Source organism: Hylobates moloch, unplaced genomic scaffold (genome assembly GCF_009828535.3).
Source record: "Hylobates moloch isolate HMO894 unplaced genomic scaffold, HMol_V3 SCAFFOLD_6, whole genome shotgun sequence".
In the NCBI taxonomy this organism is placed as follows: Eukaryota; Metazoa; Chordata; class Mammalia; order Primates; family Hylobatidae; genus Hylobates; species Hylobates moloch.
The window spans coordinates 23,317,988-23,390,076 of record NW_026652281.1 but is presented as its reverse complement, the minus strand read 5'-3'; the positions used below and the strand labels follow the sequence as shown (position 1 = coordinate 23,390,076).

Here is a 72,089-nt window from a genome sequence, read left to right as displayed (position 1 = left end):
TTCATGATTTGTCTCTAATTCAAAGAGCCTGTTTATATATTCTATCATCGTCTCTTCAATTACAAGAAAAACTTAATTTTAAAATTGTCTCCCTCATTAATAATTGATTCATCCAACGCTTCATATGAAAAGAGTGTACTCTTCTGTCAAATGTGACAATGGTTAATTTCAATCTCTATTTCTAATTCTATGGGTGTTTGCTCTTTAATGTTGCAACAGTTTTTGAAACCGGAGATTCTAGCTCTTTGAAGAATTCTAATAACTCCCTGATATGCTTTATTGCCATGTCCATGAGTACACTTTTATTTTGTAAGAATTTACTGACAAGGTTTTCTGTCTGAGCACCACACTTCCTGTCCCAGTTTTCAGACCATCGATTTAATATTCATGCAGATGCTATAGAGATGGGCTCTGGGAATTGACAGACACCCCAGGTCCCCTCACTGGCACAGGCAGAGCCCCTCCTCTCTCATAGGTCAGTGGATGCTGCCACCATTCTTGCAGCTTCTGCCATTGCTGCCACTACTGTCACCAGCAATCTGGGCCCAGGACCTGGCTCTGGCCATCCACTTGGGGCTCATGCTGCCTGTTGCACCTGCAGGCCTGGGCACCAGCATGGGCACCAAGAGTGTTTCCCCCTGCTCACCTGGGGCTCCATTGTCTAGTCAGACTTACTCACAAAACACAACTTCACAGGCACAATAAAACATTTCAAGAGGGTGATACCAGAGCATTAAACCAAGTGTAGCTGAGAAGGGCCCTGTGTGACCTTATAGTCTGTAGGCCTATGAAGCCATCGAAGGATTCTCAGCTAGTCTGGAAGGGCTGCCTGCACAGGGGTGGATGTGCAACTGCAGTCTTGGTGTTCAGTAATGTCATATTTCCTTATTGACTTTAAACCAACCCACATTCAGTCAGGGTCCCTTTAAACCTAACATCAAAAATTACCCTTGCCCTTTTGGAGGCCTCCTCCCGTGAATAATGGTCCCGTGGATGTTACACAGAACAAACATCAAGGGGGGCTGCTGTGTTTCAGTTCACCATCTTGGGGGTGGATACTCTGCAGCTTCCCCTAGAGGGTCTTTGGCTGCGTAAGGATCAGTCGTCTTCCGAGATGCCCCCATGGCCAATGCACTGTGAGGTTCTGCTTCTCTGCCGGTGACTGCTGGGACTGTGGGTCCTGAGTCTGAAGATCTGGAAATCCACAGAACAGTCTCCTTTCCCAGCTATAGGAGTGTAGACTCTTCTCTCTCCTTCACCTAAAGTCCTCAAGAAGCTCAGGCTTCCAGAAAGCAAAATCCAGAAAGTGGGGTGCTTCTGTTTTCTACCTGCTAACACAGTTGTCTCCCAGGCAAGGGATCTTCTGGGCTGTCGTTTTGGAATGTATGGGTGTGTGTTTGTGTGTCTGTCTGTGTGTGTGTGTGTGTGTGTGTATGTGAGTGATGAGAGAGAGGAAGAAGGGGGAAATAGAGTAACAAGGGGAAAATGCAGAGAGATAACACATGTTGAGACTCATTCTCTTAGCTGAATGAGTGTCACTGAGCACCCAGTCTGTGTCAGGTACTTTCAAGTTTCTAGGAATAAAGCAGTCAACAAAACAAACTCCCCATCCTCATGCAGTTGACATTTTTATTAGAAGAGATAAGAATGGGCAAATAAGTACATAAAATATGCTGTGCATTCAGGGGGAATGTGATTTAGAAAAACAAAGCAGTACAGGGGATAGGCTATGTCTAGTGGGGGTTGTTATCTGCTAGAGGGAGTTCCCTAATGTCAGTGATGATGTGTGAGCTGAGACCTGAAGGGGTTTCGGGAAGAAGCCGTGTGGGTGAACATTTGAGGGCAGTGCATTGCAAGTAGAGGCTGTGGACTGGAGCAAGTTCAACACATGTGAGGGAGGGCGAGGGGCCAGTGGGATTGTGTGGAGGTGAGAGCAGAGGTTGAACAGTTGGGAGGAGCAGAGCTGTTCACCTGTAGGTCACTCTAGAACCTTGCTTTTCTCTGAAAGAGTTGAGAAGGTGGGTTTGAGAAGAGGAGGGGCATGGCAAGAGTTCTGTGTTAAACACAAGGATCTCTCTGGCTGTTATATCAATGAAGTATCCTGCCATGGAAGGCCCTTAAATGCCATTAAACTCCACTGTGCTAGCACAAGTTGCCCTTTGGAAGCTTCTCTGGGTTTATTTTTGGGGCACAGAGGGATAATGGGAATGAGGTCCATCTGCTGCAATGTGATGGTTACTCCTTGGGGGAGATATTTGTGCTCTTGAGGGATCTTCCTAGATGCCTCAGGTTTCTCAGGGGTAGCAAAATGTGGCTGCTTGAAGCCGTCCCCGAATTATTCCAACGCCTTCAAAAATCAAGTTGTTGAAAGTGTGAACAGCAATTCCAGAGCACTCTCTTTCCATTTCTGGCCACAAGGGGCCTCCTTTCGAAGTGGTCTGGCTGTCAAGGCAGCTCCTCTGCCTGGAGGTTGGTGTTGCCTGGCACTATGCATGGCTGAATGACCACCACCATATAAACAATAACAAGGCCTGTTGGCTTTGAAATTGGTTATGGAGGTGTGAGAGGCTCTGCCCTGCTCAGCTCTCATCAAGATGAAATCTGCCAGGTCAATTTGGAAAAGACATTTCTTCTTTCTCCATGCTGGCTTTACTGTAAGAAATAGCCTCTGACTTTGAAGATGGTCATGAATGGTCCACTTTTTGGGAGAGGTCAATGTTTCTTTTATTTTTTCCATTGAAACTAAGGTCAGCAAGCAACAGAAAAAGCAGATCCTGTTTTTCAGCTGACTTCATCACCCATCTACACAGTCGTGCTTAATGAGTCACATCACTATTCATATCACTTGTTAAAATGTATAGAATTTTCTATGGCCTGTCTCTTTCATTTTAAGTGTAGGCTCAAGGGCTTAGATTCAGAAAAATCTGGGGAAATCTGACAGGCTTTAATTCCAAAAATGAGAATCTCTGATATTTCTGTTGTTCTTCCTTCTGAGTAGCTCACTGAAACATTATACATTTTACAGATTGAGGTGTGGATTTTAGTGTTAACCGTGTTCTCTTTCCCTATGCACACGTCTTTACACCACTTTTCAATATAACTGAAGATAGAAGAGCAAGACAGAGAGATTAGAACTGTCAGAACTTTAAAATGGGAAGCACCCTGACAGACTAGAAGAAAAAAATATAAACCAAGACTTGTTACTGCTATAATTTCACTGAGGGTAGGTATCTTGTTTTTTTTTTTTTTTTCGTTTGGTTGTTTTGCAAGCCTGGCATTATGGAAGAAAAATAGAATGTCAATAAATTCAACATCGAACATCTATTCAATGAGTTATTTCCTAGTAGGAGGAAAAAAAATTGAACCAGGCTAGGCAGTCTAGAGGGAAACCGTGTAAATGACTTGTAACTAAGAGGATATGACCCTCTGCATAATTCATAATCATTAGTCTAAGTGACACTTCTGCAGTCACTCTGCCAGGGCACTCTAATATGATGGGGCTGGAACCCAAACAGTCCACTCAGCAGCAGTCCCTGTGTGATCAGGTTTCTCTGAAAGACAACTCCCTGAAAGGCTATATTTGGGCTGCAGGATATATATAAATATATATATTTTTTAACAGAAGATGCTGGCTCAGCTTCATCATGTGTGCAATTTAAGGGTTGCACAAGTGATTCTTTAAAACTGCATAAAAGCAATTCTGCTGTGCCTGGGAGACAGTGTTGCTGTAATGTTCTGTGCATACATCTGCATGATTTCTCAGAGCTAATTCAAATTTAATGCATTGGTAATTCCTTTTTTGCCGAAGCCACCCAGCAGTAATCTGAAGGTTACAGAATGATCTTCCAGCTCAAATAACACTTTTAGACTAGCATAAATGGAGAGGCAGAAATATAATGGGCAGAATTAGGCTTGCAATGATATATTCACCCTCATTACTACCCTGAGTGAGGCTGACCAGAGTTTAGAGGGTTTTTAAAAGGATAATCATAATAGAGTGTTAATAAAAGTGAGAGTCAAGCTATAGCAGTCTTTTATCAGAAGTGGTGTAATAACCAAAATGACAGCATGTGAACAACTTAGAAAATATTTTCCTAACAATTGAAAAGACTATTCTCAGGGTAAAATTAAGTCTTTGATTAAAGCACTTAGAAGAACCAACTCAATCTGTGGGGCATCAGAGACTAACAATTTAGGTTGGTTGTCATAAAAATATCGACATCCAATTAAAGTCCAGATGAATAATAAAACGAGTAAACTGGGGAGTATTTTAAACAAATTTAGATAAGCTTTTTAAATTTTAGAATAAAATTATATTTTTATAAAACATTGTGAAGATAGTTCAAAGAATTCCCATAGGTCCCACATGCAATTTTCCTAATTATTAATATTTTATATTACTATGGTAGATTTGCCATAATGGAAGAACCAATGCTGATACATGATTATTAAATCAAGTCCACACTTTACTCAGATTTCCTTAGTTTTTACCTACTGTCTTTTTTTCTGTCCCAGGATTGAATCGAAGATACCTCATGATGCGTAGTTAGTTGTCATGTCTCCTTTGGCACTTCTTCCCTGTGACAGTTTCTCAAACTGTCCTTGTTGTGATGACCTTGACACTTTCGAGGAGAACTAATCAAGTGTCTCCTTGACTGTCCCTCAATTTGGAATTTGTCTAATGGTTTCCTCGTAACTAGACTCAGGTTGTGGTTTTTGGAAGACCACAGAGGAGAATGCCATTTGTATCACATTATATCAAGGGTTCATGCTATCACCATGACGTCTCACAAGGTTGATGTTAACCTTGACCACCTGGCTGACATAGTGTTTGTCAGGTTAAATTTTTCCCCCTTTCCATATCACATCCATTGGAAAGAGGTCACTGTGCAGCCCACGCTTAAAGAGTGCAGAGTCTTGCTCTGCCTCCTTAAAGATGGGATATCTACCCGAATTATACAGAATCTTCTACATGGGAGATTTGTCTAGTCTTCTCCATTTAGTTTTCAACCATGTATTTATATCAATATAAACTCATGGATGTTTATTTTCTACTTTGGGTATAATATACTATGTTATTTTATTGCTTAAATTGTTTCAACTTTGGCCATTTGGAATTTTTTGATTGATCTGAAAGTGTCCCCATCGTTGTGGGGCTTTTTGAAAAAACAAAAACAAACAAACAAAAAAAACAAACCACTTTTTTTTACTTTCTGGGACTACAAGATGATTAAGCCCCTCCCCCTTTTTTTAAAACTTTTATTTTAGATTCAGAGAGTACATGTGCAGATGTGCAGGCTTGTTACAAGGGTATATTGCGTGATGATGAGGTTTAGGGTACAGTTGAACTCGTCACCTAAGTAGTGAGCATAGTGCCCAATAGGTAGTTTTTCAGTCCTTTCCCAGTCCCTCCATCCCCCTTCTTGTAGTTCTCAGTGTCTGTTGTTCCCATCTTTATGCCCACGTGTACCCAATGTTTAGCTTCCACTTATAAATGAGAATGTGTAGTATTTGGTTTTCCATTTCTGCATTAAGTTGCTTAGGATGATGGCCTCCGGCTACATGCGTGTTGCTACAAAGGAAATGATTTTGTCCCTTTCTATGGCTACATAGTATTCCATGGTGTATATGTACCACACTACTGTTGATAGCACCTAGATTGAGTTCATGCCTTTGCTATTGTGAATAGTGCTACGATGAACATACAAGTGCACGTGTCTTTTTGGTAAAATGATTTATTTTTCTTTGGATGTATATCCAGTAACGGGATTGCTCAGTCAGATGGTAGTTTTGTTTTAAGTTCTTTGAGAAATCGCCAAACTGCTTTCCACAGTGGCTAAACTGATTTACCTTCCCACCAACAGGGTATAAATGTTCCCTTTTCTCCACACAGCCTCACCAACATCTGTTTTTTGTTTTGTTTTGTTTTTTGTTTTTAACTGTTTAGCCATTCTGGGCTGGGCACGGTGGCTCATGCCTGTAATCCCAGCACTTTGGGAGGCCGAGGTGGGTGGATCACGAGATCCAGAGATCGAGACCATCCTGGCCAACATGGTGAAACTCCGTCTGTACTAAAAATGTAAAAAAGCCGGGTGCAGTGGCGGGCGCCTGTAGTTCCAGCTACTCGGGAGACTGAGGCAGGAGAATCACTTGAACCCAGGAGGCAGAGGTTGCAGTGAGCCAAGATCACTCCACTGCACTCCAGCCTGGGCAACAGAGCAAGACTCCATTTCAAAAAAACGAAAACAAACAAAAAGAATAGCCGTTCTGAATTGTGTGAGATGGTATCTTACTGTGGTTTGATTTGCATTTCTCTGATGACTAGTGATATTGAACATTTTTGCTTTTTTTTTTGGCTTCTATGTTTTCTTTTGAGAAGTGTCTGTTCATGTCCTTTGCCTAATTTTTAATGAGGTTATTTGGTTTTTGCTTGTTGATTTGTTTAAGTTCCTTTTAGATTCTGGCTATTAAGACTTTTGTTGGATGTATAGTTTGTGAATATTTTCTCCCATTCTGTAGGTTGTCTGTTTACTCTGTTGATAGTTTCTTTTGCCATGCAGAAACTATTTAGTTTAATTAGGTCCCATTTGTCAATTTTTGTTTCTGTTGCAATTGCTTTTGAGAACTTGGTCATAGATTCTTTGCCAAGGCTGATGTCCAGAAGGGTATTTCCTAGGGTTCCTTCTAGGAGTTTTATAGTTTTAGGTCTTACATTCCAGTCTTTTGCCCATCTTGATTTAATTTTTGTATCTGGTGATAGGTAGGGGTCTGCTTTCATTCTTCTGCATGTAGTTAGCCAATTTTCCCAGCACCATTTGTTGAATAGAGTGCTCTTTCCCCATTTTTGTTGTCAACTTGGTCAAAAATCAGTTTATTGTAGGTATGTGGCTTTTTTTCTGGGTTCTCTCTTCTGTTCCATTGGTCTATGTGTCTGTTTTTCTAGCAGTATCACGCTGTTCTGGTTACTGTAGCCTTGTAGTACGGTGTAAAGTCAGGTAGTGTGATGGCTCCAGCTTTGTTCTTTTTGCTTAGTGTTAGTTTGGCTGTTTGGTGAGCCTCATTTTGTATGTTTACCACCCCAGTTTTAGGATCAGCCATTTCTCCAAGGAGCCCTGGTTTCTTTTACTGGAGAATGGATTTAGAGAACAAGATCCAGTGAGAGGTGTGTTGGCTGCTACTGAAGTATCATGGCTTCTATGTCCTCTCAGCTGACAGAGTAAGGAAATATATGTATGTATAACCCGTGTATTGATATATTCACATATCTATAAATATTAACCTATGTAACAATATGTATTTATAGTAAGCTACACATGAGTTTATACCAGGGTCTCCAAGTGAAATCTTCATAGATCATACTAGACTCTTCTTTGCTTATCTGTAACTTTCAACTCCAACAGTGAGAAACTTGGCCAATTTGGGAACCTTTTCTACATTTCTTTTGACATCTAGCTAGCATAGTTAGTAACTCAGTCATTTCTATCTGACCATGGTTGAAGAATAGAATATATTTCCACTTCCTACTCAACAGATTGATACTACCTTAAACTATACAGGCAATTAATTAATTCAATGGTAATTTCTGAACTGAGTCCTTGCCAAGAACTGAATAGGATTCTTCTTATCCTTAAACATGATTTCTTCAGGCTTAAAAAAACTGTGAGAGAGATTGCATGGCCGTTTCTTTTTCTATGGTGGTTAAACAAAAGCATTTGGCTTCCAGTTTTGGCAACCTAGTGAACGTCATAGAAATAAAATCACTAAAAGCTGTTCTTGCCTGAAATCAAGTATTACTCATTGGCAGATGTTATCTGTTAGTAAAAGGTTTGCAACCAGTAAATGCTAGGGATCAAGGTCCTACTTAATACAAAAACCTGACATCATCTGTGTCACTTACAAATCTGGTATTAATTATTTGATAAGCTTGGGGCTGATTTTGTAACACAGACATTTTGTTGTATGAATGGTGAATGTCAAGGATGACTTATTACCCTGAACAGATTTAAAAGGAAGGCTAATATAATTTCTTGTAAGAAATACCCAATGGCAGCTGCACCACAGAGTCAATTACAGTGTTGTATGTGCTACACAGACTTATTTTTCACAGTCAGAGGGAAGGAAGAATAAGGCACATGAAAATCTCCATAGTGATGGTGTTCTTGCATCCCTGATTTTTGGGTTACAAATCTAGGGAAAGAAAAAGCAAACAGGAAAGGGAGGGATATTGCTGAGCAATATGGAAGTGGGCTCTTTTGGTCTCCATAATGAATTTATGAGGAGGTTTAAAAGGACCATAAAATAACCCTTTAATGGAATATCAGGTTGAGGGATCATGGAGAGGGATATCAACATTATTATAATTTAATGCAGTAGTATTTTCTACCCTAACAGTTTTATTTAAAAAATATTAAAATAGAAGTTGTTCAGTTTATTGTTTTTTGTAAATACAAAACATGTTGAATGTGTGGCTCATTATGGAAAAGAAAAAAAGAAAAACTAAAGCTAAAACCAAACTTCATGAGATTGGCTAGGTAATATGGCACAGAAGTATTTCCTTAAAGCTCAGTTTAAGTTATGTATATTTATCCCAAAAGGAGAATTTTAATTCTGTTTAATATTTGGATTAAACGGAAGGTAAACTGAAGGCAAGCATGGGGTCCCTGCCTCCCTATAAAAGCAGCAGTTTATAGAAGGACATGGTGACTCTAACAGAAACAATTCCTTTCTGCTCCTGACTGATTTGTCCTCTGAAAAATTGCCCATATTCTATGTTGACAATTTGCTGACAACATTACTGAGAATGGAGTTTAGTTTCTACTAGAGTCACATATCACATAGGCAAACTGGGCACCTGGTTTTGAATATAAATACATGTTTTCATGGTGGTATGGGGGTCAACAAGGTAGAGTGTTAAAAGCATATACCCCAAGTACTTCATAAAATATGCCGAAGTTCAGTCTGCCTCTGAGACCTGGTGTTAGAAATACAGATGAAGTCATGTGCATAATAATAAAGTGGCATACAAAGGCCAGAGACTGCTATGGATTCTATCATATGTGGTGTAGCAAGGCTGACCTCTCCAGATACATGCAATGAGGATTCTAGTGTCCCTTTGAAAATATTGCTTAGTCTTTCTGGGTTTCTATTACCACTCAATGTAGCGATAACAAAGTAAAAGCTCGTATCATTGCTGTTGAATCGGAATGTGATAAGTATTTGAATAAATGACTTAAAAGTTAACCACTGTTCTTGATCTGACCTTTTTAAAATCTGTTAATGCAATGAGATTGATTTAATCAGAATAAAAAATAATCAATATTTGTCTAGAAGTCAGTGATAAATACATTGATTTCCATGAGTTTATATCATTACATACACATGGCAGTGCCTTTCCCACCACTGTTACTCCATGCAAGAGAGCTTCCATTCCTATTCCTCTTGCTTCTCTTCAGTAGGTTAATACTACAGCTTGAAGGAAGGGCTCCTCCTCTCGTTACTTTTTATTCCACATGCCTCAAGAGTAAACTTGATATTTTTATATTTATAATGTAGTAATTAAGAATACTTAAAGTAAAATAAAATGACAAGAATCATAAAGTAGAATTTAGTTACTTCCCATGCCATTTTATCAGCTAGATTTTATCAAGTTAACTTTTAAAGACACAAAAATTTTCAAAGCTAGATTAACGTCCAAATCTATTAGAGTGGAATAAAAATTTCTTCAAAATCTGTGTCCAAAAATAGCTAACTAAATTATGGAAAGATTCTCAGTGATGGTTTTTAAAAAAGAAATATAGGTAAAATAATCAAGATATGAAATTTCCATCTATTACATAATTAAATTTAGGATGTTTGATGATACTGACGGCTGGCAGGTCTGTGGATAGAGGAGCATGCTGGATAAACTGTTGATGGAAGGATAAAATGGAGAGTCTAGAGATCCATTTGGCCAAGACATTTATTTACCGAGGTATTTATGTAAAATGGTAATTACAGAAAACTCAGAAAACTACCGAGTCATCAATCAAATCAGTTAAATTTTTTAATGCTACAATAAGATATTATGGTGCTAATAATATTGAGTTAGGACTTTGTATATTACCAGGAGAGGATCCTACAAATATATCACAGTTCCCCCCAAAAACTAGCAAAATGCAGAACAGCTCATATAACATGACTTCTCTTATATGAAAATTTGTATTGTTCAAAATATTTCTTTCTCTAAGAAAACTCGAGAAACAATTGATAGAAATTTCCTTGGGAAGAGACATCAGAGAGAAAGGCTTTTACCTTCTTCCTGTATTTTTATGGATAATTTTAATAACCCATATCTATTTATGGTTTTATTTAGAAAGTTACCAACAAGGTTAATTGGGTATTGAGATTATGATTTTTTTCTTATTCATAATTTACTAAAGAATTTGAAATACTTGCTATTGAAAATTAACAACCAGTAAGGCCTAACCTACCTTTTTAGCTCCATTTCTTCCTATGTTTTTCCTTTTCCCATTCCTTAACTGGCTACTTTCAGAATGGGTCATATGTTTTCATTTCTCTGGGTTTTCTGCTGGGAATATCTTCCTCCTCTTTTGTAAATCTGGTAAACTCCCCTTTTACTATTTCACACCAACTCAAATATTCTAAGTCCATTGTACTCTTTGTATTTTTAGTGTTTAACCTTGTGCTTGGAAAATGTTACTTGGTATTAAGATTTTTCCTAAAATGTTCTAAATATTATGGCATTTTTGAAAAATATGCTTGATACTAGAGGAGATGGAGTTGTTTTTTACGTGCTTCTATATGTGAAGTTTAGAATAGGAACTTTAGCTTATATAGTAAGTCTGTGATATTCAGAATTTTGAACACACATAATAGCAATAGCATAACAATGCTCATGTCCCTATTCAGAAACACCTTGAAGAGCAATGTGGCTACACACCAACCCTTCATGCCCGACCTCACCTGTGTGAAATATCTCTCCCTACTTTTAGCGAACATTGAACGTGCCAGTGAGAGGTTAGGAATTTTTTTTTTTAATCCTGCAGGGGAGAGGAGCATAGCAGCAGAGCTGAGGGAGAAGTAATCAAGTGCACTGCATGAGAAATTTGCATTATTATCCAGTAGTAGATTGCTTTGCTTGCCTTGTTTTCACCAGCCCTGTCCCTTGACAATCACCTTCACACTCAGCTGCACTTCATAGCTTGTTTACCATGTTGCAATGATGTTTACTCCCTAAGTTTATTTGATGTTGGCCATTTGAAAAAATTATCATTTAAATTGGTTCCTGTAACTAATGAGCATATGTTTCATATGTGTTTCACAGGAATGAGCCGGTGGAAGTATGAGTGTGTGAGGACTCTTTTTGTAGTTATTTTAGCCACAGTAGAATATCATGTTTTAAACTATTCAGGTGCCAAGGGGGAGATCTCCCCTGGCATGACATAATAAAAAGAATTTTGTGGGGATGAAAAGAAAACTGAAACCAAAGCTGAGATAATTATAAGCTAACTTAAAAAAAATTAAGTATGAAATGTTTTGAACTTGCTTTGGGACATTTTGAATCTATTGAATGAAGTAATTATTCCCCTCAGACTTGCTAGAGGAAGACTGCAGGAATGTCAGATTCGTCTCTACAGCTACAGATTGCTGTAGTGAGTTACATTGAATGAAAGTGTGTAGAATATATTACAATTCTCGTGTAATGATACTGTGGAGGGTGACGCTTGGTACCCAAATCAATCTGATTTGCATATCCCACTCAACTTTGAGAACATGAAATAACTCTACTGAAAGCAAAGCAGAAAGAGAAGGGTAATTAGGAATGAGTTATAGAATCTGAAATGAAATTCTGCAGCAACAGAGGGAAAAAAACCTTGAAGTGAAAATCAGCCACTTAGCATCTTTTCAACACTCTTCTGTGGCTCAGCTGAGTGTTTTGGATAAAGATGACTTGTTCTCTTACCAGAGGTAGGCAAGTGAGGAGGGCCTGGCTAATCAGAACTTCACATTCTCTTGGCTACAATGACTGACTCCTGGATGGGCATGTGACCTGGTGAGACAGCCGATGAAATGCAAGATACTTGGCAGGAATTGCTCAGAGAAATGCATGCTTATGATTCTTTCCAGCCCTAAATTTGCGACTGTGTAGCTCTGACAGCCAATAGCAATGAATGAAGCCAAGATCAGAAGGACCAAGTCCTCAGGCATTGAGACACTGAGTCAAGCCACAGCTAGAGCTAGAGCTATCCAAACTTCTTAATAACGTGACCTAATAAATTGCCCTTTTGCTTAGAGATTTAGGTTGGGCTTTCTGCCATTTGCAATGGAAAGTTTTCTGATATATTATCATTAGATTGTTTTACGTGAAAACGTACATGTCTTAAAAACACTGAACAAGGCAATCACTGAAGTTCTTTCCTCTCCTAAAGATACTGAATTTAGAACCCGTAATATCAATGAACTGTAAAGGAAGAGATTAGACTGTGGCTGTAAACAGTATACCTGACATCACCCCTGGTTTCTTGTCACCTTTTCCAGCTTCGAATGATATTTTCATTACCTGTTCATGTGTGTATTTTAAATATCACTTGTACTTCTTTTGCTAGAATGAGTATGGCAGTAGACTGACTAAGCAAGCATGTGTTTAACACTTTTAATAGCCCTTTAAACAAATAAAATGTTCTAGCCTTCTTATTTGGTCAGAAAGACTACAAAAGCACAAATGGTATTATGGGATATTCTGTTATTTCATTATAAATGTATTTTATTTAAATAATTTCTTGGCAAATATTCATGACTAAAATGTACCTGCTTCCTGCGTTTATATATACTCACAGTAAACAGAATACACATTTAATGACAAAATGTCTTTTTTATTATATAAGGCAACTTTGCAAGCATTTGCTGTAATAAGAAAACAACACTCATAAGTGTATTAGTCCGTTCTCATGCTGCTATGAGGAAATACTCAAGACTGGGTAATTTATAAGGAAAGAGGTTTAATTGACTCACAGTTCTGCAGGGCTGGGGAGGCCTCAGGAAACTTATAACCATGGCAGAAAGGGAAGCAGTCACATCTTTCTCCACATGGTAGTAGGAAAGAGAAGTGCCAAGTAAAGGGTGAAGAGCCCTTGATAAAACCGTTGGATCTCATGATCACTCACTTACAATCACAAGAACAGAATGGGGGTAACCATCCCCATGATTCAATAACCTTCCACCGGGTCCCTCCCATGACATGTGGGGATTATGGGAAGTACAATTCAAGATGAGATTTGGGTGGGGATGCAGCCAAACCATATCAATAAGTCTTAGCTTGACAACTTGATTTTTAGAAAGAGCTTCCAAATGTCGCTCTAGAATTATGGCTATCCTCAACCTAGAGATAATCTTGGAAAGGCGATATGTATAATTCTCTTTCATATGGTCATTGTTTATGAGGGCAAAAACAGAAAATAACTTTAATGCCCATTGCCAAGAGAATTGATAAAAGGTGGTATATTAATAAAAGGGAATATTATATTGGTACAAAACAAATGAAACACAGCTACGCAATAATAACAATTTTATGGGGGGTGGAGCCAAGATGGGCAAATAGGAACAGCTCTGGTCTACAGCTCCCAGTGTGAGTGACACAGAAGAAGGGTGATTTCTGCATTTCCATCTGAGGTACCAGGTTCATCTCACTAGGGAGTGCCAGACAGTGGGTGCAGGACAGTGGGTGCAGTACACTGTGTGCGAGCCGAAGCAGGGCGAGGCATTGCCTCACTCAGGAAGTGCAAGGGGTCAGGGAGTTCCCTTTCCTAGTCAAAAAAGGAGTGACAGACGGCACCTGGAAAATCAGATCACTCCCACCCTAATACTGCAGTTTTCCAACGGGCTTAAAAAATGGCACACCAGGAGATTATATCCCACACCTGGCTCAGAGGGTCCTATGCCCATGCCCATGGAGTCTTGCTAATTGCTAGCACAGCAGTCTGAGATCAAAGTGCAAGGCAGCAGCCAGGCTGGGGGAGGGGCGCCTGCCATTGCCCAGGCTTGCTTAGGTAAACAAAGCAGCCGGGAAGCTCGAACTGGGTGGAGCCCGCCACAGCTCAAGGAGGCCTGCCTGCCTCTGTAGGCTCCACCTTTGGGGGCAGGGCACAGACAAAAAGACAGCAGTAACCTCTGCAGAATTAAATGTCCCTGTTTGACAGCTTTGAAGAGAGTAGTGGTTCTCCTGGCACACAGCTGGAGATCTGAGAATGGTCAGACTGCCTCCTCAAGTGGGTCCCTGACCCCCGAGTAGCCTAACTGGGAGACACCCCCCAGTAGGGGCAGACTGACACCTCACACAGCTGGGTACTCCTCTGAGACAAAACTTCCAGAGGAGCGATCAGGCAGCAGCATTTGCGGGTCAGCAATATCCACTGTTCTACAGCCACTGCTGTTCTGCAGCCACCGCTGCTGATACCCAGGCAAACAGGGTTTGGAGTGGACCTCTAGCAAACTTCAACAGACCTGCAGCTGAGGGTCCTGTCTTTTAGAAGGAAAACTAACAAACAGAAAGGACATCCACACCAAAAACCCATCTGTACGTCACCATCATCAAAGACCAAAAGTAGATAAAACCACAAAGATGGGGAAAAAAACAGAGCAGAAAAACTAGAAACTCTAAAAAGCAGAGAACCTCTCCTCCTCCATAGGAATGCAGCTCCTCACCAGCAACGGAAGAAAGCTGGACGGAGAATGACTTGGACTAGTCAAGAAAAGAAGGCTTCAGATGATGAAACTACTCCGAGCCACAGGAGGAAGTTCATACCAATGGCAAAGAAGTTAAAAATTGTGAAAAAAAATTAGACAAATGGATAACTAGAATAATCAATGCAGAGAAGTCCTTAAAGGAGCTGATGGAGCTGAAAGCCAAGGTTCGAGAACTACATGAAAAATGCAGAAGCCTCTGGAGCCAATGCAATCAACTGGAAGAAAGGGTATCAGTGATGGAAGATGAAATGAATGAAATGAAGCGAGAAGGGAAGTTTAGAGAAAAAAAATAAAAACAAATGAACAAAGCCTCTAAGAAATATGGGACTATGTGAAAAGACCAAATCTATGTCTGAAAGTGATTGGGAGAATGAAACCAAGTTGGAAAACACCATGCAGGATATCATCCAGGAGAACTTCCCCAATCTAGCAAGGCAGGCCAACATTCAGATTCAGGAAATACAGAGAATGCCACAAAGATACTCCTGGAGAAGAGCAACTCCAAGACACATAATTGTCAGATTCACCAAAGTTGAAATGAAGGAAAAAATGTTAAGGGCAGCCAGAGAGAAAGGTCGGGTTACCCACAAAGGGAAGCCCGTCAGACTAACAGCAGATCTCTGGGCAGAAACTCTACAAGCCAGAAGAGAGTGGGGGCCGATATTCAACATTCTTAAAGAAAAGAATTTTCAACCCAGAATTTCATATCTAGCCAAACTAAGCTTCATAAGTGAAGGAGAAATAAAATACTTTACAGACAAGCAAATGCTAAGAGATTTTGTCACCACCAAGCCTGCCCTAAAAGAGCTCCTGAAGGAAGCACTAAACATGGAAAGGAACAACCAGTACCAGCCACTGCAAAAACATGCCAAAATGTAAAGACCATCAAGGCTACGAAGAAACTGCATCAACTAATGAGCAAAATAACCAGCTAACATCATAATGACAGGACCAAATTCACACATAACAATATTAACTTTAAATGTAAATGGGCTTCATGCTCCAATTAAAAGACACAGACTGGCAAATTGGATAAAGAGTCAAGACCCATCAGTGTGCTGTATTCAGGAAACCCATCTCACATGCAGAGACACAACTAGGCTCAAATAAAGGGATGGAGGAAGATCAACCAAGCAAATGGAAAACAAAAAAGGCAGGGGTTGCAATCCTAGTCTCTGATAAAACAGGCTTTAAACCAACAAAGATCAAAAGAGACAAAGAAGGCCATTACATAATGGTAAAGGGATCAATTCAACAAGAAATGCTAACTATCCTAAATATATGTGCACCCAATACAGGAGCACCCAGATTCATAAAGCAAGTCCTTTAGTGACCTACAAAGAGACTTAGACTCCCACACAATAATAATGGAAGACTTTAACACCCCACTGTCAACATTAGACAGATCAACGAGACAGAAAGTTAACAAGGATACCCAGGAATTGAACTCGGCTCTGCACCAAGTGAACCTAATAGACATCTACAGAACTCTCTACCCCAAATCAACAGAATATACATTTTTTTCAGCACCACACCACACCTATTCCAAAATTGACCACATAGTTGGAAGTAAAGCACTCCTCAGCAAATATAAAACAACAGAAATTATAACAAACCGTGTCTGAGACCACAGTGCAATCAAACCAGAACTCAGGATTAAGAAACTCACTCAAAACCATTCAACTACATGGAAACTGAACAACCTGCTCCTGAATGACTACTGAGTACATAATGAAATGAAGGCAGAAATAAAGATGTTCTTTGAAACCAATGAGAACAAAGACACAACATACCAGAATCTCTGGGACACGTTCAAAGCAGTGTGTAGAGGGAAATGTATAGCACTAAATGCCCACAAGAGAAAGCAGGAAAGATCCAAAATTGACACCCTAACATCACAATTAAAAGAACTAGAAAAGCAAGAGCAAACACATTCAAAAGCTAGCAGAAGGCTAGAAATAACTAAAATCAGAGCAGAACTGAAGGAAATAGAGACACAAAAAACCCTTCAAAACATTAATGAATCCAGGAGCTGGTTTTTTGAAAAGATCAACAAAATTGATGGAATGCTAGCAAGACTAATAAAGAAGAAAAGAGAAGAATCAAATAGATGCAATAAAAAATGATAAAGGGGATATCACCACCAATCCCACAGAAATACAAACATCAGAGAATACTACAAACACCTCTACACAAATAAACTAGAAAATCTAGAAGAAATGGATAAATTCCTCAACATATACACCCTCCCAAGACTACACCAGGAAGAAGTTGAATCTCTGAATAGACCAATAACAGGCTCTGAAATTGTGGCAATAATCAGTAGCTTACCAGTCAAGAAAAGCCCAGGACCAGATGGATTCACAGCCGAATTCTACCAGAGGTAGAAGGAGGAGCTGTTACCATTCCTTCTGAAACTATTCCAATCAATAGAAAAAGAGGAAATCCTCCCTAACTCATTTTATGTGGCCAGCATCATCTTGATACCAAAGCCTGGCAGAGACACTACCAAAACAGAGAATTTTAGACCAATATCCTTGATGAACATTAATGCAAAAATCCCCAGTAAAATACTGGCAAACTGAATCCAGCAGCACATCAAAAAGCTTATCCACCATGATCAAGTGGGCTTCATCCCTGGGATGCAAGGCTGGTTCAACATACGCAAATCAATAAATGTAATCCAGCATATAAACAGAACCAAAGACAAAAACCACCTGATTATCTCAATAGATGCAGAAAAGGTCTTCGACAAAATTCAACAACCCTTCATGCTAAAAACTCTCAATAAATTAGGTATTGATGGGACGTATCTCAAAATAATAAGAGCTATCTATGACAAACCCACAGCCAATATCATACTGAATGGGCAAAAACTGGAAGCATTCCCTTTGAAAACTGGCACAAGACAGGGATGCCCTCTCTCACCACTCCTATTCAACATAGTGATGGAAGTTCCGGCCAGGGCAATTAGGCAGGAGAAGGAAATAAAGGGTATTCAATTAGAAAAAGAGGAAGTCAAATTGTCCCTGTTTGCAGATGATGTGATTATATATCTAGAAAACCCCATTGTCTCAGCCCAAAATCTCCTTAAGCTGATAAGCAACTTCAGCAAAGACTCAGGATACAAAATCAATGTACAAGACTCACAAGCATTCTTATACATCAATAACAGACAAACAGAGAGCCAAATCATGAGTGAACTCCCATTCACAGTCACTTCCAAGAGAATAAAATACCTAGGAATCCAACCTACAAGGGATGTGAAGGACCTCTTGAAGGAGAACTACAAACCACTGCTCAATGAAATAAAAGAGGATACAAACAAATGGAAGAACATTCCATGCTCGTGGTTAGGAAGAATCAATATCGTGAAAATGGCCATACTTCCCAAGGTAATTTATAGATTCAGTGCCATCCCCATCAAGCTACCAATGACTTTCTTCACAGAATTGGAAAAAACTATTTTAAAGTTCATATAGAACCAAAAAAGAGCCCACATTGCCAAGTCAATCCTAAGCCAGAAGAACAAAGCCGGAGGCACCATGCTACCAGACTTCAAACTATACTGCAAGGCTGCAGTAACCAAAATAGCATGGTACTGGTACCAAAACAGAGACATAGATCAATGGAACAGAGCAGAGCCCTCAGAAATAATGCCGCATATCTACAACCATCTGATCTTTGACAAACCTGACAAAAACAAGCAATGGGGAAAGGATTCCCTATTTAATAAATGGTGCTGGGAAAACTGGCTAGCCATATGTAGAAAGCTGAAACTGGATCCCTTCCTTACACCTTATACAAAAATTAATTCAAGATGGATGAAAGACTTACATGTTAGACCTTAAATCATAAAAACCCTAGAAGAAAACCTAGGCAATACCATTCAGGACGTAGGCATGGGCAAGGACTTCATGTCTAAATCACCAAAAGCAATGGCAACAAAAGCCAAAATTGACAAATGGGATCTAATTAAACTAAAGAGCTTCTGCACAGCATTAAGAAACTACCATCAGAGCGAACAGGCAACCTACAGAATGGGAGAAAATTTTCCCAACCTACTCATCTGACAAAGGGCTAATATCCAGAATCTACAAAGAACTCAAACAAATTTACAAGAAGAAAACCCCATCAAAAAGTGGGCAAAGGATATGAACAGACACTTCTCAAAAGAAGACATTTATGCAGCCAAAAAACACATGAAAAAATGCTCATCATCACTGGCCATCAGAGAAATGCAAATCAAAACCACAATGAGGTACCATCTCACACCAGTTAGAATGGCCATCATTAAAAAGTCAGGAAACAACGGGTGCTGGAGAGGATGTGGAGAAATAGGAACACTTTTACACTGTTGGTGGGACTGTCAACTAGTTCAACCATCGTGGAAGTCAGTGTGGCGATTCCTCAGGGATCTAGAACTAGAAATACCATTTGACCCAGCCATCTCATTACTGGATATATACCCAAAGGATTATAAAACATGCTGCTTTAAAGACACATGCACATTTATGTTTATTGCACCACTCCTCACAATAGCAAAGACTTGGAACCAACCCAATGTCCAACAACGATAGACTGGTTAAGAAAATGTGGCACATATACACCATGGAATACTATGCAGCCATAAAAAAGGATGAGTTCATGTCCTTTGTAGGGACAAGGATGAAGCTGGAAACCATCATTCTCAGCAAACTATTGCAAGGACAAAAAACCAAACACCACGTGTTCTCACTCATAGGTGGGAATTGAACAATGAGAACATATGGACACAGGAAGGGGAACATCACACTCCGGGGACTGTTGTGGGGTGGGCAGAAGGGGGAGGGATAGCATTAGGAGATATACCTAATGCTAAATGACGAGTTAATGGGTGCAGCACACCAACATGGCACATGTACACATATGTTACAAACCTGCACATTGTGCACATGTACCCTAAAACTTAAAGTATAATAATAATTAAAAAAAATTTTTATGAAACAGTGAATGAACAAGTCTCTATAGAGTATCTATGTACACATTGTGATACCATTCTAAAAAGCTAAAAAATTTGCAAAACTAATCAGTATATTGTTTAGAAATGTATACCCATGTGATATAATTGTTTTGAAAAATCAAGGGAGTTCATGCTTATAATGTCAGCACTGTGTGAGGCAGAGGCTTGAGGACAGCTTGAGGGCAGAAGTATAAGCCCAGTCTGGGCAACATAGTGAGACTTCATTTCTACAAAAATTTTTTTTTTTAATTTAAAAAAGCTATAAAGAGGAAGAAAATGATAAAACCAAATTCAGGATGGCAGTTACCTCCTTTTGGACAAGAATTTGGAAAAGGCATTAGTTAAGGGCCATGTAGCTTGCTACCTATGCTATTAGTTTGCTGGTGACATCACTGATGTTTACTTAAATTTTATGCATCATAGTTTATATACAAGAGAACTTCAAAAAGGTTTTGGAATGAAAGATAAAAACAAGAAAATATAAACTTTATTTCTCAAGATAAGCTTCATCAAGTTCAAGACACATTTACAAGTGAGGATAGCAGCCATTTAGTCCATCCCGAAAGAACCAAGGGTCTTGGGAATTTAACCTTGTCAATGCAGTCCCCTTTACATTATTAACTGAAGAAAAATGGGTGCCTTTTAAAGGTTTTTTGAGATTAGGAAACTGAAAGAAGTCAGAAGGAGCCAAATCAGGACTCTAAGTTGGATGTCCAGTGATTTCTCATGAAAGCTCTCACAAAATTGCCCTTGTTTGATGACAGGAATGAGCAGGAGCATTGTCATGGTGGGGAAGCATTCTCTGGTTAAGCTTTCTTGGGCGTTTTTCTGATAAAGCTTTGGCTGACCTTCTCAGAACTCTCTCATAATAATCAGATGTTATTGTTCTTTGGTGCTCCAGAGTCAACAAGCAATATGCTTCAAGCACCCTAAAAATCTGTTGCCATGACCTTTCTTCTTGACCAGTCTGCTTTTCCTTTGACTAGACCACTTCCCCCTCTTGGTAACCATTGCTTTGATTGTGTTTTGTAAAGCTTCAGGATCATACTGGTAAAGCCATGTTCCATCTCCTGTTACAGTTCTTCAAAGAAATGCTTCAGGATCTTGATCTCATTTGTCTAAAATTGCCATTGAAAGCTCTGATCTTATCTGCAGCTGATCTGGGTGCAATGGTTTTGGGACTCAGTGCCAAAGTTTTCCACTGAGTTGAAAGTTTGCTCAACTTTAATTTTGCAGTCAGAATTGTGTAAGCTGAACCAATTGAGATGCCTGTAGTGTTGACTGTATTTGCGCTGTTAATCACTGATACTCTTCAGTTAGGGCACAAACAAGATTATTATTCTTTTCTCTCAAATTGATATAGATGGTCTGCCAATGTGGGCTTCATCTACAACGTCGTCTCATCCCTTCTTAAAATGTATCAGTTTGTAAACTGCCGATTTCTTTGGGGGCATTGTCCCTCTGAACTTTTTGTAAAGCATCAACAATTTCACTATTCTTCCACCCAAGCTTCACCATAAATTTCATGTTTGTTGTTACTTCAATTTTAGCAGAATTCATGTTGCTCTGAAAAGGACATTTTTCAAACTGAGGTCTGATCTTTCCTATTGCCTCAGACTAGGTCCTGGTCAGGCATGTTGTAGTAAGTTAGTATAAGTTTCTTTGGGTACAAAAACATTTTGAATTAATGCATAATTTTTTCATAGTACACATTTTCCATGAACTTTTTAAAGACCTCTTATATTTGTCATGTATATTCTTTTGTGTGTATCAAATATTACATAATAAAAATTTAAAAATGTTCAATTAACAATGTATATCTGCAAACAGCTTTAACTATGTATGCCTAATAGTTAAGGTATTGTTTGCTGACATACATGCAATTATGTACTTTGAAAATTTATAGGCAAAGTTTCTTCCTACCATTCAAAACATTAAAATGAAAGATTTAATTTGGATAAAAATGGATAGTTCTTAAAATCTGGAGTGCCCTCAACATGTCTAGTGCTTCTCTTCCCATTTTTCAACATATATCTAACTAGTGGTGAAAGAGAGAATATTGGAAAAGTATGTGAGAAAACTTACTAGCCATTTTTTTCTTTCTAAAGTTTTTTTAAACTGAACCTGATGAACATGAAATTGTCAAAGTTAACAACCTCGTTTTTTTCTTTGTAAAGAATTATTTTCTTCTTTTTGTTAGTACATATAGATTTATTTCATCACTTATTGAATGACTACACATCATTATATCACATCTGATGTCTTTTTGATGAACATTTAATCCATTTCCATTTTATTTTATAATTACAAAAGTGTCGCAATCAACATTCTTTTTATTTTTAACTTTGATTTTAGCTTCAGTGGTACACACGTGGATTGTTATATAGGTAAATTGTGTGTTGTGGGTGTTTGGTATACTAATTATTTTGTCAACCAGGTAATTAGTACAGTACCAGATAGGTAACTTTTATTTTCTTTTTCTTTCTTTTCTTTTTTTTTTCTTTTGAGTCAGGGTCTCCCTCTGTCACCTAGGCTGGATTGCAGTGGTACAATCATGGCTCACTGCAGCCTCAACCTCCAAGGCTCAGGTGATCCTCCCACCTCAGCCTCCCAAGTAGCTGGGACTATAGGCACATGCCATCATACCCAGCTAATGTTTGAATTTTTTGTAGAGACGGGTTTTGCCATGTTACCCAGGCTGGTCTCAAACTCCTGGGCTCAAGCCACCCACCCACCTTGGCTTCCCAAAGTGCTGGGGTTATAGGTGTGAACCACCACACCCAGTGGTAGTTTTTTGATCCTCACCCTCCTTCCACCACCCACCCTCAAGTAGGCCCTGGTGTCTGTTGTCCCCTTCTCTGTGTCTGTATGAACTCAGTGTTTAGCTACCACTTATAAGTGAGAACATGCAGTATTTGGTTTTCTGTTGCCGTGTTAGTTTGCGCAGGATAATGGCCTCCAGCTGCATCAGTGTTCTTGTAAAGAACATGATTTCGTTCTTTTTTATGGCCCCGTAGTATTTCATGGTGTATATGTACCACATTTTCTTTAACAAGTGCACTGTTGATGGGCTTTTAGGTTGATTCCATGTCTTTGTTATTGTGAATCGTGCTGCAGTAAACATGTGTGCATGTGTCTTTACTGTAGAATGGTTTATATATTTTCTGGTACAAACTCAACTATGGGATTGCTGGGTCAAACGGTAACTCTGTTTTACTTTCTTTCAGAAATCACCAAACTGCTTTCTACAATGGCTGAACTGATTTACGTTCCCACCAGCAGTGTATATAAGTGTTTCCTTTTCTAGATAACCTCACTATCGTATGTTATTTTTTTCTTTTCAGTAATAGCCATTCTGACTGGTATGAGATGGTGTCTCACTGTAGTTTTGACTTGCATTTCTATAATGATTAGTGATGTTGAACATTTTCTCATATGCTTACGGCTGCATGCATGTCTTCTTTTGAATAGTGTCCGTTGATGTTCTTTGAGTATTTTTCGATGGGATTGTATTTTACTTGTAAATTTGTTTAACTTCCTTACAGATGCTGGATATTAGACCTTTGTTGGATGCATAGTTTGTGAAAATTTTCTCCCATTCTCTAGGTTGTCTGTTTACTCTGTTGATAGTTTCTTTTGCTGTGCAGAAGCTCTTTAGGTTAATTAGGTCCAATTTGTCAATTTTTGTTTTTGTTGCCATTGCTTTTGGCATCTGCATCATGAAATCTTTGCCAGTTCCCAGTTCCTATGTTCAGAAGGGTATTTCCTGGGTTATACTTCCTAGGTTTTTATAGCATTATGATTTATAGTATTAGCATTTACATTTAAGTCTTTAGTCTATCTTGAGTTTAATTTTTTTATATGGTGTAAGGAAAGGGTCCAGTTTAAATCTTTCACATATGGCTAGCCAGGTGGCCCAGCAGCATTTATTGAATTGGAAATCCTTTCCCCATTGCTTGTTTTTGTTCAAGATCAGGTGGTTGTAGATGTGTGGCATTATTTCTGAGCTCTCTATTCTCTTCCATTGGTCTATGTGTCTGTTTTTATACTAGTACCATGCTGTTTTGTTTACTGTAGCCTTTTAGTATAGCTTGAAGTCGGGTAATGTGATGCCTCCAGCTTTGTTCTTTTTGCTTAAAATTGCTTTGGCTATTCAGGATCTTTTTTGATTCCATATAAATTTTCCAATAGTTTTTTTTTTAATTCCGTAAAGAATGTTATTGGTAGTTTGATAGGAATAGCACTGAATCTGTAAGTTGCTATGGGCATTGTGGCCATTTTAACAATATTGATTCTTCTTATTTATGAACATGAAATGTTTTTTCCTTTGTTTGTGTTGTATCTGAATTCTTTGAGCAGTGTCTTGTAATTCTCATCATAGAGATCTTTCACCTACCTGGTTAGCTGTGTTTCTAGGTATTTTATTCCTTTGGTAGCTATTGTGAATAGGATTGTCTTCTTGATTTGGCTCTCAGCTTGGATGTTGTTGGTATGTAGGAATACTACTGATTTTTGTACCTTGATTTGTATCCTGAAACTTTGCTAAAGTTATTTATCAGGTCAAGGAGCCTTTGGGCAGATACTATGGGGTTTTCTAGGTATAGAATCATGTTATCTGCATAGAGGGGTAGTTTGAGTTCTTGTCTTCCTGTTTGGATGCCTTTTATTTCTTTCTCTTGTCTGATTACTCTGGCTGGGACTTCCAGGACTATGTTGAATAGAAGTGATGAAAGAGGGCATCCTTGTCTCACGCCAGTTTTCCAGGGGAATGCTTCCAGCTTTTGCCCATTCAGTATGATGTTGGCTGTGGATTTTTTCATAGATCACTCTTATTATTTTCAGATATGTTCCTTCAATGCCTAGTTGAGGGTTTTTAACATGAAGTGATATTGAATTTTATTGAAAGCCTTTTCTGCATCTATTGAGATGGTCATGTGATTTTTGTTTTTAGGTCTCTTTATGTGTGAATCACATTTATTGATTTGTGTATATTGAACCAATCTTGCATCCCAGGGATAAAGCCTACTTGATCATGGTGGCTTAGGTTTTTGATGTGATGCTGAATTTGGTTTGCTGGTATTTTGTTGAGTATTTTTGCATCTATGTTCATCGAGGATATCAACTTCAAGTTTTCTTTTTTTGTCATGCCTCTGCCAGGTTTTGGCATCAGGATGATGCTGGCCTCGTAGAATGAGTTAGGGAGGAGTTCCTCTTCTTCAGTTTTTTGGTATAACTTCAGTAGAAATGCAACCAGCTTTTCTTTATCCATCTGGTAGAAATTGGCTATGAATCCATCTGATTCTGGGCTTTTACTGGTTGGTACGCTTTTTATTACCAACTCAGTTTTGGAACTCATTGTTGGTCTCTTCAGGGGTTTAATGTATTTCTGGTTCAGTTTTATGAGGTTGTATGTCTCTAGGGCTCCACATATTTCTTCTAGGATTTTTAGCTTGTATGCATAGAGATGTTCATGATAGTCTCTCAGTCTTTCTTATTGGCAATGAGGGGCGAGTGTCAGTGGTAATGTCCTCTGTGTCATTTCTGATCATGTTTTTTGAAACTTCTCTCTCTTTTTCTTTATTAGTCTAGCTACTGCTCTGTTGATCTTATTAATTCTTTCAAAGACCAGGCTCCTTGACTAATTGATCTTTTGTATGGTTTTTCACTTCTCAATTTCCTTTGGTTCAGCTCTGATTTTGGTTATTTCTTTGGGGTTGGTTTGCCCGTGTTTCCATAGTTCCTCTAGGTGTGATATTGGTTTGTTAATTTGAGGTATTTCTAACTTTTTGATGTGGGCATTTGGTGCTATAAAGTTACTTCTTAACACTATTTTGGCTGTGTCCCAGAGATTCTGTTATTTTGCATCATTTTACTCATTATTTTCAAAAAATGTCTTGATTTATGCCTTAATTTTATTATTTACCCAGAAGTCATTCAGGAGGAGGTTGTTTAATTTCCATGTAATCACATGGTTTTGAGCAATTTTCTTAACACTGATGTTTTTTTCTTTGTGGTCTGAGAGTACAGTTGTTATCATTTCATGTGTGTGTGTTTTAAATTGCCGAGGATTGTTTTAAGACCGATTGTTTGGTCTATTTTTAGAGTATGTGCCATGTGCAGATGAGAAACATGTGTATTCTGTTTTTTTAGCTGAAGAGTTCTGTAGATGTCTATTAGGTCCATTTGGTCAAGTGTTGAGTTGAGGTCTCGAGTATCTTTTTTTTTTTCTGCACTAATTATTTGTGTAATAATGTCAGTGGGATGTTAAAGTCTCCCACTATTATTGTGTGGTTATCTAAGTCTCTTGGTAGATCTCTAAGGACTTGTTTTATGAATCTGGGTCATCCTGTGTCGGATGTACATATAGTTAGGGTACTAAGGTCGTCTTGTTGAATTGAGCCCTTTACCTTTATTTCATGCCATTCTTTGCCTTCTTTGATTTTTGTTGGTTTAAGTCTGTTTCCAGGGCAACAATAGGCTGCACCCCTTGGCAAATTCAGGCAAAAGTAGGACCACTGGACTGGAAGCATGAGCAGGTATGGCTCACCTGGGGATACCCGCCCTCCTTTCTGGTGTATCTCAGGACAAAAGAAGGCTGCACTCTTCAGCTGAGTTCACACAGAAGCAAGACTGCTGGGTGGGATGCTCTAGCAGGTGTTGCCCTTCTGCCTATCAGTGGCAGGGTGGGTGAGGTCACATGCCTTGCCTTCAGGGTGCTTCCCGGGACAATAGGAAGCTGTGCTAGCTAGCTGAGTTTACACAAAGGCAGGACTGCTGGGCTGGAAGCTCTAGCAAGCATTGTCCACCTGCTACCAGTGATGAGAGTGGGTGGAGCAGTCCGGCTGAGTTCCGGCCTAAGTGAGACTGCTGGGCTGGAAGCTGGTGCCAACTCCTGACCAGCAAGGGGGCATGGAGCAATCTAACAGTTCCCAGGCACTGCAACTGCAATGTCTATTGGGTCTGTTGCACCAGTACTGGTCTGCTCTGGGGCCCTAGGCTTGTAGAGGGTCCCTGGACTCCAGAGTTGCCCCCATAAAATATTTAGGTGGCTCTTCACCTGTCTAGAAATATTCGAGTGTCTCTTCGCTGATCAGTGGGGCATTCAGGAGGGCCAGGGGATTCTTTCATTCCCAGTCGTACACACGTCCCTGTGGAAAGTGTGAATCTCCCTGGGGGTTCTCAGTCACTCACCATCTTCTGTATTGGAGAGGTTCCCCAGGCTCCATGCTGAGTCCAGACAGACTGGTGCTCAGCTCCGCTCCCCTGCTGCCTTGATGAATCCTGACATGGTTTCTCCAGGAATAATTTTCTTAAGCAGGATATTATGGGGGTTAGGAACAAAGTCTTCAAATCAGCCTGCCAAGGTTCCAATAAATGCTGTGCTGTTTATTGGTTGTATGATTTTGTGGCAAGTTACTTAACCTCTTTAAACTTCACTTTCTTCATCTGTAAAATGAGGTTAATAATAGTACCTACCTTGCTGAGTTTGAAGATTAAATGAAACAAATGACTATAATAAAAACAAATGTCAATAATAAACTTGATCACAGGCCTGGCAACTAGTAAACATTCAATAGATATTAATTATTATAATTATTATGTCAGCAAGCATATTAGGAAAAGGTGGTGAAGAAGTGTTCTTAAATATCAGAGAGAAAAAAAATCACTTGATCTCTCTAGATTAAGACATCTAGATTAAGACCTTGGATGTATACTTACATTTGAGTGGTAGAAAGTGCAAAAAGAGCCAAACATCCCTATTGCAGAGTTTCCTCTGTTAGCTTGCAATACTTGAAGTTAATGTGTGTTCTATGAAGGAAGAGAAAGGAGTTTGATAAATCTGTCTACACTTATTATTCATAATTCAGGACATATGACAGCTTAAACAAAAAAACTGATAACAGAACTGTATTGTACTTTGAAATTCTATACTAGTCCTTAAAATCTACTATATGAAAATATTAATGAGGAAATTAACTTCATAAACCTAGCATACATGTATATACAATCATGTTTTTCTTTTAACATTGCACGCATTCCATTATCTGCTTCAGCAAACAGCTTATAGAGTGAATTCAAATAAGTCAATAGTCAGAAAACAACAAAAATGCCAATGTAATAATGGCCTTGGTCACACACAAAAAAGATAAATTTTGACAATTTAACAATATCCTGTACGTGACAAAATTCATTCTTAATGATTTTTATTTTTAATTGATACATAATAATTGCGCATCTAAATGGAGTACATGTGATATTTTGATATAAGCATACAATGTGGAATGACTAGATCAGGTTAACTGGCATATCCACCACCTCAATCATTTATCATTTCTTTGTGTTAGGAATATTCAAAATCCTCTCTTCCAGCTATTTTGAAATATGTAATAAACTAGTATTAATTATAGTCACCCTATTGTGCTATAGAATACTAGAATTTATATCTCCTATCTGATGGTAACTTTGTACCCATTAACTAACCTCCTTCTGTCCCCCACTTACCACTGCCCTTCCCAACTTCTAGTAACCACCATTCTGTCTGCTTCTATAGGATCAACACTTTCAGCTCCTATATGTGAGTGATAACATGTTTTTTGTCTTTCTGTGCCTAGCTTATTTCACCTAACATAATGTCCCCCGGGCTTATCCATGTTGCCACAAATAACAGGATTTTATTATTATTGTGGCTGAATAATATTCTATTGTTCATATATATCATATTTTCTTTATCCATTCTTCCATTGATGGGCATTTACGTTGATTCTATCTCTTGATTATTGTGAATAGTGCTGCAATAAACAGGGGCACATAGATATCTCTTCAACATACTGATTTCTTCACATATATACTTAGTAGTGGGATTACTAGATCATATGATATTTCTTTTTTTAGATTTTTGAGGAAATGCCATGCTGTTTTTCATAATGTCTGTACTAATTTACATTCTTACCTAAGGTATAGAAGAGTTCTCTTTTCTCTGCATCTTCACCAGCACTCGCTATTTTTTGTCTTTTGGGTCATAATCATTTTAATTGGGGTCAGATAATGTCTCATTGTGGTTTTGATTTGCATTTCTCTGATGATTAATGATCTTGAGCATTTTGTCATAAGCCAGTTAGCCATTTTGTATGTCATCTTTTGAGAAAAGCCTATTAAAATCATTTTCCCAGTTTTAATCAGATCATTATTATTATTATTATTGCTGGTGCTGTTTACTTGTTTGAGTTCTTTATATATTTTGGATATTAATCTTGTCAGATGGATAGTTTGAAAATATTTTCTTCCATTCTGCAGATTGTCTTCTCACTCCATTGATTGTTTCCTTTGCTGCACAGAAACTGTTTAGCTTTGTGTAATCTCATTTGTCTAGTTTTGCTCTTGTTGCCTGAGCTTCAGAGGTCTTATCCAAAAAATCTTTGTCTAGACCAATTTCCTGAAGTGTTTTCTTCCAGTAATTTTATTGTTTTGGGTCTTTCATTTAAGTCTTTAATCCATCTTGAGCTGATTTTCATATGTGGTGAGAGATAGTCTAATTTGCATCTTCTGCATATGGATATCTGGTTTTCCCAGCACCATTTGTTAAGGAGGCTGTCCGTCCTTCAGTGTATGTTTACATGTACCCCATTTATATGTGGAAATAAATCCACAAATGTTGGCACCTTTGTGGATTTATTTCTCTGTTCTCTGTTCTGTTCCATTGGTCTATGTGTCTGTTTTTATGCCAGTGCCATGCTGTTTTGGTTACTATAGCTTTGAAGTATATTTTGAAGTCAGGTAGTGTGATGCCTCCAGCTTTGTTCTTTTTACTCAAGATTGCTTTGGCTATTTGAGCTTTTTGTGCATGATTAAGTACAAATTGTAGGATTGTTTTATCTATTTCTGTGAAGGGATTGCACTGAATCTGTAGACTGCTTTGGATAGTAAGAAATTCATTCTGACTGTGGGCATCACATAAAATAGAAAGACACAAAATACTATTTGGACATTATATTCTATCATTGTAAATACTCAAATACAAATTTAATTGATTAACATTTTTAAACATTTGCCACTTCTTCTATCAAACATAGATATTTTCTCTGTGTTTTAAATGTGTAATTTTGTAATGAGCAACTGTGAGTTATCTGAAATTTGCCTTTGGGAAAAGTGTAACCACTCAATACAGAAAGATTTAGTTGTGGTTGCAACTAAATTGTTCTTCTTCCAGAGAAGTGACTCTTCTATTTACATGAAAGTCAAGATTTAAAAAAAAAAGCTTTAAAAATATCCAATGCGTAGTTCTGCACAGTGCCTTTTATTGAATTAGCATATTTGTTTCTTTCATTCACTAGATAATGTATTTGGAATTTTTCTACTATGTTACCATCAAATTGTTGCATTAAGTTGTCTACAGAAAAACAAAAGAGATTGAGCCAGAGTTTTCAGGTGTTTCATCAGTGAGTATCCTGCAGAGAAGCGACATTTGTGTGAAGTGTCCTACCAAAGCTTTGCAAGGATCAGCCTCGCTTCTATAATTTAGCACTTGAAAACAAACTTTGTGAGCTCTTCTGATAGTTGGTGCATTTCTTGAGGTTGGAAACTGATCTTATGCATCACGTATCTCCAACATACAGCATAATGCCTGGCACTAGTCCTCAAACATTTGCTGCCTTATAAATCAGAAGAGAACAAATAAAAAAACAAGAGTAAAGCAGTGTTAAGGATTTTTTTTTTTTTTTTTTTTTTTTTACATTGAAACCAGTTATCTGCAGTTACTTAAAGGCAGAAAACAGACCTAGAACTGTGGGTCATCTAGATAAAAGTTACAGTCCATTCAAACACCTTTGTTGCATGCCTGCTATAGTCCAGGCACAGAGCTGGCCACCCACACAAGTACATCATTTCTGAATTATCTGCACTTGGGCCTTGCTTTGTGCTGTGAAGACCTATTTGTGGTCTTGATGAAGAAGCAAATAAAAATGTATTTGATCCTCTTTCTCGAGGGTAATTATGAACCAAATCGAAATACCTCTGAAGTTCAGAAAAGTTCACTCAAGCTTTCCTTTGTTTGCTGTACTTCCTGTTTCTTTCTGACCTTCCTGAGTTCACAAAAGTTTTGTTCCAAGTAGACTCAATGATGTAACAAAAAGTCTTTAATCTAATTTCAAGATTGATAAGTTCGTGAGTGTGCTACAGTTTGGGAGGGTAGGTTTTAGTGTGATTTACAGTGTGAAATCTTCCTCAAACATCATAAAAGTGAATTTGTCCCATGATGGATTCAGAATTAAGTTGCAGTTGCATATTTTAACTTTTGGGCTTCTGGTAAAAGAATTAGTTTCTCTTTCCCATTTTCACAAACTGCATGAAAGTGTTTTATTTCTCTGTGGCTTCCTGAATGGTACAATTGGAATAGATCTTCATTTGCTCGGCTTTCTCTACTTATGTTTGACATTTTGAGCTTTACCTATTGGTTATTTCATTGAATTGAGAAGCAATCTCAAGCAATATCAGTGTGTGTTTATGTGTCTTTGTGCATGTACCTGTGTGTGCGTGTACATGTGTGTAAACTGCTGGACATTCTGAGCAGGTAGGGTCTATACTGTTTGGTATTCTGCTTCACTATTGTGTTTTGAAACTCCAATTCAAGACAATAGGGAAAACCTCACCAATATGAAAGCATGGATCACCACTATCCGAACCATTTTGAGTTATCTGATGTTTTAATTAAACAATAAGGGAGCATCTATTTGTCCGAGGAATCAGAGCTATTTAGAATTGGGGGCCATTTTCACCCATATTGACTTAATGGGGTTTATCTGTGTGTTTCCCCAAAGAATAAAATCGAGTGAAAAAACATTGTTTACATCAAGCGTAGCTTGTCTCTTACCACCTCTACAACCCCCCCAGTTCTAATTCCAAGTCCAATTTCTAGTTTCATCTCCTATAATGGGGTCCAAGAAGATCTATATGTGGAGCCCAACTTGACCATTTTTTCATTACTGTGTGAACAGTATCTTTACACTCTAATGTCTAATTTGGAATCCCAATAAGATTCATAAATTTGAGTCTAAGTAAAATGATAGGATTTCAAACAAGTATTTATTTTTTGAGCCACATCATCACAGGCTTATATACAAAAAGTGTTTATGTGTATAAGTGTGTATATAGGTAATCATGGGTAGATTACACAAGGACCTTATTTAAGATCTTAGAGAAATTTCTGTTTACGTTTACATAAGTAGGGCTACCCTATGAATGCTTGTCTTCTCTAGAAGAAGAATTGATCCACTCATGAGATCCTCTCAGGTGCTGCCTAGGATATTAACACAGGCTTTGCCAAGCTACCAATGCAAATTTGGATTTTAGAAAACTTGAGGTTATGGGGCAAAATAATGTCTTTCCTGGCTAAGAATGCATTAATGTATTTTCTTGCTTTGAAGTAATCTCTGGTAAATTTCTTTTTGTAGTAGCAAGTAATTCTTAAAAATGGGTTCCTTTTTTTTTTTTTTTGCTATGTCCATGTGAATTTTTTTGAGTCCCAAGGCCAGAAGCCAAGGCAAGGGATCTTTCTTGAATGTCAACCACAGGCGTTTTGCACTTGCTGTCTCTTCAAGTCCCCCAAACAGTTCTGGAGGGCAAGAAGACTTCTCACTGATAAAGTTGCTGAAGATCTGGAGATAAGGCACCTATCTGAAGACACCCAGGTGTTAAATGAAGGTGTGGAATATGAACCCAAATCTAATTTTTGAGCTGTTTTTTTCCACTGCACTGTCTGAAGGTCTGTGCTGGGATTTGGGGGATGTGATCTCAGTATGAAGAGGTAGTATGTGAAAAAGAGATTATTTGAGAATGATGGTTGGCCACAATTTGTAAGGTGGTGAGAAAGGATGCTTTTCTGACTTAAAAATGAATCCATGCTGATGCTAAGCAGACTCTTTGATAGGAAATTTTGTTCTTTCTACTCACAGCGTTGGTTTTGCAATCAATCTATAAAGAAGTCAGTAAGTAGTCATAGATGATGTGTTGTAAACCATAAATCAAACTGCAAATGACCGTGTGATTTTCTCTTTGCTTCTTCTTCCTATGGGAGTCGTTTTGGTTTTTTAGGGTGTGCTCTTCACTGCAAAGTAGTTATTCTCCTCTTCCTTGTTCTTGTGTAATCTCTCTCTCTCTCTGTCTTTCTCTCATTTTTGGACTTCTCTTTTAAAAGACACACTGGGATGTGCTAGGAGAGCAAAGCTGCAGAAGCATCAGGCTGATTGAGGATGATGAGAAAGGACAGAATCAGGTCAGTAAGCTCAGGATCAGAAACATGATAGGCATAATTGTTAAACACCTGACACATTTTTATAATTATTATAGTAGGGTATGGAAAATTCATACAAAACTGGAATGAAATTTTTCTAATGGATCTTTAAATAACCTATAGTTGTTCTGATCAGAAAGTAATACATATTTATTTGGAAAAACATCTGCAAGAAGAAAACAAAAATCACATAATCCTGCTACTCTGAGATGATACTGTTAAGACTGTTGCATATTTTGGAATTTCACACCATCACTGAGAAGTAAAAAAAAAAAAAGACTGAGAACTCACATATGCCTCCTGTAGGCTCTGTCCTTTGAATGCTTGTTCTTTCCTTTGTTTACCTTTACCTGGTCTCAGTGTGAGTAAAAACACTCTTTATAGGGAGGCATGAAAGCAGGTAAGATGCTGTCCTCATTTGAGTCCAAACCCATTGAGTACAATCCCAGAGCCTCACATGGCCTGTGTGTGTAGAAAACCAAGGTGATAATAAATCCTGCACACTATAATTTGTAACAGATAACACTACTGAAGTTGGCAGTTTTGGCAGTGTATTAGTCCATTTTCACACTGCTGATAAAGACATACTAAAGATATAAAGAGGTTTATTGGACTTACATTTCTGCATGGCTGAGTAGGCCTCACAATCATGGCAGAAGGAAAGGAGGAGCAAGTCGCATCTCAACTGGATGGCGTCAGGCAAAGAAAAAGCTTGCACAGAGAAACTCCCATTTTTAAAACTATCAGATCTCGTGAGACCCATTCACTATCACAAGAACAACATGGGGAAGACCCACCCCCATAACCCAATCATCTCCCACCAGGTCCTGCTCACAACAAATGGGAATTATGGGAGCTACAAGATGAGATTTGCATGGGGACATAGAGCCAAACCCAGTGATTTCTCCCCTGGTCCCTCCCAAATCTCATGTCCTCATATTTCAAAACCAATCATACCTTTCTAACAGTCCCCCAAAGTCTTAACTCATTTCAGCGTTAACTCAGAAGTCCACAGTCCAAAGTCTTATTTGAGACAAGGCAAGTCCCTTCTGCGTATGAGCTTGTAAAATTAAAAGCAAATTAGTTACTTCCTAGATACAATGGGGGTATAGGCATTGGATCAATACAGCCATTCCAAATGGGAGAAATTTGCCAAAACAAAGGGGATATAAGCCCCATGCAAGTCTGAAATATATCAGGGCAGTCACATTTTAAAGCTGCAAAATGATCTCCTTTGACTCCATGTCTCATATCCAGGTCATGCTGATGCAAGAGGTGGGTTCTCCTGGTCTTGGGTAGCTCTGTCCCTGTGGCTTTGCAGGGTACGGGCTCCTCCCAGCTGCTTTCATGGGCTGGCATTGAGTGGCTGTGCCTTTTCCAGGCACATGGTGTAAGCTGTCAATGTCTACCATTGTCGGGTCTGGAGGACAGTGGCCCTCCTCTCACAGCTCCACTAGGCAGTGCCCCAGTAGGAACTCTGTGTGAGGGCTACAACTCCACCTTTCCCTTCTGCACTGCCCTAGCAGAGGTTCTCCATGAGAGCCCCAGTCCTGCAGCAAACTTCTGCTTGGACATCCGGGAATTTTCATACATCTTCTGAATTCTAGGCAGAGGTTCCCAAACCTCAGTTCTTGACTTCTGTGTACTCGCAGGCTCAACACAATGAGGAAGCTGCCAAGGCTTGAGGCTTGCCCCCTCTGAAGCCATAGCCTGAGCCTGTTTCAGCAATGGCTGGAGTAGCTGGGACACAGGACACCAAGTCCCTAGGCTGCACACAGAACAGGGACCCTGGGCCTGGCCCATGAAACCACTTTTTCCTCCTAGGCCTCTGGGCCTGTGATGGGAGGGCCTGCCGTCAAGACCTCTGACATACCCTGTGACATTTTCCCCATTGTCTTAGGGATTAACATTAGGCTCCTCGTTACTTATGCAAATTTCTGTAGAGGGCTTGACTTTCTCTCAGAAAATAGGACTTTCTTTCCTATCACATTGTCAGCCTGCAAATCTTCCAAACTTTCATATTCTGCTTCTATTATAAAACTGAACACCTTTAACAGCACCAAAGTCACATCTTCAATGCTTTACTGCTTAGAAATTTCTTCTGCCAGATAGCCTAAATAATCCCTCTTAAGTTCAAAGTTCCATAAATCTCTAGGGCAGGAACAAAATGCTGCCAGTCTCTTTGCTAAAACATAATAACAGTCACCTTTGCTCTAGTTCCCAACAAGCTCCTCATCTCCATCTGAGACTACCTCAGCCTGGACCATATTGTCCGTATCGCTACCAGGCTTTTGGTCAGAGCCATTCATCAAGTCTCTAGGAAGTAGCAAACTTTCACATTTTCCTGTCTTTTTCTGAGCTCTCCAAAGTGTTCCAACTTCTGCCTATTACCCAATTCCAAAGTCACTGCCACATTTTTGAGTATCTTTTCAGCAACACCCCACTCTTGGTACCAATTTACTTTATTAGTTTTTTTCTCACTGCTGTTAAATACGTACTTGAGACTGCACAATTTACAAAAGAAAGAGGTTAATTGGATTTACAGTCCCACATGGCTGGGCAGGCCTCATAATCATGATGGAAGACCAGGAGGAGCAAGTCACATCTTACATGGATGGGAGCAGGCAAAGAGAGAGCTTGTGCTCTCTCCCAGTTTTAAAACCATCAGATCTCATGAGAGCCATTCACCATCAAGAGAACAGCAGGGGAAAGACCCACCCCCATGATTCAATCATATCCCACCAGGTCCCTCCCACAACACATGGAAATTATGGGAACTGCAAGATGAGATTTGGGTGCAGACACAGAGACAAACCATATCAGGCAGTTTGTAATTTACCCTGGTTCATTTCTGAGGTTAGACACTGGCAAAACAGAAGGTATTTATTGGACCAACCTCAGTACTGGCTCTGAGTACCAAGCCATGGTTCTTCAGTTCATCTTCTTTTCTTATACTCTGTGGAGACTAGAAAGCTCATGCTAGGCTGAAATGTTAAATTTGTAATTAATGACATTTAACCTCTTATTCAAATGGAATGCATAGTAACTGAAAAGCACAGGGAATGTTAGAAAAGAAGAAAAACTCACAGTGGACATTCAAACACATTTACTGTGCACATATATTTGATTTTTAACTCACATTATTCCCAATGCTACAAAACAGTCTTATTGCTGATTATTTTACATTTGATCATTTTTTCCTATAATATAAAACAAACTCCCATGTCAACTAGTATGCCTGCCCTCCATTAACTTACCCAAGATGCCGTTTAATGCATAAAGAAAATATAAAGCTACTCTGGTGCAGAACAACATCCATTCCCTCAATTCCAGTGGCTTTCTTGAAAGTTGGTTCTTTACTTATTGGGTTTTTAATTTCATGTCATATTTCAGTATAAGTAATTCAATCACAGGTTACAAATGTCAAAATATTAGAGTGGTTTATTGAGAAATCATGTTCCCACCCTTGACATGCTCTAGCTTTTTATGCCTATTTATTCCTTATAGAGAATCACACTTTAATTAGATTATTATGCTCTTTTGTTTGTTAATAGATATAAATACAGTCTCTCTCTCTCTAATATATGTATATAGACTGTATATGTGTATATAAATTTGTATATGGGCTGTCTTATATTTATTATGGATAAACAACTATAAATACAGTATATAGTGAATATATGAAGATTTAGGTTAGGCAATTTTTTACAAGGCTATGAATATTAAGTTCACTAACTAAAAGCATATGAAATATATTTTATATAAATTTGCTTTTTCCAGAGATCTTTCTATAACAATACAAAGTTTATTCATACTATTTTAGGTCTGCATTAAGAGGATATACCATAGTTTAATCAGTGCCTGACTGGTAGATACTTGGCATTTTTCTCTTCTTTTGTATGACAAGCTATACTACAAAGAATAAATTAGTACATAGGCCATTTTGTTTGTGCAAAGCTATATATGTAGCATAAATTTCCAAAAGTGGTATTACTGAGTTAAGGATAAACGCATTAGGTTGGTACAAAAGTAATTCCACCAATTTAATATTTGTGATAAGGTAGATACTGACAGATTTCCATCTATGGTAGGCAGAATAACATCCCCTCAAAGATGTCCGGAGCCTAATCCTTGGAACCTGTGAACATATTACCTTCCATGGCAAAAGATGCTTTAAACATGTGATTAAAATTCAGGATCTTGAAATGAGGAAGTCATCTTGAATTATCTGGGCCCAGTCTAATTACATGAGTGCTTTAAAGTGTAAGAAGCCAGAAGAGTTGTTGAGAGAGATGTTTTGAGAAGGATTCAATCTGTGTTTGCTATCTTTGAAGATGGAAGAAGTAGATTATGAGCCAAAGAATTCAGGCCACATTGGGAGGCTAGGAATGGCTCTCAGCTGATAGCCACAGCACACAGAATTCTGCAGACAACCTGGATGAGTGAGAAAACAAGGCATTGTCCTGTAACTTCAAAGAAATGAATTCTCCTCTGGAGTCTCCAGTGAGGAAAGCAGCCCTGCCCAGCAAGACCTGTGTTGGACTTTTGATACACAGAACTACAAGATTATAAGTTGGACTTGTTTCAAGCCTCTGAAGTTGTGGTCATTTATTACAGCGGCAACAGAAAACAAATACACCCTTTCTAGGGACCATTTTGCACTCTCATCACATCAGCAATTGACAAGATTGTTCCCCCACATCTTCACAAACAGAATGTGTTGCTAGTCTTTGAGATTTTTGCCAATCTGATGATTGGTGAGAAAGAGTATCTCAGTGCGACTTTAATTTGCACTATTCTTTTTATGAATGAGATTAAACATCTTAACATTTATATTTATTTGTATTAATGGAATGTTTGTTCATGTTTGTTGCCCATATTTCTATTGGGTTGTTGATATGTTTAAAATCAAGTTCTAAGAGTCTATTCGTATGATGAAGACTTTATATATGATAGCAATTGCAACTGTTTTTCCCAAATCATTTACTTTCTATGTGAATTTAAGGGTGGGTATTGACCTATTTGTCATTATTTTCTCTAGTTTCTACAAATTTTCGTCAGATTGTTGTAGGTCTCTGGATAACACAAACTAAAATATCACCAAGAGAACACATTTTTGAGGGGAGAAATAAAAAAGAGAAAAAAAAGAAGAGCTGTTAAATAAACTCTTGCTTTCTTTACCTCCTCACCTTTAGTCTGAGTCATTCTTCTCATGACTCCTTTCTAAAATCCTGGCCTTAAGTACAGGAGTAGCTTCCAGTTCTAGAGAGAGACCAAAAACAAAACAAACAAACAAACAAAAAACCCTGTACCTTATAATAGCATCGCTGCAGCAAGTAGAGCATTTTGTAGCACATTCTTCAATTAAAACTTTCATTCTTAGACTTAAAGCTGTCTGAGAACCAAAGCACTAACACTTGGCATTTCATGTCAGCAGAGGCATGGGTATGATTATTCACAGTGAAATGCTGACAGGCCCTTGTCTTCAATGACACCAGCTAGCTCAGGTTATAATTACCCTTGTTACATCATCCCTTTCCCTGCTATACACACAGCAAGTGAGCTCTTGCTTGGCAGACAGATTTGTGTTTATAGCCAAAGAGTTTTTCCTTTCTAATTTAGACCAGGTTTGCTGATAGCTGGGAGGGGGCAAGGAAGAAAAACAGTTATAATTAGAGTATCACGAGGAGAAACAATAAACACTTAAACGATGAAGAAGTGATCATCATCCAGTCTGAAACAGATCAGGTTTAAGTCAGGCATTTCTGACAAGGATATCAGGACTAGGTTCATTAACTGCCCTCACTGCTTTCAGAATATCTTAAATGTGGCAATTTACATTAAAATGGATTTAGTGACACCATCTTCTCATTACTGTCAGTTTACATTTGGGTTTATAAACTATAATTGTAAATAAAATATGCTTTTCATTATAATGTCTATTGAGTAGAATATGGTAGGAAATTAGAGGCATAATCATGACTTAAATTATTAATTCAGTGATATTTTTCAGGTGCCATATGTAGATACTCCACTGTGCATAATGAATATGCATGTAGTAGTTGAATTAGATCTAGATCTCAGTGCTCTGCCTCCCCTCTAACCCCTCATCCTGTTTTGTTTTTGCTTCTTAACTTCTTTACAGTGGTACATGGTAAAAGGAGGTTTCACAAGTAGTCAGCTGCTATTATCTATGCCATTATTTTCATTTCATTTCCCCTATTCAGTTTCAAGGGGGCCTCCAATACATAGCATCCCTTTTCTCTGTTCATGTTCTGAATATGCTGACAAATAAGGATTAACAGATTGATAAATCAAAATATCAGCTTTATCATGGACAGAGTTTAAGTTGGGGGATGTAACTTGGTCTGTGGGCCAAATAGAGCAGCATTTGGGAGATTCCTGGTCTGTCATAATTATACAGACAGGGCAGACTTCCCCCTCTAATGGCATCCAAAGATATTATGTCCTGATTCTTGTAACTTGTGGATGTGATTAAATAAATCTTCTTGAAGTGAGGAGAATTTCCTGGTTTATCAAGGTGGACCTTAAATACTTGCAGAAGTGTCCTTACGAGAGAGACAGGTGGAGATGAGACAGACAAGAAGAGAAGGCAATGCAAATGCAGAGACAGAGATTGAAATGATGCAGCCCCACAAACCAAGGAACACAGGCAGCCACCAGAAGCTGGAAGAAGCAAGGAACAAACTTCTTCTCCCTTCTCCTGACATAGCACAGCCACTGGACACCTTGATCTCCACCCAGTGAAACTGAATGCAGACTTTGGACCTCTGGAACAGCGAGAGAATAAATTCCTATTGTTTTAAGCCACTAAATGTGATGCAATATGTTAAAACAGTCTCAGGAAACTAACATGCTCCCCAGCCATCATCCCTGGTAGATAGCCTCAGGAGGTGCTAAGGGTGCAGGCTGTCAAGAGCCAGAAGGGCTGAGAGAACTGCGCATGCCCAGATCTGGCTTTCAGACTCACCCTTCAGGCAGATCACTCCACTTTTTGTGGGACAGAGTGATTAAAGAGCAGGTAGAGCCAAGCATATGTTTAGAGTAAATTCTTCTTCATAGAGACTTCTTTTTAAAAAGTTATTATTCATGAGCATCCCTAAATTCTAGCTATTGCAATGTTGAAATAATTTTTAATATTTAAATATGGTCTTTGTTAATGCTGGACAAAGGCTGAAGTTGACATTTACTTATATATCAGAGAGCTTTGAAGGCCAAGATTGAGATTTTATGTTTGTTTTTTTGTTCAATAGCCAAAGTTATCCATAAAGTTGAAATTTACTTGTCTCTTTGCCTCACAACCACCTTCTATGTTGCATGTCCTCAGCAAAGAAGGCAGGGGCGGGGGTTGTTACCTTTTATCCTGTTTAAAGAAGGAAGCGAGTTAACTGATATAAACATTATCAAATTCCTTGCTCATCTTCATCCTATAAAATGGTACCATCTACTTGTAAATGTCCAAGTATGTTACGTTTTAAAATATTTTCCCTCAATATTGAATAATGGTGAGGAGAAATTATTTATGGATTTGAAATCTCTTCTTATAAAATGTTATACCCTTGTCAAAAAACTGACAAACCAGGGAAAGATGTATCAAAAATCTAAGGATGCATATAACAAAACAACAGTATCACTTACAGGCCTTGCTTCAAAGAAGCATGACTCACATAGCCTAACCATGTGTTCACTATTACAGCCTACTCTTGTATGTGGCCTTCCTACTAATATGTGCCAAATATTATTTTCTGTGACAGGTCTAAATAAACTACTGTTTATTCAGCAAGTATTTCTTGAGTACCCACTACATGCAAAACATTATTTGGTGAACAAACAGAAACCCTTACCATGCTGAACTTTACTTTGTAGAGATTGGTTTAACCCAATGGCAGCAACATTTTGCCCAACATGGGCACATTTAAGCAATGAACAATGTGTACTCCAGAAGCTTAAACATGATGCAGTAATCACACAAGCAATGGAGAATGGTCATTTTTCTTCTTGCAAATGCAAAGTAAGTGTCGGGCAAAATATTTGAGTAGGTCATTCCGTACTGCTGAAGGGAGAATAAAAGGAAGCAATAATGTACTACTGAATCCTGCATTTTAACTCTTTAGCTTTCTATGCAGGTGCTCTAGGCCTAAAAAAAAAACTGGCATAGACATTCAGAGAAGTTAGACGTCAGACTTTAGGAAAATAGAAATATTATTTCTATTTCCTTTTAGTTTATATTTCTAGACCTCCGTGGGAAAATCTAAGTTTTTCTTTTTTGTTTTGTTTTCCAGCAGACAAATGCTTGTGTTTTTAAATCTGTTGTCTATGTTATGCATATTTGTTCACTAATTAGTACATATTGATATTTCTTACCTTCACGAAGATATTTTAAGTTCCTTCTTGGGGTTTGAGAATTATCTTAGTCCTATATATTCTTTAAAGTTAGCACAGTGCTATTGAGTAGTCATTTAATAAAGCTGTCACGGTTATGGGCATTAAGAAAAACTGAGAATGGCTAGAAGAGAGAGACTGTATATAATAAAGCAAGCATGGTCAGTAGAATTTTAGGGGTAAAAAAGAATTTGTGTTGTTTAATTATTGTATTTCTTTTTTTTTTTTTTTTTTTTGAGACGGAGTCTCACTCTGTCCCCCAGGCTGGAGTGCAGTGGCGCGATCTCCGCTCACTGCAAGCTCCGCCTCCCAGGTTCATGCCATTCTCCTGCCTCAGCCTCGCGAGTAGCTGGGAGCACAGGTGCCCGCCACCACGCCCGGCTAATTTTTTTTTTTTTTTTTTGTATCACCGTGTACCAGGATGGCTCTCTTGGCCTGTGATCCGCCCGCCTCGGCCTGCCAAATGTGTGATTACAGGTGTGACCACCCCTCCCGGGTAGCTGGGACTACAGGTGCCCACCACCACACCTGGCTAATTTTTTTTCATATTTTTGGTAGAGACGGGGTTTCACTGTGTTAGCCAGGATGGTCTCCATCTCCTGACCTCGTGATCCGCCTGCCTCGGCCTCCCAAAGTGCTGGGATTACAGGTGTGAGCCACCGCGCCCGGCCTGTTCCGGATTTTTGAGTGCTACTGAAGAAGAGATAATTTTCTTTAATCAACAGATTATGTCATGTGATTCTAAAAGTTAAAAACTCAATTATCAAAAAAATTCTTAATGTGTTACTCCCTTGAACAATTATCATTACTCTTATACAGACTTTTAATGGCATACTACTATTTGAATAATTTAATTCTGTTTCCTTTCAAATGTATATTTTTGACCTCTTTTCGACTGGATACTGCCAGTTTACTCTTTCAAAGTTTGTTTACTTGTAATAAGAAGGAAACTTCCCTTCTGTGGATCACTAAGACATTCTTGGAAGTAAGGTTGATCAGGTATATGCAGATATGAAGAGAAAGGCTGTTATTTTTATGTGTTAAGACTCTGGCTGGTAAACTCTTTCTTCCTTTCTTCCCAGAATCCAGTTCTTATAAATTTTGAGTGTGTGGTATTTGTTGCTACAATTCTATCCAAAAAGTTGGTTAACGTTTCCTACATAAGATAATGGTAGTTAGAAAATAAAAGTCTTTTGTAACTAAAAATAATTCTTAAAAAGGATATTTTGCAAGTTACATAAAAATTATAAAATATTATTGAAGAAAATTATAGAAAACCAAAATAAGTGAATTGCTATACCATGTTCATGGAGGAGAATATTCAGTTTAGAAAAGATATTCTTCACAAATACATTTATAACTTCCTATTCTTATTATAAGTTTTCTTTTGTGGAACAGAAAAAATAGATTTTTCTGAGACTTTATGAAAATGCGAAGACCTCTAAATAGTTACAAAACTCTGAAGAAGACTATCATGGAGGAACTTTGCTTATCATATATCAAAACTTACTATAAAGCAATGGTAATTAATATACTGTGACATTTGTTCAGGTATAGACAACTAAACCAGTGGAACAGACAGCCCAGTAATAGCTAAGTTCATAGGAGAATTTACCGCATAGCAGCTGTAGCGTTGCCAATCAGTGGGAAATAGAGGGACTTTTAAGCAAATGGTATTCAAACAATTGATTATCCGTCTGAAAGAGGGCTAATAATAGTACCCCCAAGTCATGCAGTTGTTATAAGGATTATTTTAGTTTGTGACTTAATTGTGAATGTAGGGAAGAATCTTTATTTTACTAACCAATAATATTTCTTATGCTATGAAGCCTCTGCTCATATTTCTTGCCATTTTTTAATGGTTTATTTCGCTTTTTCTTAATGTATTGTGTGAACTCTTTGGAAATTAAGAAAATTAACTCCTTATCATAACCATTGCAAGTACTTCTTTTGTATTTGTCACTCAGCTTACAGTAATTGTTTTATCATAAAGTGTTTTAAATTTTTATCTGGTCAGAGATTATCAATTCTGGGTTTTGTATGCTGTTTGAAACAAAGTATTACCTATTCTATGATTATAAATACATTTCTGTCTTTTTTCTTCTTGATTTTGTGTGGTTCTATTGTTCATCTTTGTATCCTTGGTCCATCTGAAATTCATTTAGTATGAGGAAGAAATGTACTTTGATTTTCTTTATAAAATTTTGTGATAGTTTTCATATATTTTTTCCAGGTTGGTTATCAATTTAGTATGATTTTGCTGAATATACTAACACATGCTCCAAAAATATTTGGAGTTTCGATTGGCTTCATGTTAAAATCACGGAAAAATTCAAAAAGATTAAAAAATTTTAATGTATTCTTGGAGAGACTCAATTGTCTTGATAACTAAAGACTATACCTCTAAAAATGAACATCTTATTGTGCCAGTGGGAAATGGTGTTTAGGTTTTCTGAGTTTAGAATAAGGCATTCCTACACCCCAGCTAGTTTTTAAGGGTTTAACAAAGAATGGCAGTATGGATTTTCAACTAATTTCCCTGACCTAAGTGCTCTTTTTAGTTTGTGGACAAAAGAGCAGGAGGAAATGAGTCAGGAAGGGAGGAAATGGGTGTGAATCTTATATTTGTATATTTGAATTGGTCTTGAATTCCTTTCTACCTCTGTTTTTTATATAGTTAAAAAAGTCTCACAACAACTTTGCAGAATATTAATCTTATAATTTGCATGCTTGATTGTTGTGCATGTATTAATTCCCTTTTGTTCTTTATTTTGCTAACCTTCAAATATCCTGAATTTTTTTTTCTTCTGGAAGCCAAAGAATTGTTAGTGTCATATGCTAGTTTTGGGGACCATTTTACAAATAATTCTATTTTTGTTCTTCCTGGTTCCAGGGACTTGAAAATATGTTAGTTCTTTCAAAATCTATAACTTTGTTTGTTAGAGTTCAAAATTAAATTTTCACTTATTGGTAAAAGTGTAGTATCACTGAGGTTATACAACTCAAAGGTAAGTGGCAGAGAGAGGCCATACAGGGTTTTGTTGCTTTCTCTGCTTTATGGCCACGTAGAAAGGGTAAATCACATTTCCTGTTTCCACTTTCTCATCTCCCACTAATTCTGAGGAATTCTGAGGAATGATTGCACGTTTTCTGAAAGCAGGGATTTTTGTTTGTCATTCTCTGCTACATCCCGCTGCCTAACACAAAGAAGACCCTCTAAAAATATTGCTATAGGAATGAATTGTGACTACATCTTTTTGAAATCCTGCCCTTAGGCTTTACTGACAAAGCTCTTGGCTTTCTTTTTATTCTCCTGAGGGTCTTCTGTCACCTGTCTCTTAGATGTCAAGTTTCCCCAAGGTAATGTTCTAAGCCTCTCCTTCCTCTATGTACTATCTCCACAGAGTTGCGTCCATATCCCTGGTTTTAATGCTATATATCATGAATGACTTCCAAATATCTCCAATCCTGATCTGGACAAGAATTCCTTCAGGTGAGATTGACAAGCCACCATGATCTGAATCACCTGGAGTATTTGTATTGAAATGCAGATTTCTTCCTCACCCTACTGAGTAAGGATACTGAGTAAGAACTATGGCCGAGCATGCTGGCTTATGCCTGTAATCCCAGCACTTTGGGAGGCCGAGGCAGGCGGATCACCTGAGGTCAGGAGTTTGAGAGCAGCCTGGCCAAAATGGTGAAACCCCATCTCTACTGAAAATACAAAAAGTAGCCGGGCATGGTTGTGGGTGCCTGTAGTCCCAGCTACTCAGGAGGCTGAGGCTAGAGAATCACTTGAACCCAGGAGGCATAGGTTGCAGTAAGTGGAGATCTCATGATTGCACTCCACCCTGGGCGACAAGAGTGAAACTCTGTCTCAACAATGTTTACAAATGCTTTCTTTTTCTATATGAGTTTTAGACACAGAATTGGCTAGAAGAAGACTCAAAAAGATAGTGCTCATAATAGCCAAATGACTGTTACTGTAGGTATATTGAAGAAGAAGTGATGGTTGTAGGGGAAATGTCACCACAGATTTGGGACAATCTGGGCCTCAGAAGATGAGTAGGAACTGCAAACCGTTTTCCAAATTCATCCACTTTCCTTCATGTCCAGCAATAACCTCCTAGTTCAAGCCTATTATCACTTTCCAGGTTAACTATGAAAGTAATAGTAATGATAATTAGGATTATCTTTATCATCATCAGGAGAACCAGAAGGAAAATGAAAAGAAGGAAGAAGACAAATTACACTGATGCCTAGCATTCATTAAATACTGAAAATATGTAAGACTCCTCTATGTGCCTCATAACTATCCCACAAGGAAGACAACAGTCTCCCATGTCTTTCTTCTACTATTGCTCCCTGCATTCCAACTTCCATGAAGTAGCCAGTTTTGAAAATATGTCAGGTGATACTTCTCAGGGCTATCTACCACATGTAGACTAGTCCTTCACAGCTCACTGGGGCACTTAGAATAATATCCACCCTTTTAGCTGTGGTTTACACTTCCCTGTCTGATCTCTTTCTCTTTTCTCCATCTTGCCGATACAACTGGCCTTTTGTTCTTCAAGAACACGATGTTTGTGGCTGCCTTGGGGCCTCAGCCCTTGAATTCTCTTTCTTCATGTCACCTGCTGGTTTTCCTTTTCCCATTAAGGTTCAACTTAAATTGCTGCCTCCTCAGTACAGCTTTTCTCCACTTCTCAATCTAAAGTAATCCTCTGGGCATCTATCTCCCACTCTCAGAGCCACTGCTCTCTGTTGAGCTCCACAGAGACAGCACTCAGGCAAGTAAGAGGCACTGTGCCTTGCTGAGGCAAGATAACCAAACACTATTCACAATAGCAAAGAGTTGGAACCAACCCAAATGTCCAACAACGATAGACTGGATTAAGAAAATGTGGCGCATATACACCATGGAATACTATGCAGCCATAAAAAATGATGAGTTCTTGTCCTTTGTAGGGACATGGATGAAACTGGAAAACATCATTCTCAGTAAACTATCGCAAGGACAAAAAACCAAACACTGCATGTCCTCACTCATAGGTGGGTATTGAACAATGAGAACTCATGGACACAGGAAGGGGAACATCACACTCCGAGGACTGTTGTGGGGTGGGGGGAGGGGGGAGAGACAACATTAGGAGATATACCTAATGCTAAATGACGAGTTAATGGGTGCAGCAAATCAACATGGCACATGAATACATATGTAACAAACCTGCACATTGTGCACATGTACCCTAAAACCTAAAGTATAATAATAATAAAAAAGAGAACCAAACACAGGAGAAAGAGATCTTAAGAAGCCAAGAGGCAAAATATCATCATACATATTCTTTGTATAAACTTGTCAGGAACAGCACAAGAAGAGAACTCAGATGGTTCAATCAGCTTCTCAGAATTTTCTAAGAAGTGCTGAGAGGGGTGGAAGACCATGTCCGCTAAAGAGAAAGGAAAAATGTGAAGACATGGCCATGGCATATGAGGCCCATTACAAAAGAGGAATGAAAACCTATATCCCTCCTAAAAGGGAAACAAAAAAGTTCAACGATCGCTCAAAAATCAAAGGAGAACATCCTGGCTTATCCATTGGTGATGTAGCGACAAAATTCGGAGAGATGTACAATAGCACTGCTGCAGATGACAAGCAGCCTCATGAAAAGAAGGCTGCAAAGCTGATGGGAAAATATGAAAAGCATACTGCTGCCTACCTGAGGCAGTAAAAAAGGGAGTTGTCAAGGCTGAAAAAAGCAAGAAAAAGAAGGAAGTTGAGAAGCATGAAGATGACGATGATGAAAAAGTTGGTTCTAGCAAAGTGTTTTTTTCTTTTCTTTTCTTTTCTTTTTTTTTTTTTTTTGAGACAGAGTCTCGCTCTTTGGCCCAGGCCAGACTGCAGTGGCGCTATCTCGGCTCACTGCAAGCTCTTGCCTCCCGGGTTCACGCCATTCTCCTGCCTCAGCCTCCTGAATAGCTGGGGTTACAGGCACCCACCACCGCGCCTGGCTAATTTTTTGTATTTTTAGTAGAGACGGGGTTTCACCGTGTTAGACAAGATGGTCTCGATCTCCTGACCTCGTGTGATCGCCCGCCTCGGCCTCCCAAAGTGCTGGGATTACAAGCGTGAGCCACCGCACCTGGCCCAAAGTGTTTTTTTCTGTTCTAAAAAGCACTTACCCTGCCCCATATACAGCTCACTCCTTTGAATTAAAACAAAAATGGAAACTTAAGACTGGATGACTTGTTTTAAAACTGTAGTGTCTTTTTTATATAGTTAACATACCACCACCTGTGTCTTTAAATAGCCCATGCTGCTGGCATTTTCCAAAGCCACTAACCTTGCCTGGTGCAGTACAGAGGTTGTAAATTGGCTTGGAAATATAAAGCAGGTTCTTTTTGGTACACAGCACAAATTAGTTATATATAAGGATGGTGGTTTTCTCCATCTTTAGTCATCTCTGATGCAGCTTATATGAAATAATGGTGGTTCTGTTAACTGAATATCACTCTGTAATTGAAAAAAAAAGTTGCAGCTGTTTTGCTGACATTCTGAATGCTACTAAGTAAATGCAGATTTTTATTAGCAAACAAATCTCCTAGCTTACATCTATCACATTCTTTTTATTTCTTAGCATTTCTTAGTCCCTTCTTTTTCTTTCTTAGTATTTAATACTCTCCAAAATATATCTTTTTTCTCATTTATTTACTTATTTTTATTGGTATTCTTTGAGCCATAGGGATGGTGTCTCCTTGCAAACTGCTCACTGTAGAGTACTATAGTTACAGCCGTGTAGAATACTTATCCATAGTAGAAACTCACAGGATGTTTTTGTTGAATGCATGGATGAAAAGTGGGTCAATGTTTGGACACGTGGGGAGAATATATGATAATCTGGGCTATTGACTAGTGAAGCACAGAGAACTGCCACTTTGGGGTACAAATAAAGACTAGATATTGTCCCTTTCCTCAATGGCTTACTATCCTCAGGAAATGAGCATGTTATAGAAAACAGATTTTCTTCCTTCTTTACAAGAAAGCAGCTCGGAAGGATTCTAAAAACCAAAGTAGGTGGCATATATTTAAACTTAGAAAGGGCTGTTAGGTCCACTAAAATCTACCCATCCAAGCCTTACTCATTTCCGTATTCAAGAAATTGTAGGCCTTTCTAAATGAAAGTGATAATTCAACTTACATACTTCATGCCACAGATGCACAAATAAGCAAATGTTACTGTGAATCACATATTTGCATATTATACATACAGTATGATGTGTTAGTATTTAACTAGTGTTGTTGATATGTGTATAGAATATTTTTAACAGAAATTGTTTTAGTAGAAAAATTCTTTATAGCCCAAATGTCCAGACGCAAACAATGGAGACAAACTAAGTCAACAGTAGCTTAAGGATGATTTGGCAAAGAAAAAGAAAAGTGTACTTCTCTGTGTGTAATCTCTATGGATGGCTATAAAATCTACATGTAAAAGACAGGCATTATCAAGTGTGGTATGGATCAGTCCATGGAGTGGAAATTTTGCATGACTGCAAAGGTGCTTAAAAATCACTGGTCTGTATCTCCCAAGAAGTGCCCAATTGTGATTTCACCATGGGAGGAGAGACTAAAGCATATTTGTAGATTAGGAACATATGGATCTCATTTGAGGGCTAGTGAGACTAAAGAGTTAATTGTGTATACATGTCAGTCATCATCAGTCAGTTAATCAGGCAACTAATACCTTTAGGGGTCATGAATCTAACAGGACTGAAGTTGACGGGCAAGCTGACAGTCCAAGGCCTGCTACCTAGATAGCAGGTTGTGTGAACTAAGCCATTACTTGCTGGAGCAGATGGCACAGAGGAAGCTTAGCTCTTGGGTATTCCTGACTTGATAGCTACAGCGGCCCTCTGGAAAGCAGCAAAGGCAACCTCTCACACACTTGTTATTTCTGTTAGCAGCTGCCAGTCTATTTCACACAGGATCGGAGTGTAAATGGGATCACATATGCTGAATCCGAACAGGATCTCAGGCCACACCTAAACCAACCCCACATTTAACCAATGTAGATATTGAGCTCTAAGTTAGTGGCATGTTGTGTTTAGAACCCACATTTCTGACTCCTACCCCAATCTTTTGTTTACTCCACAGTGTGTAATTTTAAAGTTAAGCATTTGACAACAGGAATTTATATGTCTGTTCCCTAACTGATGAGATTGAGAAATCTAATTTTGCTGACTAAAATGAATACAGCAATCAGGATCTTAGCACGTGAGTTAATGGAGTGGATCTTGAAAAAATTTTACCATGGAAATATAGATACCATGTGTAAGACATTTAAACAGTATCCAGGAGATTCTTTTTAAAGTGGATAGTAGAGTCCCATGAGCTGGCTCAAGCCTGTAATCCCAGCACTTTGGAAGGCTGAGGCAGGCGGGTTGTTTAAGTCCAGGAGTAAGATACTGGCCTGTGCAACATGGCAAAATCCTGTCTCTACAAAAAATATAAGAAATTGGCAGGATGTGGTGGTGCACACCTGTAGTCCCAGCTCCTTAGTAGGCTGAGGTGGGAGAATCTCTTGAGCCCAAGAAGCAGCGGTTGAAGTGAGCCGAGATCCTGGCCCTGCACTCCAGCCTGGGCAAGAGAATGAGACCTTGTCTTAAAAATAACAACAAAAAAACACAACACAAAAAATAGAATAAAATATATAGTGGAGATGTAGCTTAAATTTTTTTAAATGCCATTTTAAAAAGTATAAAAAATAAATCTTTACACCATTGGTTTTCACTTAGTGGTCTAGTTGAGAAGTACCTAGAAAGTTTTAAAAAGCACACATATTTCATCCCCATCAAAGACAACTAAATCAGAATCTCTAGGCATGGATACTGCATATGTATGTTTTGAAACAACATCTCCATATGATTTTAATATATAAATTATGTCAACAATGGGGAAAATTCTACTCTTCTATAAACACTGGATCGAAAAATAAGAATTACAACATCTATAGTTTAGACAAGTGTCAAAACTCCTGTTTCCTACCAGATGTTCTACTACTCCAAACATCATATTACATCAATGGACTTTGCTGTGTTCAAATGCTGATACATAAAACAGTTATATTTCAATTATGTTTCGATTGGAAATGTTGAGACCAAAGAAAACCAAAAAAATCCATGGAAAACTCTAAAAATTTATTTTAGCTAGGAATTCCCAATACTTCCTCACGCATGATATTCTTTGCCAAGCTTGTTTCCAAGGAGCCATGCTGGCTGGTGTGACTCCTATATCCTTGAGTTCCCTTTGGCACAGAGTGAATAGTCATGTCATGATAATGCAGCAGGAGAGAGAAAGAAAAGGAACAAAAGGTCCAGAAAATTCACAAAGTGAGTAATTATCTTTAAAGATACCAGAGTTGCCTAATATGAGGGAAAAAATTCACCCTTAGAAAATTGAAATGGCTGCTTGAAAAGGTGGTGAATGGTACCTGCCCGTATCATCTGTAAGGTCAATAGTTCAAAGTTTCTTTTATACTGAGCTTAAGAATAGCATACACTTAAGAAAAGTTATTATTTCAGAAAAAAAGCAGATCATAAAGAAATCTCCGATTGTTTTTAATGGAGGCATATACATCCCTAAACAGAGGAACTGCTTTTATTTTATGTTAAAGTAAGAGTAAGCCAAGTAACTACCAACTCAAAGTCTGAGCTAGGAGTTGTGGGTTAGAACGGTCACCAAATTTCACTAGAAATTTAAAAAGTCTTCAACACCATCTTTTCTCAGTTTGGCCTTCTACCTTCGAGTTTTATCTACAGGGATAAAGTTCTCTTCCTTGCGGCAACAGAACAAAAAGAGGAAACACACCTATGATGCCATGACATAATTGCTTTTGTATCACAGTTTGGGTTTCTGGCAGCTATCAATGCCTTTTGTTCTGGGGTGCCATTGGTACTTTCGGAGTAATCCGACCCAGCCATGACAGTTGTTCTTGGATGGAATGTCTTCCTACTGGAGAGAATGCAGTGGGAGTCCACTGTTTTGTGTTTGGTTTCCCTTCTAGCAGCCTTGCCTTTCAATGACGTCACTCACAGCCCTGAGATATGACTGCACTTCCCCAGCTGCCTGATAGTGAAGCAAAGGTTACCTTCTATCTTGAGGCAGTGTTGTCATCAAAAAGCTGTATTTCACAGGTGTGACATTGCAATGAATAAAATTTTCTCCAAGTGTGCGAAAAGACCAGAGCAACCTTTATAACAAGGAAACCAATGAGGCAGCAGGATTCAAATAGCCTCCCTAACAGATAACCGGTTTGGCTGCCTCTGATATCATCCCACTCTTCAGCAAAGAGTGACTGCTTTGTGTTCAACTTAATCTTTATCTTGTTCTTTGGGACTCAAAACAAAGAAAAAGGCCCATATATACTGAATGAATGGACAGAATGTTGATGTCCACTAGCCATTTATAAATAGGCTCTGTCTTCTTAATGACTTGGATTTCACAGAGACTGAGAAAGTAGTTTGATAGAATCTTTAAGAGAATTATTGTGAGAGTTTTAAAAATTAAAGAGAAACAGACTGGGAAACACTCATAAACCCTCATGAAAATGTTCTTCTGTGTGTCATTGCATTTTTAGTAGTTTGGCAAAATGTTAATTATTGATTAGAGTAAATGATTAGAATCAAGTTTTTCATTTGCTGAGAAGATATTTTGTCCCTCAAGCAACGACAATGATTTCATAATGGAAAATAGAGTTCTGTGTGAAATTGCTTAAATAGAAGCAAGGTGTCTAAGTGGCTCAAACGAAATAAGCTGAGAAGTGTTGCTGTGGGCAGAAAATACTCACTTCTGTTTCCTTGGTCCATTTCAGCAAATGTTTATTTCACGGAGAAAGAACAACACTCTCAAAATCCCTTTGCAAATTGAAAAGAAAAGAAAAGAAAAACATCCCAAATCTCTTTTTTTTTCTATATGACCGTAAATGAACAAGCTCCTACATAAAATAAACATACAAGAAGGCAGGAAGTGTTCTTGAATATGATAGTTTTACAAAGGAAAAGCGGGAAAAGTGACTTTTGAAAGTTGGTCTCTGTGAAATGCTTTTCTGGGATAGGTAAGGAGGAAGAAAAGAGTCTCCCACCTCACAAGGCAAGTCAATGGCAACTGGTGTTGTGAGTCCCAGGTGGCTCTCTCTTCTTCCATCCCCCATTTTGCTGACTCTCTTGTCCATGCCATATTCTTAGCCTGGGGTCCCTTAACATTCCATGTTAAATTCCTACCTGGAATTATTTGTGTCTCTGTGCCAGAAAGGAGGGAGCAGAGACATTACATCAGGGATTCCAGGCAGAAATTTGTCCCCCTTCAACTTCTTAATTTTGGCATTTGTCTCTCTTTGGCTTCTTAAGTTTGTACATTTTTCAGTATCTTCCTGATTTCCAATTTGCCTAGTTTCTTCAGTCCCTTTGCCCCACCTTATCTTGGCTGAAGAAGCATAGCATAATGAAGAATATGGGTTTTGGAGCTCTGAACCCTTCTCTCCTGCTTTCTAGATGTGGGATCTTAATAAAATTACTTAATACTTGAAGCCTCCGTTTAAACAACTGTGAAATACAAATGATGCTAACAATGGGTTATTTTTATGATAAATGGGATAATTTGGGGACTGTCCCTTACAATGCTTGATACATAGTAGGAAAGCAGTGCATGCCATTGTCTCTCCCTCTCCTGAATTCTCCAAAACTCTGCTCTTCTGCATCATTTCCTGATTAATGTTTATTTTTTGGAAGATGAAGGTGTTTGAGCCAGATGGTTGGAAGGCAAGAGAGAACTTCCCTTTTGATATTTATTTGGGTGTATGTTTTCTTTCAAGATTTGAGTATTTGAGCGGCAGTCTTTTGGAAAGAGATCTCACATTATTCCACTTTAGATTTGTATTTTAAGTTGTGTAAGTGTGAAGTAGAGCCAGTTGCTTTTAAATAGTCACTTCTAGAAATCTAGTATTTGAGACAGCTTACATTTCTTTTTTGAGATAGCTTAGATCTAGACTTAGCTAAGTCTCTGAGTTCTGGAAATACTCCCTTTTTTTGCTATTTGGTCTCTGTATTGCCAAATTAACTTTCCACCTGCATCCTTCATGGAAAAAAAAATAGTGCTGCTCTTTCTCATTTCAGGCTCAAGGGTGAGAAGATCTTACTGCTATTGCTCCATATATCATTTTTCCTTTCCTTCTGGCTAAATGCTCATGTATTTAGAAGCATAAGAAGCATAATTTCAACCATGGTTATACATTAAAATTATTTGGGTAGATTTAAAAAGACTACAATATCGCAGTTCTGCCATAGACCAGTGAAATCAGAAGCTCTTAGAATTGAACCTAGGCATAGGTATTTTTAAAAGTCCTTTAGGTGACACCAGCATGCCTCCAGGACTTAGAACCGATTTAGAAAAGGGATCTTTAGCCCTGCAAGGTGTTAAAAGAAAAATTTCAGTCACATTAAATTTAAGAGTTTAACTGAGCAATGAACAATTCGCAAATTGGGCAGCCTCTCAAGCCAGAGTAGGCTCAGAGACTCCAGGGCAGCCCCATAGTGGAAGATTTATGGACAGAAAGAGGAAGTGATGTACAGAAAACTAAAGTGAGGTACAGAAACAGCTGGATTGGTTATAGTTCGACATTTGTCTTATTTGAACACAGTTTGACCATTTGGCCACATTGGATTGGTCAAAACTTGGTGATTGGCCCAAGTGTAGACTATAGTCTGTTTACACTCCCATTTAGGTTATAGTTCATGCTGTACAGAGAAACCTTTAAGCCAAACTTACTATATGTAAGGAGGCAGCTTTAAGCTAAACTTGATTTAACAAAGGCTAATAAGCCCAGTGCGAAATCTAATCTCAGACTCAAAATTGAATCTGGTATGTACCAGGATTATTTTTCCTTTGTCTTGATGCTCCATTTTTGATGCCTTGTGTTCCTTAAATTACCTTTTGAATTATTCTGGTATAGACACTATAATATGATATGTTGTTAATAAATAGTGATTGAGAACTAATTCAAAGAAAACCAAACACAAGCTTTCAGAGATGGAAGTTGGGTCTTGGACTGGTAAGTGGTGGTTAAGTCAGGAAGTTTGGGCTGGGGTGCAGGGATAAGATTTTAAAATAAATAAAAATGAAAACACAAAGGAGAAGCCCCATCTTGGGAAGTGTGCACTCAGGTTTGGGGAGAGAGGCATTCAGCCTTGTAACTGGTCTCTTGCATGTACTTTTGTTTCCTTACAGTCTAATTTTCATATGAAAGCCTGCATGATCTTTTAAAAATGCAAATCACTCCACTGCTTAAAACATTCCAATAGCTTCTCATTACCCACAGATAATATCTAACTTCCATTTCATGGACAACTAGGGCCCCTGCTTACCTCTTTGTCCCCAACTTGTACCCTTCTCTGTGTTTCTCACTCTGCTCCAAGTAATATGGGGCTGTCGTGTGTCCTTAGTAACACACGCTCCCTTTTCACTCTGGGCACTTGCTTTTGTTCTGTCTGTCTGGAGTGCACTTCACACAGACCACAGAGAGCAGTCCTGAACTCCTGCCCCAAAGCAGTACCCCTCCCACCACCTCCATCTCTCTCTCTCACATCTTCTTGGTGGCTTTGCTTCAAGGTGCGGTCACATTCTGAAATTATCATGTTCATTTTCTTCCTGCTCTGGAAGGTGAGCTCTGCAGCCAGGACTTTGTCTGGCTTGCACACTCCTGTGCCTTCAGCATATGCACAGCATTCAGGGCCCACTGTTGGTCCAGAATGTCCCTTTAAGTAAATAAGAAAAAGCACCCCTCTTGACAGACACCAAGACAGACTGCATCCTACAAGCCCATAGTTCTGTGAATCTCTTTGAGAGATATAGAACAATGTGTTTTCACATTTTTCACAATCTTAAGACTCCTTTGAAGTGTGCAGGCAGATAGTGGGCTGAATTTCAGCCCTTACTTGTTCTACACAATGGTAGGAGGTGGCCAAAGTATCTGAAATCAGGTAGGCATTCATTAAATATTTGTTTAATAAATGAACTTCAGAGGGTTGGTTGTGGCCATGTTCATCAGTGGAGCACACTCTCCCTGGTCTGGATGCAGCAAAGAGACTCAGCAGTGAACCAGTGTTGTGCTGGTGAATGGGTAACAACTGGATCTTCAGAAGAAACAACAACAGCAACAACAACAGCAACAACAACAACAACCCTGGTTTGTGGTTTTTGTTCATTTGTAGTGTTTGTGGTATAAATAGTCAATTGAATATTACTAACATGATGTTAATTGATCACAAAATTCCTGAAACTTTAACAATTGTCTCTTAAGAGCTGGTACAAGCCAGTTATAACCAATCAAACCCTACCCCAGTGTTGAACCCTGGGCACCTCAGATTCTCAGTCAGAGGGAATGACAAATGCTAAAACTCCTTGAAGCAGAGGCAGAGATTGTTTATATACTATCTGTTGGCATCTTACGGGTCTCAGGATGAGGAAATGGCTTATCTTCCAAGTGGAGGAGGGAGCTCCAACATGTTTTAGAAAATAGAGAGGAGGAAAACAAAATTAAGGCTGATACCAGTAAACTAATTCATTGAATCTCATTTTTGTCATCTACAAAATAAACAGTTTGGACTGAATTCTCTCTATTTCAATTAAACAGGCTATTATTCTCTATGCTGTGTGAAGAGTAAAGTGAGGATTGGGGGAAAGTAAAAACTCTGTGGTTTCCACGTGTGAATGAGTTTGTGGTATGCATATAAGTATTATATTAATCTTTCTAAGTTAGTTAATGTTAGTATATGTTTTTTTCTAGTTGGAATAAAATGATTTAGGTTAAATTTGCCCTGAAACTAAATTGAGGCTTAAGAACTTTTCCAAATGCTAAGAACACTCTTTCGATTAATACCTGTCACACTTTTTATTTCTACCAGAGCCTGTAGACTGATTTTCCTCTTCACTTCTCTGCATATTCCATTTTACATCCTTTGTTTAATTCTGGACTTCAGGCGAAAGTTAAACACATGCCCAGTATCTCAGACAAACAGAAACCCAAAGTGTCAAGTTGGAGGAGCATAAACCACTGTCATCAGGGGCTCAGTAACAGCTTTAAGAGTTATAATTTCTGATGTTGAGCTATCACTTTTCTGAGCAAATACTAGTGTTGAAATATATTATTACTAGCCCTCTCCCCACTCCGACCACCAGAACAAACATCCAGCTTCCCAGAGAAATTCAAGTGTGCATGGATAAGACAGCAACCCTTTGCAGCAGCCTTTAGACAGGGGACACCAAGCTCTAATAGAGGCTGTCATCCTCACATGAGCCACTGAATCATGTTTATATATAACTTGCATATTAAAAAGCAACAGCCAATGTCAATGGTGCTGATATAAAAATATCTTAATAGCCAGTAACTGACTAATGAATACTACTGTAATAACAGTTTAATTTGAAGAATTCTGACAGCTGGTTGCTTTGATGAGGGTGGTTTCCAAGGAGTCCTAGTCTCATGCTGAGAACATTTCTAGCCTGCTGATTTATAGCAGTGGTACAGAACTGTTTAATGTCACCACCTCTCAGCTAAAGTAATAATAAACAGGAATGTTATGGTTTATTTTTCTGTATGAATTGTTCAGGCTCTGTGTGGTAAGTACCAACTCAATAGGAAATAATAGCTGCCATTCTCCTGGGAGTTGTAACTGGAGGTGAGCCTTTCTTGATTTTATTTCCTTTATTTTTTTTTTCTTTTTTATCAGCAAGGTTTATATATCAGAATGAATGTAGAAGTTCTTGGTCTTGTGGTGGATTTATTTTATTCTTTTACATAGGTCTTGCTCATTCCATTCTGCTTAGCAAATGTAATTACTCTGGTTAAGATGTAGCTTCCCCATTATTTCTGAACTTCCCAAGATAGTTTAAAGCAGACAGCTAGGGCATGAAATATATGGTTCTACAACTATCTTAATTATACTGCGTGACTCTGTGTTTGATATGAAATAGCAATGTCTGGGAAGTGAACTTAATCTCTACAGATTTAGGACAATTGCCAAAAAGATTCATTGATTTTTTTTCTTTTGCAGAGAGCAATCTTTTATTGTATAAATGTCAGAAGCTTCAAATTATTAGGAAATGTGTCAAGAAGCTCAAGGTATAATAACATTCTTTAGAGAGCTTGATTCTGAAGACAGTGCAATGAAATGTTCAAAAAGAAAACATGTCTTATGTTCTTAGAGAATAAAGCTCTGGGATTCATTTTAATTTGTCATTTTGAACAGGATGAGGTCTCCACTGGGTCCTTTGATGTGAAAACCCTGGGGATGATATACAGCTATTCCTCGGTCACCCAGTGTCTTTATAAGCTCCAGATTGCAGAGATGTCAGCAGTCCTGCGAAAGATGATACTGACTTGGCATTTGAGGCTTCAGGGCTGAACTATGAAAAATCACTGAGATTTGTCTAGGTGATGTCCTCAAGAGTGGGTCATGAAAAGAAGGAGACAATATCATGAGCTGTGTCACCCAGCTCAGAGAGAGCTTCTAGTTGTCCTAAAATCAAAGTGAAATCCTTAGCGTGAAGCAATATATTACTTACTATTTTATTGTAGTAATAGATAACCTACTCAAGCTTGTTTAAATAACAAAGAGAATATAGTGGTTCACCTTTCTGAAAAGTTCAGAAGTTGAGTGGGCTTCAGGCATGTGGGATTCATAGGTCAGTGACAACATGAGAGTCTGAGCTCCATTTCTCATTGTTGTGCTCTACCCTGTGAGTCGGGTTTATTCCTGGCCTAGCTCCTCTGGCCTCATATTCCTACTCAACCCCATCCTTTGTCTAAACACCTCAAGGAAAAGTCTGAAGGTAGTGCAGATTTGAGTATCTCATTTGTCAGAGAGCCCAAAGTCTCTGATTGGCTTAGCCTCATTCACCCTCTCCAGCTGTGGAGCCTGATGGCTGCCCACATGGAAATCAGGGCTGTTAGGAAGAGGGCAAGGGATGGTGGTGAGGCAGCCAAAGCAGAGTGTTCAGAGATGGGCATGCTCTGCTTTCTGGAAAAATAAAAGTTGCCTCAAAGGCCAGAAGGCACAGATTCTATTGCATATCTCTGCACATCACTGTATTAACGTATTTAAACTTGGCTGAACTCTCATTAAATCAGTCTCTACTAGTTACTCAGTTTATCTTTCAAGGCTTCATAGTGTCAGTTCATCTGAACTTTCCACATCAGACTTCTGCTATTGCTCAGCTATAATCCTACTGATACGGTTATAAAAGTACCATGTAAGAAAAGCCACTGGAAATTAATCTCTTCAATCAAATATTGCTTTGTGTGCCATTAAAATATTACGTCTTCAGAGCTAGTAAAATGTTGACCCGTTATATAATTCAGGTTTAGATGTGTATCCACACCCAAATCTCATGTTCCATTGTAATCCCCAATGTTGGAGAGGGGGCCTGTTGGGAGGTGGTTGGATTACGGGGGCAGATTTCTCATGAATGGTTTAGCGCCATCCTGTTGGTACCGTCATCCCAATAGTGAGTGAGTTCTCATGAGATCTGGTTGTTGAAAAGGGTATAGCTCCGACCCCCTTGCTCCTGCACTAGCCATGTGATGTGCCTGTTTCCCCTTCACCTTCTACCGTTATTGTAGTTTTCTGAGGCCTCCCCAGCAGCTGAGCAGATGCCAGCACCATGCTTCCTATACAAACTGTAGAACCAAGAGCCAATTAGACCTCCTTTCTTTATAAATTACCCAGTCTTTGGTATTTCTTTTTTTTTTTTTTTTTTTTTTTTTTTTTTTTTTTTTTTTTTTTTTTGAGACGGAATCTCGCTCTGTCACCCAGGTTGGAGTGCAGTGGCGCAATCTCGGCTCACTGCAAGCTCCGCCTCCCGGGTTCACGCCATTCTCCTGCCTCAGCCTCTCCGAGTAGCTGGGACTACAGGCGCCCGCCACCACGCCTGGCTAATTTTTTGTATTTTTTAGTAGAGACGGGGTTTCACCGTGGTCTCGATCTCCTGACCTCCTGATCCGCCCGCCTCGGCCTCCCAAAGTGCTGGGATTACAAGCGTGAGCCACCGCTCCCGGCCGGTATTTCTTTATAGCAGTGCAAGAATGGCCTAATACACCTACGTTGTGACTGGGCTATTCTTATCCTACCTCCATGCGTTTGCTCTTACTCATTCTTCCCCCATTCTTATTTGTCTTTCTCTGACTAATCACATCTGACTCAGCCCTGAAGGTTTATTGGAGGAGGCATATCATAGTGATTTAGAGTGTAGGTGCTGAAGTAAGACTGCGTAGGTTCAGATTCAGCTCTATTTCTATGGAAATTTGCAAGTTACTAAGCCACACTCAGCTATAATTTCCTTGAATTTAAAATGAGAATATAATGGTACCTAAGTCAAGTGTTGTTGTGAGCATTAAATGAGTTAATATGTATAAAAGAGTTAGGCCAACGTCTGGCACTTGGCAAGCAGTCAGTACACATTAGCTATTATTTTAATGCACCATGAAATCATTCCCCAACTAGCCCGTGTCTTTCCTTCCTTTAAACTACTGTACTGTTTTGGCCTGAACTCCTCATTGCACACTTAAACACTCATTGGTTTGTATGGCCACATAACTTTATATGGATAGGAGGCTCCTATTAAATACTTCTTGTTTCTCTGCACAGAACATAGTTAAATGCCATAAACCTATATTGTAGATACCTAACAACTGTGCATTGAAGAAATGGAATGTGGCTAAGAGTACTCCTATGCATGTTCAAAAAGGATCAAAGCTGACCAAAAGTACCATGTAAGAAAAGCCACTGGAAATTAATCTCTTCAATCAAATATTGCTTTGTGTGCAATTAAAATATTATGTCTCCAGAGCTAGTAAAATGTTGACCCGTTATATAATTCAGGTTTAAATTCTTCATTCTTTAGTCAGACTAGATTTACTGAGAACTATGTTGGTTCCTCCCTTTCAGCATATTCCCAGGCAGTTTACTAGGTGCAGGGAATATGGTAGTGAATACTACAATCTCAGACCTAACAGAGAAAGTGAACATTAACTATTAGAGGTGTGAAGAACTATAAAGGAAATGTACAGAGCCTAGGTACTGAACAGACATGGGGTTTATCAGTTCGGGAAACAGCACATGCTTCCTTCATTCCCTTGGCATGTAGATGGATATGTGCATTATTTCTGCACAGACAGGGCTGTTATATGTACCCTACATATAGATAGTAATAGCTTATATCTGTAGAATGCTGTACACTTTCTATATTACTTCCTTATTTCTCATTTGTTATTCTCCATTATTTTGTCAAGAAGTAAAGATATTGTTCTGTCCCAGTGAAAAGTTGAGTGGACTGAAGTGTAGAGGGGTTCAATGCTATTTTCAAGATCAGAGACTGGGAGAGGGTTGGAGCTGTGGGTGGGCTCTAGACTGCTGACTTCATGCTCAGTCATCTCTCCATTGTACTCCCCTTTGTGTCCTTCCCCCATCTCTTCCACTATCAGCTGCTGATTATGTATGTTTGGTGAGGAAAAGGTGGTAAATAGAGCAAGTGTGGCAAATAATAATACCTTTTGGAATTATCCAACTGGACATAAAAAGGGAGCAGGCTTAGAACTCTGTAGCTGGATTCTTTAGTACAGAGGACATCATTGCAATTTCCTTACCTTCTTTTGGGAGTTGAAAAACATTGCCTAAAATTTATAAATTTTTGTTCATTGCAGTTCCAAGAATAGGAAGGACATTTATTGTCAAAACATCAGTTTGTTGCAAATGATATTCATCGACCTAGATTTCTCTTCTGTCTTTTACATGCTAACCCCTATTCATTCTTAGAGGCAGTTTAACTCTGACATCCTTCAGGAGTCATTCTTCATAATTTTTAAAGTCCCCTTTCTCCTCTGCTGAGTGATATGCTCCACTGCTGAGCCCACACATTATCTGGGCTTACTTCTCTGTCATCCTAAAGAAGCATGAGTTCCTCAAAGCAGAATCTGTGCCTCATCCACCTTTGTATCATTAATGTGTAGTACAGTACCTGGCACAGAGTAGTTCCTTGAATAGTTAATGAATGGATGATGTTCTATCTGCAGAACTCTGAAAGATGCATAGTTTGGCATTTCACTAGATCCTGAATCACATCATCTTTTGTCTCAGCTCCTCAAGATTGGCTAATAACACCTTATTGAAAAAATATATGAATTAGCAAGGGAAAACTGAATGTGTGGTGCCAGAGTGGTAGCACACTTCCAGTACTTCCATCTCACCACATCTTTCAGAAAATAACACATGATTCTGTTGCTGTCACCAGAGTACAAACTGCTCTTAGTAGGGGTTTTACACAAATGAAGAAACAATACAATTCAAAATTCGTAAGTATAATGGCTCATTACAATCAGCTGTGAACTAAAACAGGAACAAAATTTGTTGCACTAACTTTTGCGATCCAATTTTAGAAGGTTTTGCAAAGAGGGGTGGGGGGAATGGGGACAGGGAAAGACAAAAGGGGAGTAGAGAGAGATGAGAGGAGGGAAGGGACAGAAAGAGGAGAGAAAGAGAGACAGAATGAGACAGTGCCATTCAAATAACTTTAAAAAGTTTAGCTTCCAAGCTATATTTTTGGACTCCAGGAGGAAAATTAATTCCAAAGAAATTGTTCAAAATACGAGTGTACATAACCCTTTTATCTACAGAAAATTAATAGTTGCCTTACCTATGGGCTAAAGCCAGAAGTTGAGGAATAAGAATAGTTTGAGATTATACACAGGCCTACAAAAAGAGCTAGATGGGAAGTCAGGATATGTGGGTTTCAGGTATGACTTCATGGCTCTAGTACTCTTTCTTTGTAATTAGAAAAAAGAATTTTGGGTTTTGGTCTAGGTGCCTCAAAGGCCTCTTCTAGTTTTAAAATGTCATGTTAGAGAAAAAATATTTTGTAGGAGTATAAAATTTACAAAAATATGTAACATATACTATGGACAAAGAGAATTCAGATTATGATAAAACAGAGAAAACTGAAGTCCCTAATATACCAAATATTACAGAAAAGAAAGACTCTTTACTCCAGATGGCTAACTGAATAGAAGATTTCCGTGAATGCACATAAAAATGGCAAGCATAGACATAAACTTGGTGTGAAATAAATCAGAACAATCATGCATTTTTTTTTTACAGTGTAGAAACTTGTATTTATAAACAAGGAAACAAGAAAAGTAAAGGACAGAATAAGATAAAGGAGCACATGTAACTCTTATATATTCAAGGTTCATGGCATCAGTGAAAATGACAGATAAAAAGAACTTTTTTTTCCTTCTTGGATGCATTACAAGGTATTTGTAGAGACTGTGAATACTATTTCAGCTAATGTGTATAGAAGCTCTGGATTTTCCTACTAAAAACAGCACTTTTTTTTTTTTTAACAGTCTGACTTTTAACAATCAGAGATGAAATGCAGCATGTGTTGAGACTCTCCATCTTTGGCATTCCAACTGTTTTTTCATAAAAATGAAAAAAAAACACAAAATGCAAAAAACACTGTGTCACACAAATAACACATTAGTTGCTATTTCTTCTGCTTGATGAGCCTTTTTCTTGATTCAGTCAGCTCTATGTCTCTGGCACAGAAAATCTGGGGGAAAGGGGATGAAGGGATAGCAAACATGAAATCAATTCTTGTTCTCATTAAGTGAATTTTTTCACATTAAGTGAAAGGAAGAAAAAGATAACAGATTAGTTATCCACCACCAAAGTGCCTGGATGGTAATGGATAGAAAAAAAATTAAATGGCATAAATTGATATGATTATGAGTAGATTTGTATCCAATTTCTGAGCTCTTGATGAGTGTGTAGCTAACTTAGTATCAAGAAGCCATGGCAAAGCAACTGCACATTATTTACATCAACAACAAACCAGTACAAACTGAGGGCACAGATTCCAGTTGCTGGTAGAATTGCTCCATCCTTGACTTGCAGGGCAGAGTTTCAGCTATGGAACAGCCAAGGAGGCTTTAAGGTCAGAGACAACGTTGCGCAAACATTTTATATCCTATAACACAATACGGAAAGATCCTGTATTCAGCAACAGAGAAATCTAGATCAAAAGAAACATTTAGAATGAGCAGTTTATGTTGAATTCGACTCACAATGAACAATGTCTTGAGAGAGTTGTCACTCTTGTCACAAACTTTGCAAATATGTGACTCTGCTGTCCGTTATCCCAAAGCCCACATACTGTCCTTCATTTTCTAAAAGCAATGAAAATTGCAGACAGCAACAACCTGTCGAAAACCGAATAGCAACTTAGTAATGAGATGTTTGAAGGAATCATGTTGAGACAAACCAGGCTCTAGATAAATCAGCCTAAGTATTTTTCAGTTATTGTTGAGGATCTCCATGACCACAGTTTTTGACATGGAAAGAACCTGTGAGAGTTCTGGATGATTGTTTCCAAAGAGTAACTAAAAAGTTGTTTGTTTTTCCCCCCCAGAAAGTCAAACACCATTTTTAGCTAAAAACCAAACAATAAACAGTAACCATTAGGTGATTTCTAGAACTAAGAATGTTTTCATTTCTTTTTGGTTTGTAATTAAAAAACATCATCAGTAGGGCGTACTTTAAAATAAAAAATAAAAATCAAAGGACATGTTTGTATTGTATAGAAAAATGACTTTCTGGAATTTTATTTAGCTCAGTAAGGCTCACAATGAAGACATACATGATGAGAAACTCAATATTCCTCGGATGAATATTGATACTTGAATGCTGTTTTGTGATGTCTTCATATATTTAAATATATAAAATGGCACATCAGCAGACTAAGATTTCTTGACAAAATCACCACTAGATTATAGATACCTTTCTTTCAAGGTTGACCCTTCTCTCCCATTTTAAAAAATTTTGATTATGAAAAATTTCAAACATGCCACAAAGTTAAAATGTATTGTAGTGAACATCTGTATGCTCATCACCTAGATTCTACCATTAATATTTTACTGTATTGCTTTATTCTCTATTCATTTGTCTGTCCATCCCCCTAGATATCAATCAATCCATCTTATTTCTTGATGCATTTCAAAGTACGTTGCAGACTTCAGTACATTTCCCCCAATTCTTCATTAGGTGTATTATCTAGAATTCAACATTTCTTTACAGTTTTATTCTTATGATTAAAATTGATAATCCATAAAAGACACATATCTTAAATGTGAATTCTGTGTTTTGAAAAATGCATGCATCAGTGTTACCAGAACTATCACAATGTTAAATATTACCATCACTCCAGAAAGTTCTCTACACCCCTTCCCAGTCAGTACCCACTTTCTGCCCCTCAGAAGCAACCATTGTTCTTATTTTTGTTCCCACTATAGATTAGTTTTCTTCAGAACATCCTTTGAATGGAATTATACACCCTTTGAATGGAATTATACACCCTTTGAATGGAATTATATGAATTACCTTAACTCTGCCTACTGCCCAGGCCAACCTGCGTTCTGAAACTTATCTGAGCTTACATAGAAAGCATGCAATTCATTAATTCTAATTCTGCTCTTGCATAAGTCATCTTTCAGTTGGCCTGTTGTTTGATGTATCAGTAGTTTGATATTTTTTATTGCAGAGGGATATTCTGTTATGATTATACCAAAATTTGTTTATTCATTCTATTTATGAACACCAGTGCTGTTTCCAGTTTTTGACTATTGTGGATAATGTTGCTGTGGACATTTCTATATAGACCTTTAGATCCTGCATCTTATCTTCAGGTTCCCAGTCTCTCCCCACAAAACTGAGAGTCCACTGGGTTTATGTAGACAACTGTGTACTTCAGACTACCAAATAAGTTTCCATTTCAGGCCCTGCTTGGGCTTGATAAATTCAGTGTAGCACTTTTTTTTTTCATCAAGCATTTGAGCACAGATGGAAAGAATAAAAAAAAGAAGAAGTAATGACCTTAGGTGTATTCTTGAAGTGTGAATGCACTGTTTTCGTCAAATAACTTCTATGTAAAATATCAGTTTGCAATTCTAGGAGGAAAAAAAATAAAAGAATTGTTGTATAATCTCTGTACTTCTTCCATAAAGATTGACTGTGACTTAAAATAGCCTGGAGTTATTAATGCTGTAAATCCTTCTGAAAGAGATTTCAGTGCTTGTTCTTCTTGATCTCAAAAAACAAAATAAAAAAAAAGTGTAGCTCTCATATAAGTGACATAATTTTGAACTCTATCAAGATTAGTCTGTTTCTAATGCCCAGGGCTAAAATAAATTGTGAAATTCTTAGATATTTATTCAAATAACTAAAAGTATTGTAACAAAGTTTGCTGGTTTAGATAGATCATTTCAAATGGGCCACCTGCATATTTGAAGCTTTGACTTCTGTAAGACTATACAAGGATGATGACCATATTATTGAATCAAATTCTTCAAAGAAATTAGAAACAACTGCTTATGTGTAATTATAAGGGGGTAGTTGAGTAGGAGCAAACAGAAGAGTTTCTCCTAATTTATGCAGTTTTATGCCAAAGGTTATTATAATGTCATCTAAATTCTTTTTTCTGGAAACCTATGACTATATGAACACACAATTGAAAATCCTGCATAAATGTCATAGAATGAGTCTTTTAAAATATGGAATAATTTTTAAATTATGAAATGTCTAGAGATTACATATTTATTCCATGTATTTGAAAAATAAATGTAGTTATCTTTCTATTTTGTCTCTATCAATTCACCTACAATATTTCACTTCTAAGACTTCTGTTTTTCAGGAAGAAAAATGGACACTATAAGCTATTACAAGCAAAAAGAGATAAAGTTGTTTCATTAGATTAATATCAAGAAAGTGAAGTGCATGCACAATGCATGAGATCTATACAATTATACAAACTATTACTAATACTGAAATGAATATTGTGTCAGCATTTGAAGTGACAGTAATAGCAGATCTTTTAAAATTTTTGTTTTTATTATTATTATTCTTTTAAATAAATGAGAACAGAAAACAGGGTATGGGTCAGGTGAGCCATCTGGCACTAATTTTAACCACCATGGAGGAACCAATAAACCCTGTACTAATATTCCAATCTCTTCACTAATGGTGATAATCAGAACATCTGGTTAGGGTTTCCCTTTAGTAGGGTCTCCTGCAAAGATTGTATTAGGTAGAGAAGTTCCTGTTGAGCTGTGTTGACTATCAACAACAGCTTCCTCCACCCTGTCTCTGTCTAACTCTAGCCAGGCATATTACCTTACCTCTGCCTACAGCCCAAACCAACCCACATTCTGAATCTCATCTGAGCTTACATAGAAGACATGTAATTCATTAATTCTAAGAGCCAAACACAGTTTCTACTAATTTTGTGCCTGTTCTTAAACCTTCTGTCTAAACTCTGATTTCTTGTTTTCTAGACTGTATCTTGGATTTCTGCTACCATATTGTTCAGAATCTACTTTGGGAGCTGACCCTTGGTTCTTCACCCTCCTCAATATTTCTCCTCTGTGTTCTCAGACATTCTAGATTTAGCTCTTGTTTCTCTAGTGACCCTTGATTGCTTCTTTTTCTCTATATCTCTTAAGCTGCTTGGATTGCACCCAAGAGTTTAAAATAGATGATAGATAGATAGATAGATGGATAGACAGATAGATAGATAGATATCTCTCTTTTGGCCAATCCAAATTATAAGTCTAATTAAGTATAGCAGAATTCTCAGAGCAGAATTCTGAGGTATGTGGATTCTACTTTGGACTTACCATAATTAGCATTCTGATCTGGGATTTCTGTTCATCTATACAATGGAAAAGCCATATAGCCAATTTTGTTTCCAGTTATGGCATTCTGTAATAGTATATATATCTTTATGGGAATAACAATTATAACCCACTGTGTGCTACTAAGTAGGTTCAAATATATTCAAAGTTCTCCAGTTACAATGACTATCCCCAAATAAGTGAGAATATCTAGTCAATAGACATTTGCAGTAATCTCAACCTGGCTGCACATAAGAAATATATGGGGAACTTTTACAGAATGTGTTGCCTGGGTTCCATTCAAACCAATTAAATTTAGACCCTGGAAGCAGGCGTATATGTTTTGTAAAATCTCCCACATGTGATTCTAATGCACAGCAAAGATTGTGAACTACTGCAACAGTCAACATGAGTCAGCTTATTGGACACAGATATTTTTTAAATGACCATTTAAGGAGTAAATCAGACAACATATTTCCTGGAACAATATGGAATATTAATAAATGCATGAATTCATGAAGTAAAATGTCCTGTCAGTGTAGACAAAGCTTACCTTTTAGAAAATATAAACATAATGATTTTTGGCCCTAAACTTTATTTGACTCATATACATACTGGTTGATCTAAAAGATAATAACTCATCAATCTTTGAAATATGATAGAGATGCTAGTCTTTGGGAAATTGTTCCATCTCTCCTAATAATTTAGTTATATACATTATTTTTAGTCAATAAGTCAGTAGGGTTGTGAATGTGGTGCTAATATCACAGACCTGCAAATAGTGTTGATCAGGAAAATCACCTGGATTTACTTGATTGATAATGAATTGATCTCATTACCTTTCCACACTCTTGCTCTTAATAAAATTTCACACATATTCACACAAGTATAAAATAATAAGAGCAGAAGACAAAGCCCATGAGTAAGATAAAATGGATAACAGAAGTAATCACTGTGTATTACTACTGCAAAAATCAATAAAGCAAATATGTTATTCTTTTTAAGTGTCATATTACAATAATGTTTTTCTGAAGACTATTGTCTGCATCCAGTTTAAAAAGGCATCTGCTTGTGTTTGCTTAAAACAAAAGGGTGGTTGATTTAATGAATTATTTACAGGCATGCAATATGGCAACAGTGTCATTATGAACTCTCTTCTAAGATCTCCTCTGGCTACTCCTGGCAGGGTGTCAATTTGCTTGTTTTTATGGTAGGTGCACGAAACTGTAAAGCTATTCAGAGAAATGAGATTTTACCATTGGACTTACTAATGCACACAAACCCAGTAAGAAAGCCCTGGTGACAAGAATGGCAAAACATTTATTTGGCATTAACAATGTGTAACGTGGAGTTTGAGTAAAGAAAGAACCATTAGAATTACATAAAGCTGAAAGCAGCGTTGCAAATAGGCTTAGAAGAAATCAGGACAGACCTATGAAAGGAGCTGAAGAGGGAAAAAAGTACACTCTGTGACCTCTTCTTCCTGCCATATATACTACCTATCAGTATCTACTTGATAAGGAATTATTGGGAGTGTTTATGTATTTGCACCCAGTGATGAAGCATAAGAAATTAAATGAACTTTGCTGTTTATAAAAAATGAAACAAAAGGCTTACAAAGAAAAGTCATAAATACAAAGTAATTTTGACAGATTTAAAATCTAATTATTTTATTTGGCATCATCCTACCAATCCCAAATTTTCTAAAACCGCGTTCTATTAAGCCAGTGTACCTAGAGTCTAAACAGACAATGTATGAAGGCAAGTGGCTGTTAGTCGGAAGCATGTCAGAATCCAGTGGAGGATTCCAAGAAACCAAAATCCCGTAGAGATTTTAAACTACTTTCACATAAAAACCACACGTAATATGGCAGAATTTCTTTACTCTAATCACTGATCAATGATATTGTCTGATAGAGTGATGTGAGTGAACTAAAATTTCATTTTTATAAAAAACTGAAGAGAAGGGCTGGGCGCGGTGGCTCACGCTTGTAATCCCAGCACTTTGGGAGGCCGAGGCGGGTGGATCACGAGGTCCGGAGATCGAGACCACGGTGAAACCCATCTCTACTAAAAATACAAAAAAAATTAGCCGGGCGTGGTGGCGGGTGCCTGTAGTCCCAGCTACTCAGAGAGGCTGAGGCAGGAGAATGGCGTGAACCCGGGAGGCGGAGCTTGCAGTGAGCCGAGATTGCGCCACTGCACTCCAGCCTGGGTGACAGAGCCAGCCTCTGTCTCAAAAAAAAAAAAAAAAAAAAAAAAATGAAGAGAAGATGTTTGTAAACTAAAACCAGATACTACTGGTAATTTCTTCTGCACGATCCTACAATGCCAGTCCTGGAATAGAGGGAAGGAGCTCTGAAGAGAGCGAGTAGGAGTTGTAGCTCTGTATTCATTCTTCCGAAACTATTGGTGATCATCTCTGCTAGGCCTGGGACATGCAGTGCTGAAAGGTGTCAATATTTTCCTTGTTACAGAACATTATAATATGATGGGGAATTTTCATTTGAAGATTTGATGGGCTTTCTATGTTAGAGGTTCTCGTAGAGAACAAGTATTTTTAGCTTAAAATGTTTATTACACTCTGAGGGTCATAATAGTTTAAAGCTATCATTTCATATTTGAATCAAAGACACCAAAAGATAATTATAGTAATTTTCTTATTAACTCTTTCAAAGACAAACTCTTAAATGCTAACGAGAAGTGAACAAAGTATAAAAGAGTATGATTTATGCTTAATGCTTGAGCTACATACACTCTCTTGACGGTCTGAATAACAGTGGTATGATTTTATTGTGAAAATCATAGCCAAGGAAAAGGGGCCTCTGGTGAATTCGCAGGGCCAGCATATAAATGCAAATTGTAGCTATAGCATTTTCCATTTTGAAGATAGAAGAAAATCAGGAAAATTATCCCCTTTCACACAGCGAGTAACGCCATCTCTGACTGACATGGCTTCGAGACTCTGATCAAAGAAAGTAAGAAATTAGCAACCATCAGACCACTGGGTAGGACTGATTAATTTTCTCTAGCTCTAGTCACAGATCAAATTCACCAGAATATTGCCAAAATACATTTGCCCTTTGTTAGTGCTAGACAAAAATTTAACACTGGGGTTGCCAAATCTAGTGGGCTTGTCTTTTTATGTTTCCTGTAGTCATGTTACTTTTATACTCTGAGAGCAGCAGGGTAGAAAGATCTAAGAGCATGGGCTCTGACTTCCAGAAATCCGGGGTGTGAGTCTTGACCCTTGCCATGTATGAACTATACAGCTTTGGACAAGCCATTTAATATTGCTGAGCTCCTGTGTTTTCATTAGGAAATTTGGAAAATAGCAATTACTATTATAATAATACCTAAATAATAGATTTACGTTAAGGTTAACTAAGATAATTAATGTAACAGCTCTTAGTCTAAAAAGTATAATACAAGCTCACAAACATTAGACTTTTATTTTTATTTTAAATGTTTTAGTTTCCCTACCAATATCCAACCCCTGGCAATCTTTTAATGCTGAGTCACCATAGCAATTTGTAAGTAAGCCATATGAGACCCCAGGTCTACCAGTTGCATGGCTGGGAACCATCACACAAGAGAAAGGCAGAAGAATGGCATTTGAAAATTAAATCAGAAATTTTCATGTGCTGGCTATAAACTCTAACTTCTGTGAAGAATTCAAAGATTTATCCCTCCTATTTGCATTCATTCCACCCCTAACCAGGGAGAACTCTGATACATGCATCAAGGGCAAGGGCAATAGGGCCACCCCACTCCAGGGCAGCTCGCGAAGAAAGAGGTCAAGGGCTCTTCCTGCTGGAAGAGTGCTCTTTAGACTGGTTTCCTTCAGGATTTATTTTCTCTTTGGAATATGTGCATTTTTTTCTTCAAATTTCTTCATGTTAGTTTGTCCCTCCTTCTCTCCCAAGCTGCAAGTCAGGGACTTAACATTGTCCCTTGTTTGGGAAGAGTTTCTGAAATGGGAAAGATTCACAACTCAGATGGGATCCATGGGAAAGAAACAAGGGAAGCTGTGCTCTAGCGGGAAGGACTTTTCCTTGCATAGGATTTTCACTTTACTGTGTGGTTATGGCTCAAGGACGAAAACCAAGGAAGAGAGGCCAATGGGATCTGTTTTCCTTTAGCCAGCAAGGTAGGAGACCACAAAGGGTCCAGAGACTCTAGAATTAATTAAGAGTTCACTCACTGAGAGGATCTCTTCTGCAGTAGCTGTTCTTCAGAAATATCTGGGTGTGGTATTCAGTGATGAAGGGTTCCAGGATTCTAATTCTTTTAATATACTCTGGAGTATGAGGGAACAGAATTGATGTTTATCATCAATAAGTAAGAAATGCCATTTAATTAAACACTTCTTGGAAAATCAAGTTTGACTGATATCTTGCTAATTTAACTTCACTATTTTTACTGGCTTGACATAATAATACCTGTCATATAGGTCTATAGTCCGCCAAAAAACAAGAAGTGAGGAATCAAATATACATTTTTTCTCACAACCTTATAGTTAATCTCAATTTCATATTTATTTTATATTTTTAAAAGAAATAAATTTCAAAACAACCTATTTAAAATATTTTATCAACTCTTGTAGTGCTTTTTATTTATATAGCTTATACATTATTATCTTAAAAATATTTTAAAGTATAAAGTAAAACAAATATATTATTGTATAAAATTAAAAAATAATAATTCCAAGTTATTATTATTTCAATTTAACAGATAAATGAGCTGATACCTGGAGAAGTTTTAGCTTGTGTAAGATCCCAAAGTTAATAAGTGATAGAATTAGGAAATGAACCCAGGTGCTCTGAGACAAAGTTTTCAATATTTTTTTATTACGCTGCAGTTGACTTTTTGTTATAGGATCCAGATA

General features: G+C 38.1%; 1 pseudogene; it reads left to right on the top strand.

Moving 5' to 3' along the window:
- The first annotated feature begins 33,678 nt into the window (after positions 1 to 33,678).
- LOC116470517 (putative high mobility group protein B1-like 1) lies at positions 33,679 to 57,887 on the top strand (annotated as a pseudogene).
- The last annotated feature ends 14,202 nt before the right edge of the window (positions 57,888 to 72,089 follow it).